This window comes from Elaeis guineensis, chromosome 13 (genome assembly GCF_000442705.2).
Source record: "Elaeis guineensis isolate ETL-2024a chromosome 13, EG11, whole genome shotgun sequence".
Taxonomy (NCBI): domain Eukaryota; kingdom Viridiplantae; phylum Streptophyta; class Magnoliopsida; order Arecales; family Arecaceae; genus Elaeis; species Elaeis guineensis.
The window spans coordinates 9556810-9621160 of record NC_026005.2 but is presented as its reverse complement, the minus strand read 5'-3'; the positions used below and the strand labels follow the sequence as shown (position 1 = coordinate 9621160).

At 36.9% G+C, this 64351-nt stretch overlaps 5 protein-coding genes and 1 non-coding gene across 8 annotated transcripts; 3 read left to right on the top strand and 3 right to left on the bottom strand.

The window, feature by feature from the left end:
* The first annotated feature begins 3697 nt into the window (after positions 1–3697).
* Positions 3698–21459, top strand: LOC105056557 (PH, RCC1 and FYVE domains-containing protein 1). Of its 2 annotated transcripts, none has more exons than XM_073247564.1 (9): positions 3698–4645; positions 7061–7147; positions 7442–7531; positions 8056–8136; positions 8321–8509; positions 8589–10727; positions 11075–11221; positions 14172–14463; positions 20911–21459. In XM_073247564.1, exons 1-9 carry the CDS (start codon positions 4598–4600, stop codon positions 20991–20993), a joined length of 3156 nt encoding a protein of 1051 aa, XP_073103665.1. In that variant the 5' UTR covers positions 3698–4597; the 3' UTR covers positions 20994–21459. The 2 variants fall into 2 exon arrangements, with proteins under 2 accessions (XP_073103665.1, XP_010937079.1); XM_010938777.4 differs by having other exon boundaries at positions 3701–4645; positions 14172–14458.
* Positions 21460–22516: 1057 nt separating this feature from the next.
* Positions 22517–27472, bottom strand: LOC105056555 (AP2-like ethylene-responsive transcription factor BBM1). 2 transcript variants are annotated; one of them, XM_010938776.4, is made up of 8 exons: positions 26415–27472; positions 26235–26317; positions 23745–23753; positions 23557–23651; positions 23310–23383; positions 23176–23226; positions 22969–23051; positions 22517–22860 (listed from the first exon to the last, which is right to left on the bottom strand). In XM_010938776.4, exons 1-8 carry the CDS (start codon positions 27020–27022, stop codon positions 22718–22720), a joined length of 1146 nt encoding a protein of 381 aa, XP_010937078.1. In that variant the 5' UTR covers positions 27023–27472; the 3' UTR covers positions 22517–22717. The 2 variants fall into 2 exon arrangements, with proteins under 2 accessions (XP_010937078.1, XP_073103529.1); XM_073247428.1 differs by lacking the exon at positions 23745–23753.
* A 12239-nt stretch (positions 27473–39711) lies between these two features.
* Positions 39712–48642, bottom strand: LOC105056554 (microtubule-associated protein RP/EB family member 1B). Its single transcript, XM_010938775.2, has 8 exons — positions 48425–48642; positions 47710–47778; positions 47547–47633; positions 44219–44325; positions 44001–44122; positions 43821–43897; positions 42701–42814; positions 39712–40306 (listed from the first exon to the last, which is right to left on the bottom strand). Exons 1-8 carry the CDS (start codon positions 48539–48541, stop codon positions 40184–40186), a joined length of 816 nt encoding a protein of 271 aa, XP_010937077.1. The 5' UTR covers positions 48542–48642; the 3' UTR covers positions 39712–40183.
* A 5335-nt stretch (positions 48643–53977) lies between these two features.
* LOC105056553 (small ribosomal subunit protein uS4y) lies at positions 53978–60889 on the top strand. The gene is made up of 3 exons (XM_010938774.4): positions 53978–54136; positions 54788–55169; positions 60479–60889. Exons 1-3 carry the CDS (start codon positions 54109–54111, stop codon positions 60660–60662), a joined length of 594 nt encoding a protein of 197 aa, XP_010937076.1. The 5' UTR covers positions 53978–54108; the 3' UTR covers positions 60663–60889.
* Positions 58199–58298, top strand: LOC114914758 (small nucleolar RNA Z161/Z228). Its single transcript, XR_003802427.1, has one exon. It is a non-coding gene; the product is annotated as a small nucleolar RNA Z161/Z228 (small nucleolar RNA).
* Positions 60890–62190: 1301 nt separating the features above from the next.
* On the bottom strand, positions 62191–63121 carry LOC105056736 (putative pectinesterase/pectinesterase inhibitor 26). The gene has a single exon (XM_010939045.3). It carries the CDS (start codon positions 63045–63047, stop codon positions 62466–62468), a length of 582 nt encoding a protein of 193 aa, XP_010937347.3. The 5' UTR covers positions 63048–63121; the 3' UTR covers positions 62191–62465.
* Positions 63122–64351: the final 1230 nt, after the last annotated feature.

The window sequence follows — 64351 nt, the reverse complement described above, 5'->3', positions numbered from 1 at the left end:
GATAATAAGTTGTCTTTTTCCTTTATAAACAAACTGAGGGTCTAATGTGACATCGCATTGCCCTAAAAAAATTCTATAACTATATCGTAATAAGCCTGACAATGCTTAAACTCCTGGGTATGGTTCTTTTTCGGGTAAGGTGGGTACAGTATCCAATCGTTGAATAAAACCACGAGAGACAGCATCCAAAATATCCAAAAGCTGGGTCGGAGCTATCAATCTAGAGATCTATAATGTAGTATCCATATAGCTGGCCATGTAAGCCGCAATCTAATCAACTGCATTATTTGCTTTTTGATGGGCATGCGTTGCTTCAAAAAGAAAAGAAAAAAAAAAGAGAAGGAAGGGAGACATGGTTATTTATGCGGGCTATTTCATCATTTTTCCCTGCAGGAGGCTGCATCAGATTCTCTTGGACAATTGTCTTCCATTTCTTCCTAGTTTTTCTTGACTCGTTAGAACAGTTCTACTTTCCTTTCTCACCTTCCTCCAAGAAGAAAGATATATAAGAGTATTGTTTTGCGTCGGTTTTAGCTTGGATTTATTGGGGGTGATGAGAATCCTTAAGATATTGTTTTCATCATTGTACATTGGAAAGAAAGAAACAACTCAACAACTTTTGTTCCTCTCATAATGGATTAAGTGGTTTGTTTCGTCGTATGGTGGATTAGTTGGATTGAGCTCCGTGTACAGACCATGACTTAAGCTATTTACAACGCCAAAAACTTGGATTTATTATTACCCTTTACAAGTGTCTCTTCTCCCCATTCCTTCAGCACGGGATATGCACGTGAGTGGGAAATATGTTGCTTGCTGCGTGTGTGAGGTATTGAAAGCTTGGCCTCAAAAGCCTGAAGCCGCTGGTCCCTCACACATGTAGCACGGCAGAGGATAAAGAACTTTTAATTTTCCGCTAACCTGCATATCCTCTTACATTTTGCTTGTAAGAGGACACTGGTGAGAGAAAGAGATTGCATTCAGGGCTACCTAAAGTGATGGACCTTTCCAAAGCCATTATTTGCTACTGTCAAAAAAATAACAGCTGTTTATTTGTCTAATTCGATCCTGGACTGATGCTTTCTAGGAATAAAAAATAACAATTGTCATGAAAAACAGTTGTTAGCTGAAATGTTGGATGATAACATTAGAATAAAATGTTTTTTAGTGGTACCATTACTCACAGACAAGAATATCATTCTTTAAATAAATTGCAAAATATTATAAGTAGATGAACTGATAGTCGCAAGATTTAGTGACACATTTGCAATGGTCAGTTTAACACAAGTAACAACCATTATTTTAAATTATGCTATTTCTATAGTGAAATAATATTTAAAAATAAGTTTTGCACAAATATTCTCTCTACATCGTTTTTGAAGTCTGAAAATAATATGCATTTTCAAATGAAAAAAAAAAATAATATCATTATTCTTCTGCTTTTGTACATTCCTTATTTTCTGCTATAATGCCGTTATAACAATTGTTGCTGTACATACTGATCATTTTAATAAAAAAACATAAACAGTACCTTTTCAAGCAAATGTTGACCGTTATAGCAATAACAAATAATGGTTTCTGTTGGGGTCCATTATGACATAATAAAACTGTCATTAAGACCTTGGATGGTCATAGCCATGGTGAAGTCATATCAGGCGTTTGTAACAAACTCCATCTCGGAGTGCAAAACGTAACGGTCACTCCCAGCCTGCTACACCGTTACGATGCCCATAGTTTTCAGACAAAGTTTAGTGGTTTGGTCAAGAGTCAGCTCGTCGTACGTCCCAGGAGGGTCCCGTGTCTTTGTTCGAGCCTCCGAAACCAATTGGACGGGGGCAATGCGCGCGTGATCCCGTACCGGGACTCCATGTTTGGACTGCCTCGATCCGTCACCCATCACGGGATCGACGCTTTGGAGTCTTGTGCTTTGTGCTCTGAGTTCTCGGACTCGGAAATCTGACTCCTGTTGGGTCGTCATTACGCGGCATCGGTCACAGGGCCCAGCCAAGTGGGGTCCACTCGTGATGTGTGGCTTCTGGGATGTCCATGTGGATTGCTCCCCTGTGGGGGAGTTGTCGTGACGGTGTCCTTTGTTCGTACTGCCGTGGCTTTAAAAGGTGACTGTGACGTGGATACTTAAGGTGTTGTCCGAGCTTTGTTCGAGGAGAGAGAATCTTGCGAGCCACTAGAAAACAATGTTACCTATGTTAGTGTACTAACATGCCCCTGAACAATCACCCAAGGGCTGCCATATCTCTCCCACCTAACATGCCCTGAACGATCACCCAAGGACTGCCCTATCTCTCCCACCATAGCCATGGCAGATGATCATGATTTTTTTTTTCCCTTCTTTTATGAATTTCTATCATAATGACCAAGGTCTCATCTTATACTGAGAGTCTATCCTGGATGTATTTAAATAGTTGAGTCTCATGATGTATATTTTGCATATAATTTTTGAACATATTATTTGAAATTTTTGTCATCTATAATTAATGATATTTTTTTTTATTAATAAGATTTTAGAAAGAAAACTTATAGAGTGTCTACTCAAAATAGTAAGTCGGGATATCTTTCTTCGATGATAATATTATTTTTTTTGATAAACTTAATAATGACTGATAGCTTTCGATATGATTAGTTTTTTTATAAACTTTTAATTTTTGATGTGTAAGTAGTTTTTGTAAAAATTGAGAAGCTGTTAATAAATAGACAGTTGGTTTAAGTATTTGTTGATGAAAGTTCAATGAAAAATCTTGATTTGTTTTCATTAAAATCTCTCTCTCTCTCTCTCTCTCTCTATATATATATATATATATATATATATATATATATATATATATATATTTTAGTTGTATGATATCATGAAGTTCTTATATGATTTGGTCAAAGTCACTTAATTGTTGATGGAGATATTACATTGCAAGATTGGAAGTTGTGATGATAGATATGTATTATATCTTTTTGATGGAGTTGATTGAATGTATGTGACTAAATTATCAAGATAAAATTTGGTTATTGAGATTGTTTGAGACTTTATAGTGAAATATTTCTAAGATGTTAACTATGATAAAACTATTGCTGACAACACTTGACTATCATATATATCATCTTATTTTTTACTATCTCTAATACAACATTTCACCTAAATTATATATTTTACCTCTTGTTCTATTATAGCATCTTTAGCATTCCATTATATATTGCCCTTCTATCTCTACCAACACCATCTAAGAAGTCCATGATTCTCCAAAATAAATATGTGATTTTTATTGTTATTTAAAAACACATGTATGATCATTATTTATAAATAATTTATAAAAATAAATTTATCCATCGTCATATATAGTACATGAATGATTACAAATGAGAGGCCTCCATAAAAAAATTAAAAAATATTGACTTTCTAGGTGAAGATTAAATTTCCATGTATTTATGGGCGATGCATATACATTATTAACACATATCTCAATAGATTGAAATATATATCGATAATCTGATACATTTATACTTGCTTGGTTGCCATGTGAATATCTGTAAGTTTTTTTTTTTCTTGCAGCTTTCTGTCAATCATTGGACTTGATGGCCATTCCTGGAATTCTCCCAGTGCCAGCTAAAATTTCTCTTTATCCAGTCTCTATCCGCTCCCCAACTAAACTCTCATTTCTAGCGGGCTTTTAGCTGCTGACGTGTAACGCAACGCCAGGCCCCCAGGGAGATAGAGAAGGGTGGCGCACGTTAGCCTCTCCGGGAGCCCGGGATTTCGTTCCCCCCCAACTCTCCATTGTCTCTTTCCCTTTTCTTTATTCGGTTTTTTTGGCGGAGCTCTCGATCTCTTCCTCGCGGCGGAGATCCCCAACCCTCCTCGATCACATCCCCCATTCCCTCTGCGAGCTTCACCAATCCCTTCTCCTCTCCCATCCGAGCCGAACGACCCCAGATTCGAGCGGAATGGCCGCGCATTGAGCATCTCTCGCCGGTTCTTGGAGGCGCGGTGCCCCTTCCATCGCCATTGCCGCATCCGCGAAGGTCCCCCCCGTTTTGAATCGATCTCGAGGCTTCTCTTGCTGCATCTTGTGTGATTGAAGGAGTTTCAGTACGATTGCCAGGTCTTAGGGTTTCTGTCGAGGGGTTTGAGCTGTTGTGGAGATCCGGAGCTGCTTTGATGAGTGGGGATTTCTAATATTCGTGGAGAAATTTGGCTTGGGAAGGGAGGTGGGAACAATTTTGCTTCAGAGGATTATTCCATTCCTTGCTTGATTATCTGATTCCGGGGTTAAAGATTCCAACATTGGAATCTGCTATCCGTTGCGTTGTTCTTTTCTCGGTTTCCATTGTTGAGAAATATAGTTTGAAGTGAATCAGTGGCTAAACTGCTGTTAGTATTTCGGTAGCTTGGGGCCGGGGAATGGGGATTTCCTTCCTCTTGTTGTGCTGATGACATAAATGAATAATCTGGACTTGGCTTCGGTGGATTTTAGCACTCTGTGAATTCTTTTATGGGGCAGGCTTGGACATTTTCTCGAAGAGGAGATCATTCTTTCCGTTGTTCAGATGAGGTTTGCTCTTTGTGCATGCAGTACCTGACATCGGAGCGTGGATGGCAGACTCTCTGAGGAATGGTCCCGTCGAGAGGGATGTCGAGCAGGTGAAAACTATAGCAATTATTAGTTCCATAGATGTCTATTACCATGTTTAGGATTCCGTTAGTGCCTCTTTGTAAATGGAAAATTTGAAACTAACGTGCAAATGAAAATTTGAAAGAAAAAATTACACGAAACTAATGTAAATGACTAGTGTCATTTCATTGTGTTGGTCATTTTATTGTGTTGGCATTATGGATCCGCGTTCTATATTAGTTGCTGCAAATCTGTAGCTTCTGGGATAAAATTTCTTTAGATATTGTTTCTTCATATTATACTCAAAGTCTTTTCTGGCCTTTCCCTACTTTGTTTTGTCCCATAAACTTATACTTGAGAAATCTTCCTCACCTGTGATGTTTGTTGCCTATGTTGCATTTCATCTGGCTAGACTAGATCAAATGATTTTTCTCCCCTGATCTTAAAATATTGTCTTTTTCACTTTTCTCTTATATATTCATTTCTTGTTATTGCCCTTTAAAACTTACGGTGTGATCACCTTCCTCTCTTATTCTTATCTGACGGCCGTGAGCTTTTCCTTGTGCCCCAAAGTATGACCCAATAATAAGGTTGCTCTAATGGTTGTTCTGTAAAACTGATCTTAGTATAACAGTACAAATAACATCTCTTCTTTGTCTACTGTGCTATGATCCTACTAAAGGCATGGTCTTATCTCTCCATCCTTTGGCAAAATTGTGTTACTTTAGTTCACCTGTGATGGAGTTACATCTTTTCTCCACTGTGTGCAAAGTGATAATAAACTATATTGGGCTCATTTGTTTCAAAAGGTTTCGTATCAATGAGATATAGCACCTATTCATATGATATTATTTGAGCATGTGGCATCTGTTAAGGGCAAAGACATGAAGCAAGGATACACTGCCAATTCGTATCATTCAATGAACATTCAAAGTGAGAAGATCTCTAGTACTATAGTGTGAAAACATTCAATTGTTTGTCCATTACATTTGATGCACCCCTTTGGGTGAAATTTGCTTGGGTGAACATTTGATCATATCCATCAGTACTAGTGCATGATGTTCCATAATTAGTATATTGTGGATCACCTTAGACATTACCTATAGAGATGCCCCTTTTAAATCTGGACTGATCTCTATGTGGATTATTCTTCTTTTTCACTGTCAAAAGCTCCTCTATATATCCTTTCCATCAGTTGGTGTAGTATGCATTTACAACGACTAGTCATTGGGAAAAGTCCACTCCTTTTAGATGGAAAGTTTTGGAGATTCAAGGCCTTCTTCACATGCTTGTATGCTTGAACTTGAAATCTTTATAAGCAATAAAAGCTTGAGCAAGCGCAAAACGAGTACTTGATGATCTTTTAAATAGAGATGATGTCTCAAGTGATAGCTGGAAGATGAACGCATTCTTAAGTGAGGAAGACTTGCCGATGGAGCTCTTATATTGCTTTCAAAGGGGAGGATAAGCTTTCCGACAATTAAAAAAATAGATTGAGGTGCATGAGAATTAGGTAGAGATTGTGCGTACCATTTTTAGCCTTGGTCAATCTTGATCAATTTCGGCTTTCAATTGTACAACTCAGACTCCATCCCTAGGGTTTGGATAAGTCTGCATTTTCAGGGCCCTGGTCTGTCTTAAATTCCATGGTCTGTTATTTTGAGCTCTTCATGGATCATGTGGTGTCTAACTCTTCTTGATAGACTTGTATGCCATGGAAATTTATCTAGGTTTGAAACTAAAGATGTCTGGAGGCTTGATGTTTCTATTGTAACTTGGGTCCAAATATGGTCTGGCTTGGTACTGTAGGCTGGTCTGAAGTGTTTCTTTCTCAAGATGATAAACTTTTTCAACCAGTAGGTGTCAACTGTCATCATTATATGCATGTTTTGCAATTGACTGGAAGCAGCATGGTTCAAGATACATAAACCTTGTGATTTTCATCCTTTTTCCTTGTTTTTGTAGCTATGTACTGAATCATCCTTGGATTTTGGCAGAGAAAAATCAAATATTATCATATTATTAGACTATCATACCGATGGTACATTTACATATGCTGCTATGATGATAGATCTCATTGATCTTCAACTTTAGGTGTTGTAATATGTCTCTTTATCATGACTACTAATTTAATATTTTTCCATTTCAATTACACTTCTTTAAGTATTCAGTAGTTCTTATGTTGTAAATTTTTTACATTCAACATGTGGGCCTTGTCATAACTAATTGATGGCTAGTTTTAGATCTAGAATGAATTATGTGATATTGGATGATGAAGCATTGAATGTCACATATTTTGCTTTGTCAAGCAGACCATATTACTGTTTTAAAATTTTGCTGCTTCTGTTTGTATCATTCACCAAAATTAACGGTGAAAGTATTTTTTGATATAGCAAGTGCTTCATCAGTTTTATTGATGATTTTATTGTCTTTGGAACGATCAGGCAATTACAGCCCTAAAGAAAGGTGCTTATCTACTGAAGTATGGGCGCAGAGGGAAGCCAAAGTTTTGTCCTTTCAGGCTTGCTAATGTAAGTAGTTTTGAACATTTCATATATTGGTATTGTTTCTTATACATTCTTGATTATTTTCTTTCATGATAGTGGCTCGGCTTTTATTTTCACATATGGTTGCATGATCACTTGGATCCATAATAGTTTTTTTGGCATTTTTTTGATGTTGTACATTGGCTCAGTGGTTGCATTTTTTATTTAAGTCACCCAAGTTTTGATTATAATAAGTTAGAGGTCATACATGACTATTTTAAAAGTAGGGTTCTCTTTTAGCATAAGATGTTTTATCTGGTTTATGTGTTTACTGGACAGGATGAGTCTGTACTGATCTGGTATTCTGGAAAAGACGAGAAACAGCTTAAACTTAGTCAGGTTTCCAAAATCATACCTGGACAGCGTACTGTAAGTTCATGTTCTTCAGATATCTTTCTTATGAAAAAAAGACATGTTGCTTCGATATGTAAATTTGTCATCTATTTTCTGTACATATGCTGGAATTATATCTTTACTTGTACAAAGACCACTTCATTTGCTGTCATGTTCCATATCATCTTCATCTGCAGTTTATTCTTTTTGTTTCATTGCCAATCGTGTTTAATTAAAATTGGGTAATGTTTTTTCTAAACTTATACAGATGCTGAAATTTGTCCTTTTCCTTTCTTATGCTGTCATGTGTTAGTATTTTCATGTTAAATATTATCTTTTCTTTTCTTTTCTTCTCTTTCCAAGAGAAATGGAGGGTGAGGCACCTGCACTTTAATTACCCAGGGATGCACCTCTTCATATACAAACCCAGAACATCTGGTGGCTATGCAGAGGATGTTTGATCTTATCTAGATTCTGTCTGAATCATTTTAATATTTCCTGTAAATATAGTGAAGCATATGCAATCATGGTTACATGTTTTTTTAATCTCTTCCTTTCAGGCAATATTTCAGCGATATCCACGGCCTGATAAAGAATATCAATCATTTTCTCTTATATACAATGACCGATCATTAGATTTGGTAGGTGTTTCTTTTTGTTCCTTGTCATCTCCCAATTTTCAGCCATTTGTATCTTCTGCTAGAATTTCCTATGGCATTTCTTTTGTGATGAAAAATGTATGTTCTGCACATGCCAAAATGCACTCTGTGTCTTTCCTGAAGTACATCTTAATAAAATATCTGCATTTGACATTGAACATAACAGATATGCAAGGACAAGGATGAAGCTGAAGTCTGGTTTGTTGGTTTGAAGGCATTGATTTCTCGTGGAAATTGTCGAAAGTTGAGATTAGACTCAAAAAGTGACAGAGCTTCATCTGATAGTCCAAATTCAAACACTCAAAAAAACTCTCCATTGACATCACCCTTTTGTAATAGTGACATCTTTCATAAGGTTGGACATTTCTGACGTATTAAGAATTTTTATAGATTTAATTGTATTTAAGTTAATCTTTCCCTTGCTTTCTTTTAAGGATTCTGGAGATGCCCAACAAGTCCACATTCCATATGAGAGCCATCCAGTTAATGGTTTTGGAAAGGTACTTTCTGATGTAGTACTATACACTGCACCAGCCAAGAGTTCGTTTCATTCAGATTCAATAAATAATTCTCTCAGCTCATTCTCATCTGGAGGAGCAGACAATTCAAATGGGTGGGGCTCTGCATCTGATAGTATCAGAGTTAGTTTATCTAGTGCAGTAAGCTCATCCAGTCATGGATCAGTTCATGAGGATTTTGATGCATTGGGTGATGTTTTCATTTGGGGAGAAGGCATAGGTGATGGGGTGCTTGGTGGTGGTTTGCATAGGGTTGGAAGTCCGTCTGCCACCAAGATTGATGCACCTTTGCCCAAAGCACTGGAATCAGCAGTAGTGCTTGATGTTCACAATATAGCTTGTGGGGGTAGGCATGCTGTTTTGGTTACCAAACAAGGGGAGATCTTTAGCTGGGGTGAAGAGTCAGGAGGCAGGCTTGGGCATGGAGTAGATGCTGATGTTTCCCAACCAAAGCTTATTGATGCTCTGGGTGGTGTGAATGTTGAACTGGTAGCATGTGGAGAATATCATACATGTGCTGTAACTTTATCTGGGGATCTCTACACATGGGGTGATGGCACTTACAGCTCTGGCTTACTTGGGCATGGGAGTGAGGCTAGTCACTGGATTCCTAAGAAAGTAAGTGGTCAACTAGATGGTCTGCATGTGTCATCTGTATCTTGTGGACCTTGGCATACAGCTGTTGTAACTTCAGCAGGCCAGTTATTCACGTTTGGAGATGGAATATTTGGTGCTCTAGGCCATGGAGATCGTAGAAGCATAAATATACCAAGAGAAGTTGAAGCTTTGAAAGGACTGCGTACTGTTCGGGCAGCTTGTGGTGTTTGGCACACTGCAGCAATTGTGGAAATTACAGATAGGTCTTCTGATTCTGGTAGCTCTCCATCAGGAAAACTATTTACATGGGGTGATGGGGATAAAGGTCGACTTGGACATGGTGATAGAGAACCTAGACTTGTTCCAGCATATGTAGCATCTCTTTCTGAGCCAAGCTTTTGTCAGGTGGCCTGTGGCAATGACATTACTATTGCTCTAACAACTGCTGGACGAGTGTATACAATGGGGAGTACTGTTTATGGACAGCTTGGTAATACTGAGGCTGATGGAAAAGTTCCCACTTGTGTTGAAGGAAAGATTCAGAATAGTTTCGTTGAAGAGATAGCATGTGGTTCTTATCATGTTGCAGTTTTGACATCTAGAACAGAAGTTTATACGTGGGGCAAGGGAGCAAATGGTCGACTAGGCCATGGTGATAATGATGACCGAAATACTCCGACACTTGTTGAAGCTTTAAAAGATAAGCAAGTAAAGAGTGTTGTGTGTGGTTCAAGTTTTACTGCTGTAATCTGTCTTCATAAATGGGTGTCCGGTGCGGATCAATCCATATGCTCTGGTTGTCGTCTCCCATTTGGTTTTAGAAGAAAACGTCATAATTGTTACAACTGTGGTTTGGTCTTTTGCAAAGCATGCAGCGGCAGAAAATCTGTAAAAGCTTCTTTAGCACCCAATATGAACAAGCCATATCGTGTATGTGATGAATGTTATATGAAACTTAAGAAGACCATAGGTGAAGGAATGGTTCCACGATTTCCAAAAAATCAAAATGGAAGTATAAGTCATGTGGCCACTGAAGTGGCTGAAAAGGATGGTCTAGATCATAAGCTACAAGGACAGTTCTCCAGGCTTTCTTCTGTTGATTCCTTCAAAGGTGAAAACAGACTTTCCAAGCTGAACTGGAAATCTGAAACAAACAATAGCCAATTTCCTTCAACATATCAAAGGGTTTCAATGTTTCAATGGGGAAACTTTAAGCCATCAAGTAACTTGAATTCTTCAAACATCTTGTTTGGATCATCCAAGAAAATATTTTCTGCTTCTGTTCCGGGTTCAAGAGTAGCTTCTCGTTCATCATCTCCAGTATCATGTAGGCCAAGTCCACCCCATTCAACTATTACACCAGCTGTTACTGATCTTTCCTCCCCTGATGCATTTTCTGATGACTCAAAGCAGACCTATGAAAATCTAAGTCAAGAAGTTGTTAGATTGCGTTTACAGGTAACTATTCTGTTGATGGAGGATATTGCAAGATATGCAGCTAATCATCATGCATTACTTCAAATTATTTCTTTTGTTAATCAATCATATTATGTTGTATGTAATTTATATGTTATGCTTCTGAAGACCGTAAACTAATATCTGCAATGCCAGCCTTTATGTGTTTCAGAAATGGTAGTTCTGGTAATCACTGACTGCTTCTTGCATATGCAAGTATCATATGGAAAAAATACCGTTATTTGTATCTCTTGTTTAATTAGCTACTCATCTAGTGGCAAAATATATCAATTGCTTAGATGCATGGAGTTCTCTGAACAGTCCATGGACTGGAATTTTCTGTTATGCAGGTGGAGGAGCTAACTAGTAAATCTCAAGTTCTAGAAGCAGAACTGGAGAAAACAATGAGACAGTTGAGAGAGGCCACAACAGTGGCAAGTGAAGAAACTACGAAGTGCAAGGCTGCAAAGGAAGTAATCAAGTCCCTCACTGCACAGGTAGATCCTGGTTCTTTATAAAAAATTAATCTTATGGTGCCTCTTGGTCTTAGAAAATTAATTTATTGGACTTACGGTGCATCTTGAGTGAATAAGTTCTCAAGAATAAGTAGATCTATTTTCATCATATTGTAGATTGAAAAGCTCTGTATATAGCTTATGTCTAATAACTTTTGTTGATTAAGGTATGAAAGTTTTATTTCACTTCATGGTCTTCTACATGTTGAGTTTAATTTATTACGGAACACACTTTAAAGTGAATCATCAAGTATTTTTTGTGTTTTTTTTCAAAGTATTATGGATTTAGAAGCTATATCTTTGAAATATTCGAAGTATCAGAACTATAAATTTCAGTAATAGCTTGGAGAAGGGAGGGGGAGAATGTGCACATACAGAGATACATATAGGGATCCTAGTGTGAAACATATGGGCCTAGCTCTTATCAGGTTCATGGAGTGAAAAATTGTGTCTAACTATGTATCTACATATAATTTGAATAGAAAATCATATAATATGGATGAAAGAAAAGAAGATTAGGCATTTGAGGTTCTTTCTGTTCATGAAAATTAGGTTTGTCGTGGACACCAGGAGAGCGGAACTTTTGAATGTTTTTGCTCCTCAAACTTATTTATACCAATTTTAATGAGAATGGAAATGAAGACGTAATATTAGTTTAGAATGATAGAAAAAAGATACCACAAAGTGACCGTTTTTGTTCTTTCAGATATATTAGAGAAAATAAAGGGAAGAAAGATGAAGATATGTGTAATAAAATTAGAGCTGGTTGGATGAAGTGGAGAATGTATCTAGAATATCATGTGATAGGTGCATACCTTGGAGACTTGAGGAGAAATTTTGTAGCACAATAGTAAGGCCTACAATGTTTTATGTCTTAGAGTGCCAGGCAATAAAGAAAATACAAGCAAACAAATTGAGTGTGGCATAAATCAGAATAATAAGATGGATGAGTGGTAAAACTAGGAAGAATAGATTAAGAATTGAATATATTAGAGGAGCTGTAGGAGTTGTACAAACTAAGAAATAAAGTCATGGAAAATTGATTGAGATGGTGTAGATATGTATAACGAAGGTCTGAGGAGGCTTTTGTTTGGAGAGGTACTTTAGTTTATATTGGAGATTGCAAAAAAAGAAGAGAGACCTAGATTGACATAGAGGAAGATTGTGAGGAAGAATATGGAGAAACTTGGAATAGCATCAGAGGTGGACCTATACAGGAGTACTTGGCGAACAAGGATCCTTAAAGCTGAACCCAAATAGTTAGGAAAAGCTAGATAATTGTGATTATAATTATGATTTCAAACTTCCTTATAACAAGTTTTATCCATAAATCTCAGGTACTATGGAAAAGGAGTGGTTGTAGATCTAGAGTTTCTAAGAACTAATGTGGCACATGATATAATTTATGCATGCATGCATGCATGTATGTGTGTGTTGAATTACTTATCTACCTTTCGATAAGGGGCTAAGAAGAAGATTCAAAATCTTACTTTGCTCCAGCTTTGTATAGACTTTCATTCTTATAGATGAAAAATAGATGGATGAAGAAGGGAATGCGAGGAGAGAAATCTAGAAGAAGAGGAAATATAAGTAGGAAAGAAGAAGTAGAAAAGTGTGCAAAAGAGAGATGTCACCTATGCTGTAATTTGTTTTTGTTGGGGGTTATAGCTGCTGTTGGCTGCTACTGGTTTGACAATGGAAGTAAAGAAGGTAAAGGAAGAAGAAGAAAAGAGAAGAGTGAAGACACATCTGAAGTCCATCACAATAGACAAAACCATGTTGTTTTAAAAAAACCTTATACCAGCACAACAATATATGGAACTTCCTTCAGCTTTATGTTGAGGCCAAAAACTAATCAAAAGACAATTCTAATATTTTCATGACATTTTAAGTAATCTATAACCAGTTATAGCAATTTTGGGCTAAATCTTCTTCTTTTTATTTTGAAAAGTAACAATTTTGAATTAATTCTTCTTAAGATGGTCCTTCTTGTGACACTAGAACTGTACTTTCATATTCAATGATAGCTCCCTAGGCATCAAAATTCTTAACTTGTTGCTCAGCACCAACTATGATTATTGATAGTCATTATAGCTAAATCTTTTTAACTTGTTTTCACCGCAATCTAGCATCTCCACATATCACTCCACTAACCTTTGTAATTAAGATACTGGGTTGCAGCATATTTTGTCCAATGACCAGATCATATGAATTGGTTTAGACTATAGAGGGACAATGGAGTAAGCTTGGAATTTCAAATGTTAGATAGGTTTTGTGGAAAGCTTGCAATATATAAAAAAGGTTAGCAGATATTCTTGTTACTTTGTGAGAAATATGATTGAGTAGTTGTATTAGTCAGACCGGTAGGTGAGGACATTAGCATGGTCGTCAATGTACAATATTTTTCATACCTTTTATTCGATGAATACCTGTGTCAGCTGAGACTCTTTGCAACAAGTGTTGCTTGTGACCAAATTGATTTTATATCAATGTGCAAACAATTTATAGAAGAAATGTGGATTAGTGTGGTGTCTAAGATTCAACTAGGGAACATATACCAATTGTTTGGTGATTTCATACGTGAAGACCTCTTCATCATTGATCATTTGATCATCTCTTAGGTAAGCCTGCTGAATACACTCATATATGAAATGAGCTTTCTAAAGAGTCTTTGCCATTGGTTTCTGATTTCTGATAGTACCTTGTTGCTGAACATCAAATTTCTTTGCAGATATCATCTAGATCAAGATGATGTGTTTCTTTACTTTAACCAATCTAAACATCGATAATCTTCATTATGCCTGGTTTCTGGGTCAGTCAGCTGAGAAGCTGGGAAAATATAAAGAGTCTCTCTTTTCCTGCTGTTATTACTGTTGCTATAATACCACACGCTACTTTCTTTTGATTCTGCTTCATGTTTCAAATATGGCAGCTGAAGGATATGGCTGAAAGAGTACCTGAGGGGCATATGATTAACATGTATGGATCCAGTCATGTGTCTGATTCATTAGGACTTTCTTCCACTGAGAATATTAGAAGCAACTTTTTAGCTTCTCAGGCTCCAGAGTCTATTGGGGACTCTAGCAATCTAGAGTCATGCAACGGAAACAGGACGTCACCAGAAGAGGCAGAATGGGTTGAACAGGCTGAACCAGGAGTTTACATTACTGTGTCCTCCTTGCCTGGAGGTGATAAGTATCTCAAACGGGTGCGCTTTAGGTATGGTCAGTTTTTTTAATCCCAGAAGCATCATGGAAATTTTTATTTTTTCATGAAATTGCAGCTATTGTTTGTTAGTTCCATGGCACATGAAATAATGGCACTACTCTATTATATTGGATATTTAAAACTTAAAAATTCCAATTTTTTCATTGGTCTCAGTTCTACAGACTACATATTTTTATGCTTTGTATGATGGTACTATGCTTTAAAAAGATCAATGATTCATGATGTATTTATAGCATGGTTCATGATGTATTTATAGCATGTATTGAACACCCACCAGAACCCTTGGTATCATAACATATCCACTTGCAAGTTGTGTTTGGAAAAGAATTTCTACCTATCTAGAACAATATTTGAACATCTAGTGTAAAAAGCACATGTGGATGAGCTTGAGGAGGTTTAAGAATGAATTTGTATTTCGAAACTGAATCTAAACCAAATTACTTTCTAAGCTTCTGATTGTAATTGTTTTAGTATCCATAAGCTTTGTGGGTAGTTCAGGGTAGCTCAATGATGCTGTTTTAAGTGTTAAACATTTCGGTGTAGATTATTTTGTCACATTTATCTACTTCTATAATCGGAGACAATCAATAGTTTGGATATAGTTATTCAGATGATTGGTAGTTCCAAATTGGATTAAGGTCTTCATTTGTTTCTCTTATAAAGGATACAATGCATAGGGTCTGATGAATATTCTATATTATGATTTATTCTCATATCTCAGCATGAATCCTGTTCTTTCCCCTGAGTTGATTTACATCAACCATGCATTACAACAAGGCTGTGCTAGCAGGTGGCCAATTGCAAATTTTGCAATCTCTTTATTTTGTTTATTCCCAAAAGGAGAGGAAACGAATAGAGGATGGTGAGCCATGATGGGTATCTGACAAATATTGGAGGGCATTGAGCAAAAGATACCTAGTCTCAAGAAAAAGAAGCCTGCAGATTTTGAAGATATAGTGGTTTCATGAATGACAACCTTAGATTGCACACTTTGCCGTATTCATTTTGAACTCCATTTATGTTAGCCCTGAGGAGTCTCATCAGAGGTAAAATATGCCTTTTCCTCTAGGGCCCATTCTTTGAGGGTTAAATATCATAGGAAAGTTTGTCAACTTTCCCATTTACCAACTTGCCCATGTTCTCATTCTCCTCTCAAAAAAGTGATGTTGCTAAGTTACTTTCCCATGCGCAACATATGCCCATGAAATGGGCGAAAACACTTACTTGAGAGATGGTAAATTGGTTTTCCATCAATCGGTAAAGTGGCCCTGTTTTTGTGTTCCTAAAATACCTCCCTTATGATGATATACTAGCAAACCCTGATCTCTTACTTACTCTTTTCATCTATAACGAACCTTAACCCAGGCAGCACAGCTGCAATCCTCAGCTAATTCTCAGCCTCAAGATCGGTGGATTCGGATGACTTTTTCAAATTTTTTTTCTTTTTTATTAAATTTCTGTGATTGATTTGGTGAGATTTCTGCAGTTTTTATCTGAAATTGTGTTGATTAACAATGGTAGTAAAAAAAAAAAAAGATTGCTTTTAGAAAAAGAAATCTATCATTTGTGTCCTGGGATGTTACAATCTCTTATTTGGTACAGTAATTTCTGTTAGAAGTCTGATCTTTTCTTATATTGTTGCTTATCTTTGATATGAGGAAATTGAGCTTCAATCACAAAGGGGCAGTGCATGATAAGTGTGCAAAGTGGGCCTGGAAGCATAAAGAGTACTATGGAAAATATAGATAGATCTTAGCAAATTACTTGAAAAAGTAGTAATGCAAAAGAAAATAGGTAACAAATTCTGGAGCCACTTTCCAATGTGTAAAGAACATGAGTAAATTATTTCCAAGTAAACACTTACCTAGGAAAATACAGACTCCCATGTAATAACTTTCATGCCTCCCAAAGAATAAGCTCGTAAAGCTATACATCTTTTAAACTAGAACTTGTTGTGATAGTTGAGCATGAATTAAGAGGACTGAATATCAGCAGATTTAGAAAATGTTAGCATGATTCTTGTGAAGAAGCTTTGGTGAATTGTGGTTGCTGACTTGCTGTCCCCCTACATTGGCCCAAGACAAAGCCTCTAAGGATGCAGATATCTTTGAGTAGGCAGGTGTAGATAAAGAATCATATGGTGCACCATAGTTCCAAATAAATGAATGGGTCAAATCAACAGCATTGTCAATTGAGAAAATTTATATCCTTTCTTTGCCGTCATCTCTTAATTCCTAGGACCTATAGTTTGCGAGTACAGCCAGCCAAGCAAGGCCATAATGATCTTTGCATCAGACTGACGAAATTTTGCATGTCATCAGGGGTACCAAAGTATTGATAATGTATGCATCTTCCTTCTCATCCCAAGTATTTGATCTCATCAACCATTAATCGCAATTAGATTAAGGAGTTAGCCTTTAAATTTCATGTAAATCACCAGATTTCATATAAATTTCATGTAAATTTCATAGGGTTATGTACATGTGTTCTTAGAGAGTCCTAATTAGAGTTGAAGGATGAGCTACAGCCAATCATATCTAGTGCATGTATAAAGCTAGGTCATGAGCCTGGATGATTGTTCAAGAGTCCAATTTGAGGTTCTTTTGAGTCTCTCTTGGAGGGTTTTAGAGGCTTGGTGATTTTTGCAGACCTTGTTCAGACTTGTCGAATCTGGAAGGTTTTTCACAAAAGTCAGAAACAAAAATGTGCTTTTATGGATTCCTTGATTCTAGGGTGATGATTTAGCCCAAATTGATCAGATATTTTCTTGTGGTACCTGATGTAAGAAGCCAATTGTTGAGAATCGTTATATCACCAATATAATTTATTTTATCTGATTTAATAAACCTGGAATATGTTAACCAAAATAAAAGACTTGTAATGTTATTGGAACGAGTTTCTTGTTTAGGTGTTTTATGATTTGTTAGTCAACTCAACCAACCCTAAACCCCAAACTAGTTGGGCTCAGCTGTGTTTGCGATTAGCTATTATGATAATTTACTAATGCATAGTAATGGTGCTCCTTCAAGGTTTTTGGTGGTGAGGTTATAACTACAATTTCTAGTGAAAATCATGGGTGTATGTGCTTGAATACTCATTGCATTTGGGAAACGACCATTTGGCCTCCTGTAATCACCTTGTGGCAATGTAAAACATGAGGCTTTTTGGTCAGTTCAAAAACATGAACAATTTCTAGGTTTGACCACTCAAAGCATAATATACGTGACTGCACAGATAGAAACAGGATAGATTTGCCATAGCTAGTTGCAAAATTCAACTCAATATCTGCATGAAGTCTTCTCAAATAGGAGTTGTGCCGTGTGACTTATTTTCTTTTGATGGGACAAAGTTTGGAGGAAGAGGAAGGGGGGGACAGGGATAAATTGGGCTACACTACTGTTGATTGTGGAGCTCCATTCTTAATCATCTTTATATGCATACATGCAAGTTTGGACACTATATTAAAAGCATTTTTTCCTTATTACAGTTCTGCTAATTCTATGTTTATTAGAACTTGCTACGGATGCACCTCCTTTTTTTATGCTTATTTGAAAAAGAGATCCACAGGGGGAGGAGAGAGGTAAATGTTGTTTAACTAACAAAATAATAAAGTAATCATGAGCTAGTAAATATTTGAATATGCCATTTCAGGGGGAAAATATCTAATAGGAAGGAAGAACAGCCCGAAGGCACAAAACTTTTACATGAGCCAAAAAAGGCTTTAGGAGAGCAGCTCTTCTTATAAGAACTAATCATATCCATAAGTTGTTAAAGGTTACTTTAGATGTTTTAAGACACTTAAGTTGATGATTGACTCTGATGGTATGTTAATAACATAGCTGCACTTGCTTGGAGTGTCCAGCACTTGAAACTAGGATTTCCCTACATACTCCAAAATAGAGCATGTATCCATGTTGTGACGCATCCGAGTGACCAAAAATATCAGCAGGCAAAAACCTTAAAAATAGTGTCCAAGGAACACAAACTTTTGAAAAAACTTATATGTAACTTTTTTCTCCCTATGCCATCTCCTATCAAATCTCTTCCCTCAGGTTCTTCCCCATCACATCTCCACCTGTAATTGAGCCGTACCTTGATCCACATCTGTACCTTTTCCCCCATCCAAATTCTTGAACATTGTCCCAACTCCCATGTCTACCTCCTCTCAACCTCCAGCCCATCTTCCACCACCAGCAAAACTCAACATTCTCATACTAGTTTTTGTTGCATTGTGTTGTCTTCATCTTAGCCAAGCAAATCCTCCACCTCCAACTTTTCTGTATCCCATCTATCTGTCTCCATTGCAATTCAATCATTTGATTCAGGTGTTGAAGAGCTTGTATAGGTTCAGGAGGCAGGTGGTGTCGGCTCGGGTGGATGATTCTATTGGGATTGTAAGACTGGAGATGGTGGCACAATTAGAGCAAGGGGATCTCATATATACTGCTTGGCCACTGGAGCTCCACCTCTTTGATATGGCCAAGTCATCAATCAACAGAGAAGGGGAGAAGCTCTATTCAAAGGACAAATGGACATTTTTTTTTTATCTTTCTTCTCTTATGCCTCACCCTTGCCTACCAAGCCATTGTTAAGGGCACCATTGGCTAGACTGAGAAGAGAGGGGATCTGGAGATATGAAGTTACTCTTCTTCTATGCCATAGCCAATCTAGGAGGATAAGAGGGCCATTGGCCATATTTGCTTGGATTAGTGCCTACCCAGATGTACAGTAGGAAAAATAGTATCTCTAAGATTGGAGGAGGAATACTGTCGACGATATTTTGGAATGGGGGGTGTGTAGTCTTCATTTCTAAAGAGAAGTGGCAAATTTCAGTTAAATCCAGGAGGGAGGTCGTGGTTGCAACTTTTCCTCCCTTCCTCCTCTCCCCCTCTTCGTTGTTGGCAACCGGAACAGAGATTTGGAACAAGGGTTTTGGTTTGTTGGCATGTGAGACACTATGGAGGTGAAGGAAATTCTATATATTTTAGCAGTGAAGAGATGGGAGGCCATTTGAAGAGGGCTTTGATCTAAGTTAATGGAACTGCATTTGATCATGGCTAAAGTGATGACCTTTGTTCTGGATGTCAAACTATTTGGTCTAGGTCACTGGTTTTAGACACTGATTGTACGTAGTATGGATCTCTCAAATTGAGAAGATAACAGTGACCTGAGAACCAACAGTAGAAGTCATTGTGGCAAGATGCAGAAACAACATTAAGATTCAGTTAAAGGTCCCATGCATAAAATTATTTCCCGATATGCCTAGAACTTAGTGACTAACAGGAGGATGTGCTGGGAGTAGTTATTGTTTGTACCATGTTAAAGCGTCTTCAACATGTTAATTTGTCTATATTTAGTTTAACAGTTGTCTTGATGTTCATACAATAATCAGAGACCTGCCTCATCTCAAACATGGCATCATATCCCTGGATCAGGCGGCTATGGATGTTGATGCAATGCTGTTGGTCATTCATTATGGTCAAAGTAATTGACAAATTGTAGTTTCAAGTTGTACCTCTGCTACAAACCACTCTACCAAGAATCCAATCGATGAACCCTATATGGATAATTCCTTCATCACTGGAGTTGACAAGCTAGACAAAGTTTGGCGATATTCCCCATGCTGTGGCATTTTGTTATATGCAAGAGTTTATATCTCTTTGTGCTGATTGGAAGACACATGGTGACTGTCGTGCAATTCAGCATGTGTTATGCAGGAAAATCCATGACATGGGAGGGATTCGTACAATATTAACATATGGGCAAGAGAATTATTGAACTCAATAAAATAATTCGTACCAAAGTTGCATTCAGTGGGTAGCATAGGTAAATAAATTGAGGTCCACCAATGATGTACCAGGTAGCTTTGTTAAAAGAAGCTAAAAGACACCTTTATTTTTTTTTGGGGGTAATCAGTGCAAAAGAAAGAAAGAACACAAAAGGCACAGTCAAAACCTCTAAAGCAACAAACACACTATTCAAGTGACATTGCTCAACTTTTGATGTTTATAAACCTCAACACTCTTTGCATTATTGGACAAAATGCATGTCTTGATTATTAAAAGAAACTATCTGACTGCTGAATTCTGACCCAGTTTCAGCTGTCCTTTTAGTGATGTGCATGCATGCGTGCATGCACATGACTTCTTGCTTCCGTTATGATAATGCACATGAATTTGCCCCTTTTTCACATTATATGTTGCCAACATTATAATGCTATTAATTCAAGTAATTCTGTTCTTATAACAGAGTTGCACATAGAAGTACTTTTTTGTATTGCCTCACAGGAATGAAAGTTTTATCACTTTGTTTCCACTTGTGGAGAACATAAATGCGAGTATTTTTATTTGCAAAGGTCTAGCATGTTCACAATCTTTTTGGAATTTCTGTCATCTAACCAATTTTCTGTACTACCGCATACTTATCACTTGATTGGTGTGCAGTCGGAAAAGATTCAGTGAGCAACAAGCAGAAAAGTGGTGGGCTGAAAACAGATCACGGCTTCAGGAGAAATACACAATTGTGACTGCAGAAAGTTCTACATCTGGCCCTGCTTCAGTGTCTGACAGAAAGGATGACTTGATAGGCTGAGTACTGAATTACTGATGTATATAGTCGCTCCTTCCACCGGTGAATGTAAATTTTTCTTTTTTTTCCTCAACTGGTGGATGCTGCATGCACCTCGTTGGCTTGTTATATCAGAATGCAGCAGCATGAGTGGAGAGGGGATGTATCTGCACAAGCTGAGGCATATGAATTTCCTCTTCGAGCTTGTGCTCTTGCCTTATCCTTTTCTTTGGACTACAAAATGACAGGCTTGCATGCTCTTTTGGTCATGCCATATCATTTTTCTGTGCCCATCATTTTTTTTTTAACATCATTTTCATGCCTTTTGTCTTCAGTTGCTGATTGTACTAGGATTTCTTAAACTCATTAAATTTAGAAATTTCCTGTAGCTGATGGTGCTATTCTTTGTTCCATCATTCTGTCAACTCTCTTTATCACCATTTTGTTCATCATTTAATATTCTGCGTACATGTGAAATATTTGATAGGCAAGTGTTGATGCCAATTGTTCTTGATACAGTGTATCTTTAGCAAGGGAGTCTTCTTGCTACATGTTCTTATTAGCTAATTCCGACGGTAGGGCCCTAGTGTCCATCACAATGTCAGATTAATTGCATTATTGCCTCTTTTCAGGCTAAACATGATGTCTCCCTTTTCTTGATTACTGTTATACGTATTTGCAACTGGTTATGCACTGATTCAGGACAAGATTTTATGTGACATCAAACGTTGAAAAAATTCTTAGGGGATGGTCTCCAGTTTGCTATGCCTTTCGTGATTTTGCCACTATAATCCTGCACCCAAAGAATCAGAAAGCAGTTGAAATTAACCGATGTATCATCAAAATTGAGATTGAAAATGTTTTTGTGGTATGCCCTGTTACAAGGGACCTGAGTATTTGAGGGCCAAAGTGCCACTTTAGCTTGCTTGGCAGTCTACTGCCGGTCGTCCTCTCTACTTCCCCGTATATCCAAACTATCCTGCTGGTGGCCCAGGACCAATAATCAGAATCTCTTACCCATCACGCTACATCAATTCCTCCCTCACCAATCCCAGGAAAGAGGCAATGGTTCATGTAAAACCAAGAAAACTTCTTGAAAAGTTTGAACGTATGTCCATATTACCTCATAATGTTAATTTCACGGGTAAACCACAGCTTGGCACCTGGTTTTCTGAAGGGCCACGGGCTGGGGAAGGAATTTTCGACCTATCACAAAACAGCCATCACACCGAATTCCCAACTAACTGCATTTACGTTGCGAGCTCCTTGATTGGTGAATTTAAAAGGATTTGAGCATCTTTCTTCCCGGCTTGAATCGTGATTGGTGCATTGCAAGTATTTAAACCAGAGTAACTAATATTATTGATGTGCCCCTTTCATTCTCTCTTACAAAAAAGGGAACATGGTTCAATCTAAGGAAAATAAAAAGAAAAGGCAACTAAATTGTCCATTCACACCGTATTCCAGAACACTGACTTCATCTAAAAAGCAAAGTCAACAAGAGTACTTTCAATCATTGACTTGAAACCTTTAACGTCCCAACCGGATTACAGCAGTGCACATTATGACAAAACACTATCCAAATTTGAAAAATTCTGGAAAATATCCGGGCAGTGATGGACAGTCAGCAGCCTGAAAAAAAAAAAATTTACATTTATCTTCCAATAAAGCATCTGTAGGCCTTCACATCTCAAGCTTGCAGGGCCCTTCTAACCGCTTAAGACCTCCCTCACAGTAGTTGCTGATATCAAAATTAGTCACAGCATGCACACCTCGCAGTTCAATAGCTGCAATGTCATAGGCTTCTGCAGCTTCTTCCTCAGTATCTGATTTTAATGAAGAAAGCTACTAGTAACACTGGTATTTCTCAACCTTCTACAAAAGCTATTTAGTATCTGATAAGGAAGAGCGATGATAGGGGGTATAATGCTTACCAAAGGTTCCAAGGTAGATATCTTTGGCATCCCTGCTTTCACCAACACGACCAATTCGAGCTTGCCACTTACCATCTTTCCGTCTTCTCAACCAGAATGCCCCACCAAGTGCGATAGGAGTAACAGATTTGATTAGTATCAACCTCAACACATTATATGAAGAAACATTTAAAAAAAAAAGTAGATAGACAAGAATGTACAAACAACCTCGTCACTCCTCTGTAAATCGATGCCCCCCTAGAGAAACAACTGCTTTTTCTGCCATTGATAGAATGCCAGCAACCAATTATTATATTAAGCCATGAAAAAAATTGGATATCAGTTGGCTCTACCATGCATACCTCCGTACATAGGCAACATACTCTTCCTGGGACATGTTCTTCATTGTCTCAATCTCTTTCTCATAATCAGAAACCTGAGGATCAAGAAATGAAACTAGTAGTGTTATTCTCACATGCAAAAAAAAGAAAAGATGATTTAACAATATATACTCTCTTGAAGATTTGCATATATTTACACATGCATGCATGCAAAAGATTGCATTAGTAATCTCACAGCACACACACAAGATTGCATTGGTAATCTCACAGGGAAATTTAGTTTGGCATTTGTGCTTGCACCCCAGTATTTAAGAGCTGCAAGATCATGCGCTCTTGCTGCCTTCTCCTCAGAATCATAGCTGCCTGCATGAGAAATCCAAAGAGAACTAAATTAACTACCCTTTTTCCAAGCAAATCAAATGCAATACCAGCCAAATCGTCAACAATACTGCTTACCTAGATACACTGAAGGCGCCACCACCCCAGCAATCAAAAGCAACAAACCCAGCGATAAATGTGACCCAGCAAAAAAGAGCAGACAAAAGGTAGAAGAATAGTTATTCAGCAATACATCTAGATGGTAATGTACTCAAGTTTTCAGCTACGATAAATGGTAGAACTATTTAGGGAGCGATAAAAATGAATAAACCAGTGAAAAGTGACAAAGATACACAGAGCAACCAGAGTACACAGCACAAAGTACTGCATATACATAACAAGACATTGACTAAAAGAGGTAACACTCAAAAAGGTCATTATTAAAGGGTAAAAGATGCCATTCTAGTAAAGCTAAATAAGTTATCTGTAGCTTACAGTTGAAGTGGTGAATGCTGCTTCTTCTTTCTTTTTTCTTTTTTTTTCTTTTTTTTTTTTGAGGAGGGGGGGAGGGGGCGGGGGGGAGGCAGAGAAAAAGAAACAAAGCATCTTTTAAGTCAGGTTCAGAGCAGTTGCAAGCATATCCTGGTTGCTATAACTTTCCATGAACTCTACAGTATGATATGTACAGGGTTCTTGTTCGATACCATCTTCAAAGAATGAGAATATATAATACAGTAGCATGTAGAAATGGCTGGCAAATACAGGGTCAAGCTTAGCAAAGTAATGTATCACATAGAAGCATCTCTTCTCATCACCTGGCACTTTGCCTTTTTCTTAGGTTTCTACTTGAGATCAAGAGATGAAGCAAGAGGAGCCTGGAAGTGAGGAAATTATCAACAAGTGGGAGCTCAACTATTCTGGAACCAAGATAGCTGGCTGCTGCTAGCAATGTATGTCCAAACACTAGCCTAAGCAGCAAATCAACTGCATGCCAATTACAGAGGGTGTCTTTAGATCCACAACGTAAGAGGTTGAAATATCTCAACCAACCTAAAAGACATGAAGAGAAAATGATAATCACTGGCATCTAAAAAAATGAAAGGACTATAGATCAGTAAAAAGACTAAAGAGAAGTTGAGATATGCCTCTCTAGTTAGGTTCATCTTAGCTTCTCTTTATAAATATTGTCCTCCTTTGAAAGGGTGACCTTATGGGATCACCGAAGGACCTACGTCCACAGTCAGTGAAGCAAAAAGAGATGTTGCTCATTCTATAGATGGAACACAGGCTAAGAGTATAGTCACATCTCATCTGCATAACCAAGCTTGTCCCTTAATTGACTGTGACACGACCACTGTCCCTCTTGGCATTTGCCCGTGAAACATGAAATATTATGTCATCTTGCAAGCATGGAATCCACAAGTTAACATGGGTCACATACAACATCTAGTTTTGCATGTTGAGATCCATCCAGTTGAGTAAAAATTAACCCCGACATGACTTTCCCCCCTTCAATTGTGGTCCAAGAGTACCTTGCGAAGACATATTTAGTCAGCAATGATCAAAACAAAACATTTTCCACCCCACAACTCAGGGGATCTAGCATCAAAGTCCAATGACTCAAGTCCACAACATAAAAGTAAGGTAAATTTCCTTATAAGAAGCATAGGGAATGAGAATAAGATCATTTCCAACTCACATAAAATGAACGTTTCCAGATGTCTTGTTTAGACATCATTGTCATTTGTAAGCTTGGGAAGGTAGGAAAGAGAATTTGGAACCATTTTTACAATGGATTTCTTGCTTGTATCATCACAGCAGAGAAGATTCATCTTGTGGAGGATGATTGACAAAACTAGAAGCCACGATACTCCTACAAACAGGCAAAGTTCCTTAAATATTGTCTGTGAGAAAAATAGAAAATGCTGTACAACTTGAGCTCATCATGGCCCATCCTCAGAAGGCAGACTTTGAGGAGCACTTGTCATTGCTAATACCAACAAATAAATGACTTGCTTTATCTGGTCCTCATGGGGTGGGCCCTGGCACATTGGTAAGGTTGCTCCATTGTAACCTGGGTATCATGGGTTTTAAACACAGAGCAGTCTCTCTACACACGGGGATAAGGTTGACCATATCTGATCCTCCCCAAACTCAGCAGTGACAAGATCCTCGTGCACCAGGATGCCCTTTTTTATTATTTGGTCCTAACAAAAGAAACCACACTGAAGTAGACACATGAACATTCAAAGAAGAATTTCATATAGGGCTCGTGTTGATGATGATTCCAAAACATCATAAATACAACCAAAAGGGCAGACAGATCATGGAAGATTGAAAAAGCCCAGCAAATCATTTTCAACCAGTCTACTCAAAAGCGCAAATAAGATTGCAAAGGAGCGAATGATACTGTTTGCTCTGAACAGTAATGTTTTATATTTTGATGCAGTTTACAATATTACTACCTTCCTATAATTTCTCTAGCCTGCATCTCAGTTCAATCACTTCATAAAGTCCTCGGGGATGATAACACCATATAAGTGCCCTCTGATTTATGATTAATAGTTCAAACTTTACAAAGCAAAATACAAGAGAACACAACAAAACTAGAACGAGTGCAGCACATACCATGTTTGCCTTTCCGTTTCCGGCCTTCCACTTGGCTTGTGTTGTCCCACAGATGAGCCTCAAACTTCCCGCTCCATTTCAGCCTGCAATTGGACCACCAAATGCCACAACAAACAATAGAAATTTGTATCCTCACAAAGATTGACACTTTTCCCAGATGAGCACTCCCTCCAAACTTACTTAGTAACTCCATGATAGCTCGACGACCGCGGGGCAGCATACTTCTTCATTGCCGCAGCAAGAAGAATGCCCACCTTCTTCTCGGGACTCTTCCCAGATGCAGCCAAGGCAACAACTGGTCCATTGCCATTGGCGACCTCAATGCAGTCGGTCTTCTTCTCAGCAGCAGTGCTGGTCGCATCAAGCACTTCACCACCTCCCGCACTTTTCTCGGGCGCATCCAAGGAAACAACCAGACTCCTGCAATCGGTTGCCTCGGACGAACCGGCCTTCTTCGCATTATGATCTTCACCATTTCTCGACGGCACTTCCGGCCTAACTGGTTCATTTCCGACTGCAGCATCTTCCAAAGATCCAACCTTTTCTTCAGATGTGACTTCTAACGGATCAGATTTCTCTTCAGCAGCACTAACAGCCACCGAATCCACTTTAGGGGCGGCGTCTTCTTGAGGTCCGGCAGCCTCTGAGGGCTCCACAACAGTCTTTTCGATGGCGGGGGTGGCATCCAAGCTCTCACCACTGTCGTTCAAAGACGGCAGAAGAGGAGCAGGGATCTTCGGAGCCGTGGCATCTTCCGACGGATTTCGCGATCTCTCTGCTTGGCTCATTTGCAAGAAACCCTAGCGCTCTCCCTTCTCTGAACCCTAATCCCCCTTCCAGTTCTAGAAACCCCAGCAGAAGCTCTAACTCCAGAAGATCAAATGCCAAACTAAAAGAACTATGACAAGATCGCCAGATGGATGAAGCCAGAAATAGAGGTAAAGATGGGGAAAAACTATTTTTGATCGTTTCCCGGTAGATCTGGAACTCCAGAGAACTCAAAGAAATAGAGAAAAGATAGAAAGTTCTTCGTTTATCTCGAGATTTCGAGGAAAAATCCTTTGTTTAAGATTGAAATCGAGAGGAAGAAATTAGGGAATTGCTAAAAGAAAAAAAAAAAAAAACGGAACCTTTGCCCTAAATCAGGGTAATACGAAGAGAGAAGAGAAGAACCAGCCTAGGGTTTGGGCTCGGAGAGAAAAGCAGAATAATGGATTGGATTTGTGGAAGGATAAGTGGGAAGTGAGAGCACCGGACGGTTATGGGATCCAGGGAGGAGTGGAACTCCGCTTCAGCGACACGCTAGGCCTTTTGCGGCCACGAGGAGTCGCCCCCACCCGGTGCGCGCCGTACAGGGGAATACCATGCTCCACGCTCGCCTGCCGGTCGATCGTGCCTCGCGCGGATCTCAACGCGGTGGATAGTTCAGCGTTCGGGATCAAGCGCCTGGAGATCCGAGCACCAGCTTTGGAGAACACGCGTCACGTGGGTCGGCACGGATCGTGAGGCGCGTCCGGAAGCACGAAGCCTGCTGGTTGCTCGGATTTGAGAAACTCGTGATGGGCTTTTTATCGTGCATACACACGAATAGCAAGACAGGGTGGAGCAAAACGTACGGAGACCGCGAAGATGCACGCTCCCTTGATTAGCGAGAAATTATTGCTTGGACCAGGTCCAAGTGGACCAGGGCAAATCGCGAGGCGCATGCACGGTGGCCTTCTCTACATGCATGAGGTACGTCTATCGGGAGGTAACGAACTGGATTGTCTCTTTGCATGCGTTTGGTTATACTTTTTAATTTTTAATTTTTAAAAATATTTTTTTATTTTTTTAATTTTTATTATAAAATTAAAAATAAAATTAAAAAATAAATATTTAAAAAAAATAAATTTTTCAAAAAAATAATAGATCAAACATCTGGACTGCTATATTGTAGAGTAGCATCCACGTAGTCCTCTCGAATTTTTTTTTTACCAAAAAAATGATACATCAAAGTACCAATCCAAAAATATAAAACTTCTTAAATGATCGTAAATTGAAAGAAGTAAAGAGAATACTTTGACGAACGAAATGGGATTTGAGACGTCCTCCCTTGATTGAAGGATGGCAGACTCATCCGGCATGAGGGGCTTAGGAGCTCGGGACCTATAAAAGAGGAGGAGGAGGTCTGGAGCTCAGAGAAGAGGTGGGAGAGATAGGCTTGAAAGTCATAGGCGAAGGAGTTGAAGGTTTTTAGGATGGCCTGCATTGGATTTTTAGACATCTCAGCCAAGTCATGGATAGCGGCCCAGGGGAGGAGCATGGGCATCTTTGTCCGCTGTCGTCTCCACCTCCTGTTCGATAGCAGCTGGCAGTGTCAAGATCGGATGAGATCCGATCGGGATCTTCTATAGGGTGGTGACGAGCCCCATCAATCGGCAATGTTCGTCGGCCATGCAAACAAAGAGCCAAACGGAAGGGGAGGAGGAGGAAAAGGAGGTGGTGAGTATTAGGACGAGTTGGGATAAGTCGAGGAGAAGCAAAAGTAAATTTTAAAAAGCAAAAAAAATTACTTTCCATATAAAGTAAATATTTTTAATTTTTTAATTTTTAATTTTTAATTTTTGAATTATTATCAAATACTATTTTTTGATTTTTATTTAAAAAAAAAAAAAAAAAACTTCTCGGGGGCCCACCAAAAGCACCCTTTGTGACAGAGTACTTTAGATATGTGATTTGAATTGTGATGATTTTCATGCCGTTTGATCTTCATAATACTTTTTTTTTTCGACACGTCCATAACAGAATTGTATGGATGTATCATCTTATCAAAAAAAAAAATATAAAGAATAATGTGGTGTATAATGTCTTATCAAAAAGAAAAAAAAAAACGAGGGGTGATGTGGTGTGTTATCCACCATGGGATTTGGCGTGGTCCATTGGACGTGGCCTGAGTACTTATTAGATCTTGCTTAGATTGATTGGTTCTCGGTGCACGACGTAAAAGATGGATTTACTTGGTCAACGGCTACGATTCAATGATAAATAGGGGTTTGCTTGAATGGCCACATTTCAATTTTTTCGAGTGGCCACATTTCTTTCATTATAGGATTTAACTTGGAAGTCCACCAAATGCTTACTCGGATGATATCACTCTTACTACTTGGATTGAGAAGAGGGGTCCTAAATCTGTTAGCCCTTGAAGAGGAATGGCATTCGTCTATTCAAATTCTTTTTTGAATCTGTTGCTGCTGCTTGTTTTGATTGAGGTCGATTGGGCTCTGTACAGTGATATTGGAGTGACTTGTAAAATAAATTCGGATCGAAAATTTTCGTTCTGATAAGGATCTTCTGACGCTCAAGTCAGAAATCAGGAAACAATAAAAGTAGCAACTGATTCTCTGAGAAGAATTACTTGTCTCGATTCTCGAGACTTTAGTTATTTATAGAAGATGTAGTTAAGTAACTGTGAGAACGTGCAGCTCTGAAGTTATCAGGTTGTTGGACGTACTGTTAGTAGACGAGATATTCTAGTCTATATCTGCTCTCGTGAGATATGGAGAGTTGGTTGCGATTGAACTTATTCATTCAGGATGGACAGCTACTGCATGTGTCAAAGAACTGACTGGTCGAGGCAATAGAAGAAACTCACGTATCAGACGGGCTGCACAACTGATTGAATATAAATGGATCTGCTCCATATATCTCAGCTCAGTATTTCGGTCAGCAACAACAGCGATAGATCAGTGATCAGAGACATCAATGATAGCACAACAGATCTGAAGTATTCAAAGTACAACCATAACAGAAATATTTTAACTCAAAGTTTTTTGAGTCAACGAAGATAAAGTTCAAATTTTGGATCCTCTTGAACTATCTACTTGCTGTATTTTGCGTAAAAAATTTTAGATTTGCCCCAATTTAGGGGAGATTATTAACTAAATATGATAGCATCCCTTGAAGAATAAGGTGAATATAATTAGAGATAAGGATTAGCTCCTCCAGACCTCAAGAAAGGAAACAAAAAGTTAGCTTGGAGGTTTTAAATGGTGTGTCTTCAAGTATTTAAACTTGAATAATTATATTACAAATGAAAAAGAACAGTCAATTTGGTATATTTGTATTTTCATTCTCTACAAAATAATGAAATACCCCATGGAAATTGGTGGTGGAGGTGGCATTTGCACGAAACTTATGATATTCCGTGCTTTTATTTTCACTTTTTCAAAATACAATAAATATTTGGCAAAAGATCTTAAAGACTTGATAAACATTTTTTTAAAACAGAAGAGTTTTGTCCTGCATGTTGTACAGCGCAGTTCTTTTTTTTTTTTTCTTAAGTTTTTGAAAATGAAAACAAGAAATTTGAACAATGGCCAAATGGGTTGATAATCATCCTTACTGTTTTAGGTTTTCAGCCTGTTTATTTTTAGTTGCAAAGTGTGTGCAGAACATGAAGGTGCCTAGCAGAGGTGGCTTCACCTTGTTGATTTTTGGAGTTTCAAAACTCCTTCTACGTGCTCTCCATATTTGTACGTTTGTTCATGCCATTCAACCGTTCTACGAAAAAATCACACGGCTATATTTCATGTGGTCATTCTACGAACTTTCCGCACGTGGGCGACAATTCTGCATGCCGTTCTTGCATACAAAGCTTCCGCAATCGTCTGTGCCTATAAAAGGCATCTCTTTTTCTCAGTTTTCAAACGAAAAAATATCGAGTCATCTTATCTTTAAAAATTCTCTCCCATCTTCAAAAATTCTCTCTTTTCGTACTCTCTCTCTTTCGTTTATTTTGTTGATTGGACTGAGGACGAAGTTGATCGACGTCCGTTTGAGATCGTGCCATTGACGGACGTTGGAGTGCTTGACTTTCGGATTGTACCTTGGAGGAGGATGTGCGGTTCAGATCTTCGCACGAGAAAGGGCTGGAATCTCCTTTAGGACAGTGGTGTATCCGCCTCCCGATCTAGATTCTATTTTTTTTTATTACATCATATTTAATTGTATCACACACATCACAGAAAAAAAAATATATATATATTGATTGGCATCTAAATTACACATAATTTTTTTTAGCCTATTTCATCAAATTTATTTTTCCATCTTAAGCTTACTCTTTAATATAATTTTTTTTAATTAGTTCATTTCCCTATAATTTCAATTTTTTTATGGTTACATTATATATATATATATATGTATATGTATTATTTCATATTTTTTTCAATAACAGTCTAAGAGATTCCGAAAAAAATATTTTTGTAGTGCATGCATATTTAATATAATTGTTTGTATATATTTAGGGCTTATGTAGTGTATGCATATTTAATATAATTATTTGTACTTATGTTTTTTGCATATTTATATATTATTTTTAATTGACCAGCATTATTTTTTATAGTTTTGTGTTGTACAAATTAACTAAAGATTCCATCAAAACTTGTATTGCTGCATGCTCAATCTTAATAAAATTTATTAAGTCCACTAGTTAAAAAAAAAAGGAAGACTAACTAATAAATTATTTTTAAATGCTAGTTTTTCTCTCTGAACCTTATTTGGACCAAATAACTACTCTCAGAGATGAAACCTTTAGTCTTAAACCCGACAAGTTTGATGGAACCAACTTTAGGAGGTGGCAAAGCCAAATGAAATTTTGGCTAACCACTTTGGGGCTCTGATCGATTATTGATCAATCCTCTACCTCCTCTAGTTCAATCTCTTCTGCCACCTCTAAAGAAGACTATCTTTGTAAGGGTAGAATTCTAAGTGCCCTTAGTGATTCACTCTATGATGTTTATTTATCTGCAAAGAGTACAAAAGAATTATGGGATAATCTAGAGTTTGAGTATGGCCTGGATGATGCTGGTGTTGAGTGGTTCAACATCGCATCATTTCTTAGATATATTATGGTAGATGATAAACCTATAAATGATCAACTCCATCAATTTCAAGAATATCTTAGGAAGCTTTAAACCAATGAAATATGTCTCTCTGAAGAATTTAAGATCCCAAGCCTTCTTGATAAATTACATCTTTCTTGGGATGGCTTTGCTAAAGATCAGCTTCATAAGCAAGGAGAACTAACCCTAACTCAACTTCTCAATTCACTTAGGATAGAAGACCAACATAGGTCTAAAATCCAGCTAATCAGAATCCCAGATGCTCAAGCTAACCTGACCCTTACCAAATCCAAATCAAAACCTAATTTTCAACCAAACCAACAACACCAGTCAAACTATCCTAACCGACCCTACTCAAATAAATTCAAGCCTAAGGGTAAAAACTTCAAGGCCAATAATACTAAATCTATCAAACCTGCCCAAGATCCAAGTAATAAGTTCTGCTTTATGTGCGGAAAGACCAATCATCTGATGAGAGACTATTATCACCAAAAGAAGGAGCCCTTTCGCAAACCTTCTGGTTCCTCAGGACCTCAAGCTCATGTAGTTGAAGGTCCAGAAGATACCACCTTTAGGTCAGTAAGCTTTAACCTTGAAGTTAATTTTACTTCCTCTAATCTTGATTGGTGGTTGGATTCAGAAGCTAATATTCACATTTGTTTTGATCGCTCCTGGTTCACTATTATTCAGGACTCAAACGAAGGAGGTGTAATCTTTGAGAACAATACAACCGCCAAGATCCAGGGACAAGGATGAATTAATTTGAAAATGATTTCTGAAAAAGTTTTTATCCTGACGGATGTATTGTATGTTCCAGACCTTAGGAAGAACCTAGTCAGTGGGTCTCAGTTGGTTCAGAAGGGATATAAAATTATCCTTGATTGTAATAAAATTGTAATAACTAAGAATAATACCTTCATAGGAAGAGGATATGTAAGTGAAGACTTATTCAAATTAAATGTAATAAATTATTTTATTAATAAAGCTAAAAATCAAATTTATTTTATGAATAAATCTAATCAAAATTTGTGGCATGATAGATTAGGTTATGTACACTTAAGGAAAATCAAACATATGATGGATTTAAAGCTAATTCCCAAATCAATCTTAGATACATATAAGTATGAAATATATGTTGAATCTAAACAACTAAGAAAACCATTCAAATCAGTTGAAAGAAATTCTTCAATCTTGAAATTAATACATAGTGATATATGTGACTCTTCCAAAACTGCAACTCGTGGTGGAAATACGTATATAGTAACCTTTATAGATGATTTTTTAAGATACTGCTATTGTTACCTAATTAAATCTAAAAATGAAACTTTCAATAAATTCAAAATTTATAAGAGTGAAGTAGAAAATCAACAAGAAAAGAAAATTAAAATTTTTAAGAGAGATCAAGGAGGGGAGTATACTTCAAATGATTTTTTTCTGTTCTGTCAAGAACATGAAATAATTCATGAAGTAACTGCTCCTTACTCTCCACAGTCAAAAACATGAAAAATCGTATCCTCTTGGATACGGTGAATGCTATGTTGATTAGCTCAGATCTGTCTGAGAACTTTTGGGGGGAAGCTCTTCTGTCTTCTTACTTCATCCTAAATAGAATCTCTGTTAAGGATAGTGGTAAGACCCCCCTTATGAATTTTGGAAAGGTAGAGCTCTTAACTTAAATTTTCTCAAAGTGTGAGGGTGTCTAGCTAAAGTGAATATTCCTAAACCCAAAAAGAGAAAGCTAGGATCTAAATCGGTAGATGGTGTCTTTATTGGCTATGCCCAAAATAGTAATGCCTATAGGTTCTTAGTGATTAAATCAGATATTGGTGATATAAGTTATAATTCAATTCTAGAAGCTAGAGATGCTTCTTTCTTTGAAGATATATTTTCTTTTAAAACTAGAATTTCAAGATTCTTAGAATGTAAACCATCTTCTTTTAGATCTATGGACTTAGAACTTAAAGTTGAAATTGAATTAAGAAGAAGTAAGCGGATCGGAATTGAAAAGAATTTTGAAAAAGAATTCTTTACATATCTTGTAGAGGGTAATCCTTGTACGTATAATGAAGCTATGTCATCATCAGATTCATCATATTGAAAGGAAGCTATAAATAGTGAAATTCAATTAATCCTAGAGATAAATTTTGACTTTTATCAGATTTATCTCCTGAAAATAAAGTAATAAAAACTAAATAGATTTTTAAAAGAAAATTAAGATCAGATGGAACAGTAGAAAGATATAAAGCTAGGTTAGTAGCTAAGGGATACAGTCAAAAGAAAGACAGATTATTTTGATACCTGTGCTCCTGTAGCTAGGATAACCATCTTAAGAATCTTAGTAGCATTAGCATCAATTCATACATTAATGATTCATCAAATGGATGTAAAAACTGTATTCTTAAATAGAAAATTAGAAGAAGAAATCTATATAAACCAATCTCAAAGTTTTATAGTCAAAGGATAAGAACATAAGGTTTGTAAATTAATTAAATTATTTTATGAATTAAAACAAGCTCATAGACAATGACATATTAAATTTGATGAAATTATTCTAGATAATAACTTTAGGATTAACGAACATGATAAATGTGTGTATTACAAAAGAAATAACTCAGACTTTATCATTTTATGCCTGTATGTAGATGATATTCTATTATTTGGAACATCACTAAAAATAATACAAGAAACTAAAGATTATTTGTCAAATATTTTTGATATGAAAGACTTAAGAGAAGCTGATATAATCTTAGGAATAAAATTTAAAAGAATAAATAACGGAATAGCCATAAACCTAACACATTCAATAGAAAAAATGCTTAAAAAGTTTGAATATTTTGATCTAAATCCTATCTCTCTCCCATATGATCATAGTTTTTATTTAACTAAGAATTTAGGAGAACCTGTAAGATAATTAGAGTATTCTCAGAGGATAGGATCACTATTATATGTAGCAAATAGAATCCATCTTGATATAGCTTATGCAGTAGGTAGGCTAAGTCAGTATACTAGCAATCCTAGTGAAGAACATTGGAAAGCCCTAGAAAAAGTCTTTAGATATCTGAAGGGAGCTCTAGATTACTCTCTCTTATTCTCCAATTATCTAGAAGTACTAGAAGGATATAGTGATGCTAACTGGATAACAGATAATTTAGATGTTAAGTTTACCACAGGTTATCTCTTCATGTTTGGAGGAGGTGCAGTATCTCTGGATTCATATAAATAAACAATAATAACAAGAAGTATGTTAAGAGTCTGAATTAACTGTTCTTGACACCACTTGCACTGAAGCATAGTGGCTAAAAGATTTAATTAATGATATTGAAATTTTTTCATTCAAAATATCTGTAATACCAATAAATTATGATTGTAGAGCTCTAATAGATCTGTTAAATCAGCGGACATCAAATAAAAAGATAAACATTCATATTCTGATCAGATATAAAATTGTGAAAAATAAAATAAAAGATGTGATATCATTTCAATTTATAAGATCAAAGAATAATCTATCTGATCTTTTAACCAAAGGTCTTTCAAAGATTTTGGTATTTGAGACATCGAGGGGGATAGGGCTTAAGTCCATATATTAGTCACCAGAGTGGATCTCTATCTTTACATTTGGAGATCCCAAGGTCAAGGTTCAAAGGGTAACAATCTCTGAGGTGACATCTGAGAGTACTGATTCTTTGAGTTTGTTTCCAACCCATTCCTATAGTGTAGTGCTCTATATGTAATAGTTAGGTTGAGCGTAACTCTCAATAGATTCAAAGCTGAAAGTTCAGTAAGGTATGATTCTGTTACACGTACCCTTGGAGGATCTACCTTAGTGAGAATAGTTGTAAAGCCGCGACTATGGGATTAGGGCGAATCTCTAGTAACTCTCATGAAAATCAAGGCAAGCGCATGGCCTAAATAGCGCTACCCCGCAATTTGATCAGTTCGTCTTCATACTATGTGTATTTTATACTAAATGCAAGTTCAAACCTAGAAGGTACTTGTACTAAGCACAGTAAAAGCCCAATAAAATTTTTAATATTTGCTGAATTTAAATATTTTATGAGTTTTGAAATTTGTGGGGGATTGTTGACTTTTTGGAGTTTCAAAACTCCTTCCGCGTGCTCTCCGCATTTGCATGTTCGTTCACGCCGTTCGGCCATTCTGTGAGAAGATCGTGCGGTAACGTTTCATGCGATCGTTCTGCGGTCGTTTCGCGAACTCTCAGTGCACGGGCGACAGTTCTGCATGCCGTTCTCGCACACGGAGTTTCTGCGGTCGTCTACGCCTATAAAAGGCGCCTCCTTTTCTCAATTTTCGAACGAAAAAAATACTAAGTCATCTTATCTTCAAAAATTCTCTCTCTTCATGCTCTCTCTCTCTTTCGTTCATTTTGTTGATTGGGCTGAGGACGAAGTTGATCGGCGTCCGTTCGAGAGCGTGCCATCGACGGGCGTTGGAGTGCTTGGCTTCCGAATTGTACTTTGGAGGAGGGTGTGCGGCTCAGATCTTCGCACGAAAAGAGGCCGGAATCTTCTTTAGGGTAGTGGTTTATCCGTCTCCCGAGCTAGGTTCTATTTATTTTATTTTTTTTGTTACATCATATTTAATTATATTACATACATCATAAAAAAAAATATTTTAATATATATATATATTTTAATTGGCATCTAAATTATAAATAATTTTTTTTTAGCCTATTTCATCATTTTTTTTCCATCTTAAGCTTACTCTTTAATACAAATTTTCTTTAATTAGTTCATTTCTCTGTAATTTCAATTTTCCTGTGGTTACATTATATATATATATATATATATATATATATATATATATATATATATATATATATATATATATATATATATATATTATTTCATATTTTTTTCAATAACACACCTCAAGCGGTGCTTTAAATCTGAAAAACGATGCAGATGATGCTTCGTAAGAGATTCTTTACAGATACTGTTGATGGAGATCCAGATTCTGATTAGTTAGGGTATCAAAATTTTGTAGTGTTACAGGGGAAGAGAGTAGCATAGACCTACTGTATCATATGTAGGAAGCCTTGGCTTTCCTGTTGCTACTGTTCCCTTTTATTTAGTTGTCAAACATGAGTTGGGATGACCTCACTTGAAGCAGTTAGATGCCCATACCATGTTGTGTCAGCTTCTTGAACCAAGTTTTCTGGAAATGGGTTGTAAAATTTTGTTCATTTATATTCATATCCAATGGGATGGAAACAGAAAGTTGTTTTGCTTGGACCAATTCTGTGCTTAGGATAATGGTTTGTGAATGGAGGAGATGCTGTTGATGGGGTTTCGGTGTGGGGTGTATGATACATTTCCAACTATTATATTGCCTCCCAGCTGATTTTCAGTTGACATTTTCTTTCTCTAATTCTTTCCAATTTTTTCATCTTGTTGGATTTGCTGCTTGCTGAGCTGCATCTGTTAAGTGGTTGTCTAAAATTTCAGAAGAGCCCTGGAATTTTACATTTGGGTTGTTTAGCTGCAGCTTGTCCATAGACTTCTTGAGTATATTATGATTGTCGGTGTACCCGCAAATTGGTTGGGAATCCGTTCCAGCTGCAAGGTGCCCTTCTTTTGGTTGAAATTCGCTGAAACGTAGCACATCTCCATCCAGGTCTAATCGACAGATCGGCCAGCGATGAGTTTGATCTATATTTCTCTTCCAGTCTGCAATTTCTCCAATTATGATCATAAATATAATCAAACCTTCTAGGCTTCTGAATTATTTGGGTAAGGTCGTAGAAAGCCTCATTGACCAATTGTTTCTATCCATTCCATCAATGTAATTTCAGACCTTTTTCACATCCTTAATCACAATATACAGCGACAACTCTTCCCCTCCTCTTTCGCTCTCCTTGAAAAAAGAGTACCACCTTTTCGCAGAGGACCGCTTGGAACTTTCTTTTATTTGTTTATATTTATCCTTATACTCTTTTCCTCTCCCTATTTCCTTCAACAGAATCGATTACCTTCTCTCAGGACCGCCTTCGGTCTACGCCACAGGTTTGTGCTATTTGGTCTCTAATCTCACTATTTCTTATTCTCACGGTCGGCTGGCTTCTGATCATTAATTTCTCGCTCTACAGTTTCCCACGTCTTACATGGCCTTGTGAAGGTGAAAGGCACATTCGTGGCCTGCGGCAGGTCTAAATGGGAAATGGAGCTACGATTCAATTTTATCTGGATGGTGGCCATCTGACCAAGTTTGGTATATATTTTCTATGAACTTTTGAGCTTGTGGTTGATCGAGAAGATCGAGTCCAGATGCTTGCAACCGGAATGGCTGGCAACTAAATTTCACACAACCATGTGGAGAAAATTTAGCCAAAGAAATTAGTGGCTTTAACTGTGAGGTATCATAGTAACAAGAATGGCTAGCATCTAAATTTGAGACAACCATCTGGGGAAAAATAACTAGAGGACATACAGTGGCTCTAACTGTGAGAAAGTAATTATAGTAGAGATGGTAGTGGAACAGCAGCAGCAGTATGGCATGGTGGATACTTGAGGGGCCTATATTTAGGGAAATGTGCTTAATCCTTCGTTCATGGATGAGTCACAAGGCTGTTGAGACCATATGGCAAATAAGAGTCCATTTTTTTTGGATAAAAAATTTATCTAAAAATTTATATTTTTTAAATAATATTTAGATAAAAAAATAATTTTTTTATACCTTTTTATGCATTGAAAAATGACTCAAAAATTTATTATCCATATTTTTTTGTATTACTAATTTTTTAGATAAATTGCTAAAATCTATCCATATTTTTCATACTACCCTTTATTATATAAATATTATTATATTATATAATAAAATATTATATTATATTATATTATATTATATTATATTTTGTATGTTATAACATATAATATTATATAATATATATTCATAAATATAGATAATATATGTTATATATATAAAATAATATAATAAATTATGTTGCATATAATAAAATGAAATATATTATAATATATATATATATATATATTAAAATAATAAAATATTATTATCTAATAATTATATTATATTATATATAAAATAATATTATATGTTGTTATATTAACATTAAAGATATAGCAGAAATAAAATAAAAATATTATTTTTTCAATTGATAGAAAAATAACTTATTTTTTTTTAGATGGATAAATTTTTTTCTCCCTTAATAAATATTATCTATAAAAAAATAATTTATCTATCTAAAAAAATATGAGAATATGATTAAATTAATTAAAAAAATATTTTTTTTATAATATTTATCTATTAAAGAACAGACTCGGATCATTTGATCTCCCTGTCAGCTGCGGATAACCTGCTTGAGAGGCATATTCAACTAATTCTACACACCTATGATCCACCTAACATCCACCGCTCAACAGGTCTGCTTCAAGTCTGCTTTGCAGCAAAATCAAAAGTTTCTACCGGGCATGATAAGGTCCAGAACCTTATTATCAAAATTCCCATCAAACACCTACCATGAATATGCAAGTCCAGTGACATGATGGCAGACCCGAGTCCTCAGCGTTACCCCTTTTGCAAACACCCAACGCCACAACCTTTCACTGACACCCCAGAAAATATGGCTTCAGTAAGTTTGGTTTTGGGTGATCAAAAGTATTGCATAGGTTACACAGTCACCCAAAAAAACAGAAACTTCAGCAAGAAGAACTAAATAAAGTAATGGATAACAACAGTTTCAAACCCGTCTTCCCCATGCTATCCTAAATTTCTAACAGGATTTTAAGCATCAAGCAACTACCACCCACCCACAGCTCTAGGTTATAAGTCCGTTGCTTCGAGGTGAAACATTGATCATGGCCCATTCTGAAAATGGTTTCACAATCCCACTTGTTCAAGAAGAACCAGGATGTGGGAAGTGGGGGTGGCGGGGGGCGCAAGAGAGAGAGGTCTTTAGTCTGCCAGTTAAAACAGGTTCTGCTTGTTTGTTCTGTACACATGAACAGCTTTACTGCCACTGGAATAGACACTTACCATCGAGATATAATGATCCAGCAGTCCTAAAGCCACCATGAAACAATTGGAAGCATTTGTTCACTCTGCTTCATCTGCTAACATGTCAGGATCCACTGATCTGCCTATAAGTTCTTGTGCTTCAGCCAAAGGAGAGTCTTTTGCATCAGCAGCATACAAAATCTTGCAGATTGCTTTTGTCATCTGTTAAAAAAACAAAAGAAGGTTTTGAGTCCAACATGCTTGCTCATCCTTTTAGTTCATGCATATTATATGCATACAAATCTACATTGATAAGGCCCATGCGAGCAATGTATGTCTTGCATTCACATCATTCATCAGCATGTGCATTATACTGTAGCCAGCTCATTTTCAGTTGAGCTTTTCTCCCAAAAAGAGTATTTATAATATTTGAGCCATGGATCCTCTCACAGATTTTTCCCACTCTCTTGAAAGCTGCATCAGCAAGATAGTATACAGACAAGAATGATCATTAGAAAGTACAAGAAAATATAGCTTATATTTGGCGTTACAAGGTGTGACATTTAATTTCTCCGAGCAGTACTGATGATCAAAATGGTCATGAATGTCCTATTCACAATTTGGTACAAGATCATTCATGTGGTTTAAAGACAAACAAACAGTTTACAAGAGTTCTTCTAGTGGTAATGAATAAGTAGATTTTCAGAGAGAGATAGAGAGAGAGGAATTAGTGTCACATTATTATAGGCACAAAACTGCAAGGGCTTCATCTCAAATAAGGGATCCTTTAGTATTTTTTGGAAAGAAACAATAAGCTAAATTAGAAAGAGTGTCCTATAAACTGAGCAAGTGAAATCACTTACTGCCAAATTGACCTGTTGTAACATTTACATCAATAAGCTTGAGTTCATCTAAAATTACTGGAATTACTAGTAGGTAATAAATCCATACCTTTAATGACAAAAATAATTTTTATATTGTAGAACAAGGTGTTGGACTCTATGGTGCAAATAAAGGTTTTACGTCTCGATGGGACAGAGGGCATTTTGGCCGTCCCATCCCGTTTCTGTGAGAAAACGAGACCGAGATGGGCTCGGGAGTACAAAACCTACCTTACAGCCAGAGATGAAGAAAGAGAAAAAAAATGAAAGATGAAGAAAAAAAAAATGAAAGGAAAGAAGAAAAAAAATGAAAAAAAAGAGAAAGGAACGGAGAAAAAAGGAAAAAAAAGAAAAGGAAAGAAAAAAAAAGTAAAGAAGGAGAAACAAAAGAAGGAAGAAAGAAAAAAGAAAGAAAGAAGAGGAGAAAAATGGAGGATATCCACTTGGATGCATGATCGGAACTGTTGTCGGGATAGAACAGGACAGTGGGGCGTCTCGTTCCATGGAAAAACTAGAATACCTTTGTCCCATGGGATTTAAAACCATGGTGCAAACCAAGATATCATCCTAATTTATTAGATGTCAAGCTCTGGAAGTCATGCATGTACACTTGAATTCCACATAAGTCAACAAAAGTTTCATCTATGCAGAAAAATTCTTTTATACAATAACAAGATGAAGATTTAGTCTTCAGAACTTTGGCATGGATTATTGCATGATTTCACATGACTTCTTCAATGCCATAAGGTGTGATACAAGGATAGAAGCCTGGGAGAAATAATGCACAGATTTTTAATTCTAATGTGCAGCTTTAGCATCTCAATTGCATTAGTTGCCATTTGCCAGTTTGCCATTATAAGAAAAAAGGCATGTTCCTGGCTGAGAACCTGCAAGAAGCAGCAATAACTAGGTGCAAAATGGTGGTTGTAATTTTTCAGTTATATCCAAAAAATCACACAACCACGGAAAGAGATTGAGATCAAATATATAGACTTGTGATTGGGTTAAGCTTCCTCATTTTCAACCAATTTCACTAATACAGTTGCAACAGTTGAGACAGAACAGGGTCCCACTACTGATTAAGCATTGTTACAAATAGTTCTGGTCAACAAACTGGTAACAAAACCAATGTCCTTGCAATTTAAAATACTAGAGCAATAGCATTAGAATGCATAGTCAAAAAAGAAGAATGCAACTGTCTCAAAAATTAATACCCGTAATGCTGATACTCTGTGTAAATTATGCCTGTTTTTAAAACTTGGTATTCATACATCATCAATCCTCAATCAGCAGCAATAACTGCTGGGTCCATGTTTGAGAAGTATAGTTGGACAGTGATATTCACCATGACGGATCGACATTGAAAGCCCTATATTGATTACTGCAAGTTGCCAAAACAAGTTGCCAAAACAAATACTTAGGCTGACATCATGAACATATACCCAAATTGCAGATGATTTTGGTGTTGAATAAAAATTTGAACACTAAGTGACCAATACAGTACCAATGGTGATTGTATCAGCACTCACATCAATCCTAAAGATGACTCAGTTTTTATATAATTAAATGACAGCATCCACTTAGAATCTCTAGATACTCCACAAAAAAAAATTGCAAATGCTGGCAGTCAATTGTGAATGTATAATGATAGTTGGTGCTCCAAGAAAAGACGTGGTTGTACATGATGAAAGCATTAGACAGTAGCTGCAATAGTTTGGATATTTTTATGATATACCGGTAGGTGCTCGAGCTCAGGCCTCTGGCAAAGTATCTCAATGTCTCGCAATTTTGCAAAGTAGAAGTCCCTTTCCTTTTCCATGTTGTCAACTGAAAGTTTAAGATCTGCAATCTGCAAAGCAGTGGCAAAAGTCTAATTAGCATATTGTCAATACAGCAAGAGACTAGTCTACAGGTCAATCACTTTAATTTAATGAAACATTGAATTTACAATTTTTTTCAAAGATTAGAATTCTTTTATTTTGCAGCTATGAATCTCTAACTTATTGTCTAGACTAGAAGTCCTAACCATATTCCAGGCTAGGTTTCATATGATTGATAGCTTATGGTTATGTCGCAGGATGAAAGACAATCAAAAACAACATCTGTAAATTTTCTATTTCTTTTAGTATGAATCACAACCCATAGGGGTGTGATATGTTTACTTCAGCAGTCAAAACTATAGGATACTTTAATTCTATGCTGCAAGTTTAAAAAAAAAAAAAAAAGGTTCCATAGCAAGCTGCCACCATTAGTTCAAAAACTCCCATGATTCAATGTTTGTTTCCACTAGTTCCAACAACAACAATGATGGCTGTTAACTTATGACTGGAGCCAAAAGTTAAGTTGTTTTGGCATCTAGTGGTTGGCATAGTATCAGAGGAGCCAGTGGTAATTTATTCAAATCCCATTAAGGTCACTTCTTTAATTCAGTCATTTGTTATCTTGAGTGTTTTCTTCTCTCATATTGTTCTCAGTTATTAATTGAGTCATCCTTGACTCATTATTTTGAATTATTCATAACTTGTTTATGCCTTCACCTGCATCGTCCAGGCTGCAAATGACGGAGGCTGTTAAGCCATAATATATATTGTTGGCTGCTTCTCTAGCAGCCAAGATTTTAGGGTCTAGTGGTAAGCTAACAGTAGGTATGTAAAAGAACACTCCAGAAGTTCTGGGATTGGCATATTTGGATTTACATTCATCAATCAGAATGATATCTCCATGATTACCGGAAGGAAAGATAACACATTAATTCAATTAACCACCTAAACCTGAAATCTAGTTTGCCAAATGGGCCAACAGAAACATACGCATGTGGTGTCAAAATAACAGCTTAAGTTACAAATTTCTTTTACCTTCTCAGACAGTTCCAGGATCTGGGCAGCAGAATTTTCTGCACTAGGCGTGGCACAAACTTTCCCTTGCTTGGAACCTGCATCAATACAGCAATATTTTAAGCAACATTAAACAACAAATATCCATAAGCAACTCAATCTCAGAAAAACATGCAAGGAAATCAGAGGAATTGAGGCTACCTCCATCTATGGAACCACGATTGGGTAAGCTGTTAGCCTGTAGTGATTTGGATGATTTGTGAGAACCCCTAAGATTTCGCTCTTTCCCTCCCTTGCATCTTCTCTCAACAGGGTTATAGTTTCTAGAACAATGAAGAACGCCTGCCTAAGTAAGTTTCTTTCTAACTCATTAAAAACACATAATACATTGAGAATTTAGTCATGAAAAGAGGACGTACTCATTCATAATTCCACCATTCACAGAATCACAGTACCGCTTCAGCCATTGTAAGAACTCCAAGTTGTCTAATGGCCGTCCCTTAACAAGTTTGTTGACTTCAATGTGCTGTAAAAGAAGCCAGTCACACAAGGAAAGAATCAGATTTTATCAAAACTTAAGAAAAGGTAAAAGGTTCATATGTCAATTTAGTATCTTTGATGTATGCACATAATTAGGCCAAGGTCAGAAACCAAAACAGGTATGCTCAAATGCACATATGAGTCAACCATAAAATAGTTGAGAACTTGCCTGTTTTACATAAAAGAATCTTGGGCGCTAGTTAAAAATGCTAGAATAAATTCTGTCTTCATGTCACAGGTAATGATGTAACTTCAATAATTACGCTTCTAATCAAGCCAAACCCATAACCATTGAGATAGCCTGACAACTTAGGTGCTAGGGTTGCTACTGTAAATCCTTCTTTGCACCCACAGCCCCCCACCCTAATTTAAAAAAACAGGATGGAAACCTAACTGGTAGGGCTGCAAATAATACTTTATGGATTATATATCTAGGATCTGGTTCCTTATTAGGTCGTGATCAGATATGATTGCATCCAGACCTGAGAATTCAACTATGCATGCCTACACTCACACCTGATCCCTTTATCCAGGTGCTAGTTCCTTAACCTTCTAAATATGCTTCTCAATTTTCATGATTCCAAGTAACCTACTTTAAGGCAACCAGCCTTTCATCGATTTGGAAGAATATCTTACATTCTATACTTGCAATATGTTGCGAGGTGAAGAATATCTTACATTCTATACTTGCAATATGTTGCGAGGTAATCCACTAAAGAATATATTAAATTTTTTAAGGAGCATAAAAAGAAATATATTAAAAAATAGCATGCAAAAATATAATACCAAGTCATCAAATGGCCCAACATAAATCTAATGACAAACTCCATCACTAACATTACCCAAACCTTTCCTTGTCAAATAATGTATTCAGCTATTGAGCACAACTTTATGTTGATAAGGCTCCAAAGAAGGATTTATAAATTTACAACCATCCACATAACATCAACCTATTAGAAATTAGTGTCATAGGGGCAAGAAAAATTCAACTGAGAGAAGGACCCACCATGAAACATAAATGGCCAATTGGTGGGTACAGAAATATAACTTTTTGGTCATAGTTTATCCGTACACAACCAAGGAGCAGCTCTCTAATGTTATGCATAGTATAGAATTCCATATCGGACCGAACCGCCCAGTACATCCCGTACCGGATGCCAAACTGCTATGTACCAACATAGGTGTACCATACTGTACCTCATACTGATACTGCAATGGATTTTATCGGTACGAGGTCCGGTACCGAGAGACTTGAGAAAAATGTCAGGATGAAATGAATGTTAACTTTTGATATAGGGAACCGTCAGCGCTTTTCATCTCTAAGGCATGAATCAGCCGAAGAACTCATTGAAATGCAATCTATTTAATATCAAACTTGAATCCAAATAAAATCAAATTCAGATCCAAATTTCGATCTTAGCATCCCGTCAGATTGGGTTCATGACCAGGTGCATCATGTCTCATGGGGTTTAAATGTAGATCCAGCATGCATTTGACCAAAGTCCTTAGAATTTTACTTATCATGGTTGCATCAAATATTAATTCTAGATGCCCCATACCATCTTAATCAATTCTCTCCCACCTTTTTTTTTTTGATTTTTGCACACTTGAACTTCCTCCCATTCAACCATCACCTTTTTTCTTGATTTAACTGCAGTATATACCTATTATTCCAGTCTCTTCTATGTTTATGTTATGCCTTCCACCATCTTATTGTTTAACATTCTAAGGCATAAGTTGTTGAATGGCATTTGTCATTTCCTAAAAAATTTTCATTTGTCTCAAACACATGCTAGTCAAATCACAAAGAAAAGAACCTCTACATAATCCATCCATATTGCACATAATTCTTCATCTCTAATAATTCTGAGTTGACTTAGATGACCGCAACAATGTACCACTTAGCTCTTATTTTCAAGTTCCCTTTCCAATTATATGACCAATTTTCCATTGAAAATACATAGCATGCACCTATTTTCACTCTACTCATTTCTTAACCCGCACCCTTGATCACTTTCTTCACAATATCCTACCCTTACGTCATCATTTAACACTATCATCTACAAGTATCATAAATCATCCTTTTTAGTAATATAATTCTGTTTATTAATTCAAAAAAATTCACTAATCACACTATAATTACATCAAAAGCCTATCCTCCTTTAACTTCTTAATTTAGAAAATGGTTGGGGAGAAGTGACTAGGCACCCATGTTATACAGGGCATGACACATTATCTAAGGCCTACGCAGCCTGCATTGGTAGCCCCAAATCCTTGGCAGGGGATAGACTGCATGTTGGTCCTAAAACATTGCAAAATGATTAGGCAGACCTTCTAAGCTGGATGGGTCTGCCATCCAATGGCCAAACCCAAAACACTTAAATCAAAGTCAGGGCTGTCAGCCATTGTTGTGGTAGGAAAATCAGGGTCAGCAATGACAAGTATGGCAGCTGAAGGCAGTGGCAAAGCAACAAAAGCACAGAAGTAGATAAATTTCTCATCCTTTTCTCTTGTTTCTTTTCTTTTATTCTGGTCCCCTCTATATTCTTTTTGATTGTTGCTGCTGCAATCATTGTTCTGTACAAGGCCAGCTGCTACTGTTGTTACTGCCTTCATTACTTTCAGCAGTTGCTGATGATGCTGCAAGTGCAGCCCGATGCTGCAAGTGCAGCCCAATGCAGCAATTGCTAATGCTACAACTGCCTTGACCTCTAGGTGCTTGCTGGGTCTTGGGTAGTCCCATGTTCACCTGTTTATCTCCCACAGTCTTTGAAAACATTTTATCTTATGCATGTCCTTGACAATTTATGGCACCATTTATAGACTTTTTTCCTAATGTCCACCTAATTAACGTTCATGGTGATCTAGCATGTAGTTTCTCCAAGTATTAGTAAATCATGTCCAAATTGTCAAGTATTAGTTTCTCCAATGTACATAATCTTTTGTATTTTTGGCATTATTTATCCTGCATAAACTCCTAGCATACTATCAATAATATCCACAGACATACCAATAGTTTGAACCTTGTTCTTCTACAAACATCCACACACACACACACACACACACACATGTACGCATATCGACTACCAATAATTTGAACCTTGTTCTAGTTTCACACATTATAGAAAACAGTATGATATTGATAAGCTTAAATTTAACATATCATAAATATAGGTATGATAGACTTTTCAGTACAAAGCCAGATACCTTCTCTATTTTCAACTTGTTAAATACTTCTTGCAGAAGCTTGTAATTCTGAATCATGTCATACTCAGTCTTTGCATCAAAATTCACCTATAAGAAATATGAGCATTAAGTACATCACGGAACAAAGCATTGGAACATAAAGGAAGAAAAGCCAGGGATGTACCTTGTGCATGGGGACAACTCCTGGATGGACCATATCCATCATCTGGCACTGGACAGCACCTGATGCAGCCTGCGATAAAACCATTATAACAAGGGACATATTTTCTTTCATCCCAATCCATGAAGTCAAAAAGTTACCAATTTGCTCCATAAAAATTTCAACTAATGACACAAATAAAATGACAAGAACATTTAAGTCCAGAAATAAGCATCAAACTCCAATGTCTTCAAACGTGAATATTCAATCATATTCACGACGGACCAAGCCTTTGTATCAAAATTTCAAATTTATTCGTTTCATCCCCCAATCAATCTCATATATCTCCCACTAGTTTTTATTTTAAAATTTTAAAGAACACCTTTTTTTCTCACCATTACCTCCATAAGGGTTTACATCCGGAGGCAAACAAAAAATTAAATTCCCGATTAGGTGCAAAAATGGAAAGCTTTACCTCAAGAAAACCGATCAAAATACAATGCCGCTACTCGTTTAACTTCACCGTTAATTCCTCACAAACCCATTCTTGAAGTGTGATCGCGCAAGAATCTGGTCTATAATCGATTCTTTTAAACCCATTTCAAGCAAAAAAAAAAAAAAAACTCAAACAACTAATCCGACACCCGATCCCAGAGAGAAAACAGGAAAAAAAGGTCACTAAATCGGTGAAAACCCTAGAAGAGGAAGAAGAAGGGCTCTAAGAATCGGAAGCGAGTACCTCCTCCACCTTGGTGAGGCTGAGCTGGAGCGTGGCGTTGATCCAAGACAGGATCTCGTTCCTCCCAACGAAGTACGCGCCGTCCATCATCCCGATGTTCGCCGCCGCAAACGCCATCGGACAGCCGCCGCCGGGGGGGGACGAGAGAGATAGAGAGAGAAGAGGAGGGGGGCACCGAGTTTTATTCCTTCTCCCACCCGGGAGATCACACTTTAAAGATATAATAATATACCATAATAAAGGCTAAATGGTGAATTCCAGTTACCGCACGAAAGTTACCACAGCCGGTAGAAAGCAAAACACAGCCGATGTTTTAACCGAAGCGCGAGATTGGCGTAACGTTTGATGGTGTTTTCCAGCCTACGTAGCGCGCGACTTGTCTTTCTAAAATTATTGGATTCAAAAATTTCTTTATAACAATAAAGATTGTTTTATAAAAATAAAAGCTCTTCTGACAGCATAATTATATAATTATGTGATTAATTAAATAATTAATGTAATTATGATGTGGATTATCATTCATTTATTCCGTTTCAAATTAAAATATGGAGCAAAACGCTTGTCCCGCAACTAACGGCCGTCAGTTTTGTGGTAACGGGTTTGGAGGGATTGTTAATGATAGGACGATGTCGGTGCCGTCAGGGCACGTGAAACCAAAGTGGGGCCGGCCTTCTCGCTCGTTGACGGGACTCGGGTGCGTTCCCGGCCCGGCAAGTGACTGCCCGTTCTCTGGTGCACCGCAGCCCGAGTTGGAATCCTCTCCAAATCGTACATAGATTGTGAGGGTCGGTCACGATTGCATAGGATTGTGATCGGTACGACGATCGTGATGCCAAATGGCCATCGTCCCACTTGTGGACGATAGTGAAGGGAGAATCAGGCCTCTCTCTTTCAGACATCAACGTGAGACGATCTGGACTCTCGTAGTTTTTTAAAGCTAAGTATTATTTCATCATAATTATTAAAGATCAATTAATTATAAAAAAATAATATTATATTTTGCTCAAATTATCGATGAATAAAATTCTCTTTGGCTACTATCGAGTAGAAATCTGCACGTCCAATGCATGCACATTTTCATTTATTTACGACGTTCGAATTGGTAGGGCCAGGGGGAAGAGGCTTTTTATCTCATCACATTATGTGGTAGGGCCTGAATAAATGAATAGTGAAAGAGAGATGGGATCTGGTTTTAGATTTTGGGTGATATGAAACCGATTTGAACACTTTTTCTATTATATATTAGCACATTAACAGATATTTGAATTTTTGTACCAAAAGACTAGATATTTTAATTTTTAAAAAAAATATATTATTTATTTAAATAATTATATATATATATATATAAAAGATATAGGGCAAAATAAAAAAGAACGAATGCTAATACGGAAAGAGAATAAGGATTTTAAGAAGGCGTAGGTGGTAAAAAATTTATGAAAAATTTTAAATAAAAAAAATAATTTATAAATAATTTATCATTCACAATATGTATAAAATATTTTATTATTATTTATTTTAATTATTTTAAAATATATATAATAAATATTAATAAATTAATAAAATAAAATATTTTTTAAGAAAAAATTATATTCCGTATATAGCACAGGATTATAAGTTAGTTATGATATATGATCGTTATTTTGAACAATGCAATGTGAATGTATTTGGTTTTATAAACTCTATGAACCTGCAAATCATCCAATATTTGCATGAATTGCGCCAAGGCAAGCACAGATTACGATGAGGGTTGGATCTGATACAGGTACCCAACCTCGAATGGCCGAGTGAGACAACCCGGCTCACGTAAGCCACTGAGTTTGAGATACCCACGCGTCGCATGCCTGTGGCCTGTGGGGTATCCGCTACTTTCCAAGGGCTTAATTTGAGTAAAGCATACTACTGGAATTCTGGAGACTGTCTGGTTAACATCATCTCAATGACAATCATTCTCTAAGAAACCAATTCAGCTGTGTTATTAGCTAATCAATTCATCGAGGGCATAAAGGTAAAATCGAAAATTCTCAAAAAAATTGTCATCTTGTCGATCCCATCTATGAATCTACTATCATACCACAATTTAAATCTCTTCCATCTTTCAAAATTAGGATGATAATACGCCATGTAGGCATTTGTAATCTGTTTGTCCACTTCCTCTCATGTTACTTGAAACTATCTGGTCACGCATGGCCGTCTCTCACAAGAGAATGCTTATATGAAACATGTTTTCTTGGTGATAACGTTGCTTCATCTCTTCTATGATATCATGCATGAAGAGAAGTAAATCAAAAGGATGTCTTAGAAATTGAGCATACATTACCCACTTTTTTATATTAAAAAGAATGTACAAATAATTGTATTTTAGTAATGTATAGTTAATTCATCTTTCAAGCATGCAACTTGACTATCTTCATTTGTCTCATCCATTGATATTTTTTATATCTGTTGCCACGGTTACGTTACATGACAACCAAGGATGTTATCTTTGAGAAAAATAATAACTAGGCTCATTCCATCTTTTGGATTTGGTTTTCATTACCAATGCATGGAATGTAATTTTTTCTTAAAAAATATTTTATTTTATTTATCTATTCTATATATATATTAAAAATAATAAAAATAATAAAAAATATATCTTATGCATAGTATGAATTTTAAGTTATCGGGTAAATCTTGTGAAGATCCAATGACTTTAATTTCACGAATCCTTTTTCTAAATCCATTATTTCTAATTAATTTTATCTTTAACTATTTTTAAATCCTTTCATCTTTCCTTCCTCTTCCCCCACATTCTTCAACTCTCCCAATGGTAGAGCAATAATGTTGTTTGTCGGCCACCATTTCTATCAATAGTAGCAGTATCTTTGGGTTGGTAGAGCAAAAATATATCAATGTATGGAATATTTGATTGACAAAGTACCTCTGACAATCACATTGTCATATTTTGTAAAATGAGATACCAATAGACGTTGGCCTTGTGAGATCCTAATCAAGAATTGGTTGGTAAGCATATCTCCTACTGATGACTCATGAGATATTTAAATTTTAGAAATTAGAAAAAAAAATCTCTTTCTTTTCTTCTAGTGTTGAAATTTTAGAGATCTAAACTTTAATTTAAAAAAAAAAAAAGTTTAGAGATCTAAAATTAATTTTTGTTCCATTTTTCCTTCCACTTCTCTTTTGATTCTCTCCTCTCATACCCTCCTCCACTCTCTCAATGGTAGAGCTAATAATATTGCCTGCTGGCCACCACCACTACTAATAACTTCAAGCTTGGGATAGAGCCAGAATATACCAATGTGGAGGACTTGATCGTAAAAATAACTCCAATGATCGCATTCCCATTTATTGTAGGAGGAGGTAGTAATGGGCGGTAGTCTTATGAAATCTCAATCAGGAATTGGTCGGTGAGCATATCTCCAATTGATAGCTTACGAGAGATCTAAACCTTAGAAATAAAAAAAGAAATCTTACTTTTTTTTTTCCTAGTGTTAGAATTGTGGGGCGAAAAGAGAAATTTGTAGAAATGCAAAAGAGATGAAAAACCACAATTATCTTTATGGGATCAAATTTGCAATTCATACGTGAAATTAAATACTATTTAATAGGTCATTTACTAATTTAAATGTTATTGAATGGGTTATATACTAAATGTATTTCTAAAATAAATTATTTTCATATATCATGTATAAATGTGGTATAAATATATTTTCAAAGAAGAAAGTTTTTTTATAGATATGTGGTAGATGGAGGATCTGTCAATTCAAAATTCTCTATTTTAATATGTATACCAACCTATAGGGTCTGATCTTGAAAATAACTCTATAGCCATATTCTCATTTTTTGTAGGAGGAGGCAGCAATGGATGATGGCTTTGTGAGATCTTGATCAGGAATTGCTTGGTGAGTGTATCTCCAACTAATGACTTGTAAAAAATCTAAACTTTAAAAATAGAGATTTTTTTTTTTTCTAATGTTGGAATTTTGGGGGCAATCAACGGAAGGAGGAGACAGGGAGAAAAGAAAAAAAAATCAAAATTTATAGGAATGCGAAATAGATGAAGAACCACAATTATCTTCATCGTATCAAAATTATGGTTTATGCATAAAATTAAATATTATTTAATATGTCACCTACTAAATTAAATGCTATGTAATATGTCATTTACTAAATATATTTTAAAAAAAATATATTTTCATGGATATGTGATAGATAGATGTTCTGTCAACACAGAAACCTCCAACATAGCCACCCTACATGCAGGATGTCATAATATAGTCTAAAAAATTATGATTGTCCAATCACTTTTTAACGTACATTTAATACCTGCAGTTTCATTTTTTTATTTTAAAAATTTAAATAATGAAAATATCCTTATTCTTTGAAAGAAATTATGACATTCTACGTCAAAATTATGACTTCCAGTAAATAGGATGCCATAATATGGACATAAAATATCATAATTTTTTCTAAAGAATAGAGGTATTTTTATCATCCAAAATTTTCAAATGAAAAAATGAAACTGTAGATATTAAATGCATGTTGGAAGATCAGTCATATAAAGCGGTGTGCTCCATGTCGCATTTTTTACACTATCCGTAGTGCACAAAGAATTTCGCTGAGATCTATTGAGTTGGGGTTCAAAAAATAAAAATTGATGTACTCGAGAATATTATAAACAAGAGTCTTCCAAAATAATTACCAAACAATCTAATATATATATATATATGAAAGTAGAAAGTGAGAGAAAATGGAGTGGTCAAGTAAGCTGTCCACGTCAACAGCAAATTTTCATCTATGCATGCCAGGTGGATCAAAACCAATTTTTTATATGTTATGTATCAAGACTTTTCTATCTAACTATTCTTTTAGCATTAAATACAAGCATTATGTCATGAATGGATGGCGTTGAAATCTACTTATATTTTTTTAATTAGATGATTAAAGTCTACTGTTATTGATCTTCGAAATATGAATGGACATGCTCTTATCATTCATCTAGAATATTTTTTAATAAATTATTTTTTTATCATATAATCAATGGTGTGATTTTATAATCCGCACACAACACGCGGGATAAAAAACTAGTTAAGTAAAAATGGGTGACAAGAGATGGGCTATTAAGATGAATGATAAGAGATCACATAAGGTTCATTTGAACAATTTAAAAGACGTTTAGGATGGAGGAGAAGGCTTCTATATACTATAGCTTTTGGATCAGGTTGGGTCGAGTTTAGGTAGGGTCAGGTTTGTTTGTTATTGACCCAAATTATACATGTGTTGAGTTGGTTTGGATAATACAAAATCCAGACCTGATCCGGTTTTGAACTCAAGTCCACTTTTTGAGGGGGACCCATGGGTTTCGAAAAGAGAACGCATCGGTCATAATCGGGTCAGGTTGGGTTAAACCCTAAACCAAGCCCTCTGAGCCAACATACATCAATCCATTGCATCAAATCTTTTTGACCCATTTATATTGGCCCATCCGGTCCAGTCCGCGATGCCAGCCCAGCCCAACGCTCGGTAATGCAAGACCCTGGTCAGCTAGGGTTTCGGGTTGGCCCTATAAAACGGCGCTCTAGGGGGTTGGCGTTGCTTTCCATCCGGCCGCCTCGTCTTCACCTTGGCATTAGAGAGCGAGAGAGGGACGAAGACGATTGCCGGAGAAGACGGCGAGGTAACCAGCCATGGTCCACGTTAGCTTCTACCGCAACTGTGAGTCGCTTATCCTTCCTCTTGTCGTCCTTTATTCCTGATCCTGTTCCCTTTCTTGCTAGATTACTCTGTTTGAACTTGTTAATCGTCGTTTTGAATCTTTTCATGCCGCTTTTCTTGTTTTTTGGACAATTTTTTTTCCATTAAAATAGCTATCTTCACTCATGGTTCTATCAATGTGATCGAGTTACTTCTAATCGATGCGATGTCGACGCTTTTAGATGTACGTTTAATTTGCATATTTTATTTCTGATGTTTTTTTCTTAGATTTTTGTTGATATCCATTTTGCTTTTTTGTTTTTGATTGGGGGCTCTGTGTATTCATATGCCTTTTTTTTTACTTGAAAAATGACCTTTTTTCTCGATGGTGTTGTATCGATGGGAAGGTTTTAATAAGAAGTAGATCGCACTCGTTTGGAACCATTAGATCTCTATTTCAACAATTATTTTTTTTGTCATTTTGAAAGGAATAACATTTCTGATCGATGGAGAGGTGTATAATTGCACTTTATATCTTTTAAACGATCTTTTTATTACACAGATTTTGATTGGTTTTGGGTTAATATTTTTCGTTTAAAGAGGATTTATATATCGGTTTCGATTATTTATGTAATGCGGGATATTTTAATGGAAAATGTTGATATTTGTTAGATGGGAAGACTTTCAAGAAGCCCCGTCGTCCATACGAGAAAGAGCGTTTGGATGCGGAGCTGAAGCTTGTTGGTGAGTACGGTCTCCGGGCCAAGCGGGAGCTGTGGAGGGTCCAGTATGCATTGAGTCGCATCCGGAATGCTGCGAGGGAACTGCTTACCCTTGATGAGAAGAACCCACGGAGGATTTTTGAGGGAGAGGCCCTCCTGCGCCGGATGAACCGGTATGGGCTCCTAGATGAGAACCAGAACAAGCTTGATTATGTTCTGGCCCTCACCGTGGAGAACTTCCTTGAGCGCCGGCTCCAGACCCAGGTGTTCAAGTCTGGAATGGCCAAGTCTATCCACCATGCCAGGGTCCTCATAAGGCAGCGCCACATCAGGTATATAGGACTGCAGTGTTGTTATTCATGTCTTTCTAATGTTTTTATGTCACTTTCTCTTGATTTGTGCAGGAGACATGTTTTATGAATCTGGCTACTCGTAAAATTTTGGTGGTTGGTCTGAGTAGCTGTTTCTCAGATAGCATGAATTCTGTGTAATATGCTTGTCTTTTAGGAATTTTTTGATTTTTGTCGTGATATCTAAGTCAAAACTATACTCCACATGCCTTATTTTAGATCTTTTTGGTGAGTAAGGTTGCATGTGGTCATTGGTTGATCTTCAGAATGAAGTATAAACTCTTTCAATCAGTTGTTGGCATTATGAGTCAAGTCCATTTTTTTTAAATCACAGTTCATAAGTTTCAGTTTAAGGTTTCACACCTCATCCCTGACAGCTTTTATGCCAAAGAAGGTGAGTGAACGTAGAAAAGAATTTATGCGGTTTGTTCTTCAAAAACTTATTTTCATAATCATAAATATTCTCTATTGCTTCATGACATTTTCTTACAGAAAATTGACAATGGAATTTTTGTCAGATTTTTTGATATTTACTTCAATATTGGCTGCATAAACTTTACTACTCTATAAATACATGGTCGTTTAAATTTTTGATGACCATAGTTTGACTTGCGCTTTTTACTCCAAGAAATCTAGACTTGCTTTAGAGGATGGTGCAAATTGTTGATTTTTTAAATTAGCTATTTAAGAAAAAATGAGGCCACGTGTGTTTAAGGGGATGCAAAATCTAACATACCGAGTGCAGAAGGTTTCTTGGCTAGTGCAGTCTATATAGATATATGCAGTTTATATATATGTAGCTGTATCATCATAGAAACTGATATAGAAGGACAGAAAGAGTTAATATTCTGGCCGGAGGGTATGTTCAAATTAGGGTTTGATATTCAGGCCTGCTACTGTGCATCATCATCATAGGATGGTGTCCTTAGCTTTTGACAGTGCATGCGCATCTCAAGGTCATGTTGCTCATTGCTTCCGGAACTCAACTTGGTAGAAGCCTTGAATGCTATGTGATCAAGGTGGTACAAGTCTAAATGCATGGTGTGCTATGGCATATGGGTTTCCAGTAATTCAATGGAGTTCAACGTTATATACATGGTTCCCTGGTATACTAAGTGTCTCACAGCACTCTTAGGTGTAATGTACTGAGAGAACTTGGTAAATGGAAAGGTTCTCTATCATTGTCAAAAAGCTTTAGATGAGATGACAAGAGTATGATTATTTAATTTTTAGATTTTTAAAAAGCATTTATTGTGTTGAGCATGAGAGAGGTGGTATGCGGCTCATGATACTTTTTTGTTTTCAAGACCTGTGTTATGGTGTCTAAATTGGCTATGACAAGTATGTTGATTGTTTGCTTAGAGTTTATGTTATAATGAAGCGGAGGATCTTGGTTAGGACTTACATCTATAAATATCTTCACATTTCTTGATTACAAATTGGAGGATCATGGTGTTTGGTTACAATATTACATTGATACCTTGCCTATGCTTATGGATCTGAGATGAATTCGACTATTAAGCACCATTTTGATGCACAATTTGTTGCTCATGGAAATGAATTTGGGTACAAATGTGTGATGAATTAACTTAAATGAGTTGTGCCTAACAGTGATGTCAAAGGTGCCAAAAGGTGCGCCTAGGCGCTCAGGCAAGGTGCCAAAAGGAGTCATCGCCTTTTGATGCTTCAGGCGATGCTCCTTCACTCAGGCGCACACCTTTGGCACCTTTTAGGGCCTTTCTCAGTGAGGCAAGGTGCTTGCCTCTGGCGCCTCAATGAACTTTATGATTTTTTTTTTAATGGCTGAAGATGATAACAGTCTTTGGTGATGAGGATGAAAAATTGAAATGCGGGGCTGTAGAAAGGGCAGCAGGTGTTGGAGGAGCAAGTAAAAAAACTAGAAGGCAAGCCCAAAAAGCTAACTCGAAAGCAAAGTCAAAAACAAGGTCAAATTCAGCTCGTAATATTGAAGAGATAGAGGCTGATTCAGATGAGACAGAAGAAGAGGTTGAAGGATATAAATCCAATGAAGGAGGAAAAGATGAAATTGATGACAACTATGGAAGTGGAACTGAATCTAATGATTCCATTGATGAACTTTAGGCTTTAGGGTTGTTTATCTTTTTTGTTTCATTTATATGATTCCACTTTAGGGCTGTTTATGTTTTCTATTTTATTGATGAGACTCCATTAATGAACTTTAGGGCTTGTTATATTTTCTATTTTATTCATGAATTTAGAGCTGTCTATGGCTTGCTATCATATACTTTATCTTGAACTAGTTGGGTATTTTTCTGTTTTATATATGCTTTATGCTTCAATTATCAATTATATAGTAATTCATGTTACAATAGTCATCTCTAGTTGTTATTTATTTATATATCATATTTTTGTTTTTTTTTTCAATTTTAGCGCCTTACTTCACTTGGGCAAGCGCTTTTCTAGCGCATCTTGCCTGAAGACGTTAGATCCTCCAAGTGCCTTAAGGGTGCCTTTTGCCTTTGACTATCTTGGTGCCTAATAAGGAACTATAATCCATACAGATAAACTGGATGGATTGTATAATAGATCAGAATTACTGTGTAAAATGTGTCAGTAAGGTGCTGCTTTGATGTAGATCCAACCTTAACTCTGCAAATAAATCTGTATTTTAATGTAGTCTAGGGTACCTTTAAATTATAAATTTAGGGAAAAATGTTAAATATCATAAAACAAAAATAAAGCAGTCCAATTAATTTTTAAATGTATTAAAATGTAAGTAAAATATATAACCCTTCATTCTTCAATTCATTTGTGATGCTGATGTTGACTGCTAGAAGTGTACAAAGTGAATGGACAGCAAACTATTATAAAGTTACACATTGAGTTCTGTTTGATGGTCTGATTTCATATCTTTTTTTTTTCCTTTTCCTCTATGCTTTCCCCCTTTTCTATTTTTTGTATGATAGACGCTCTTTTCCCCCTAATATTTGCACTTTTAACTTCTTATATTTAAGTGAAAATATACAGATATACCATATGATGAGAATAACTTTTTATTTCTCATGACGGTCATCTGAGACTCTCTTTTTGGTGTCTAGATTGATGCTACTTATTTTTCTCTGATGGTATCTTTTTTCTTCATTGATCTTATTTATGCTTTAAAATTTATTTCTTTTCTTAATCCTGCTTGAGATTTAAGTATGTGGTGATGAATTTTTGTTCGAAACTTTTATGATTGAAAGAATGATGTTCCTCCTACAGTCCCACTGATTTTGAACATTCCATAGTATATTTCTATATTTCCAATGATTTCTTTTTGCCTGGGCACAATGAGGAAATAACATTGTTCTTTTATGAGATCCATAGATCTGTGAGTATCACTTAATTCTTAGTCCTTTTCTGAGTGTCCTATTAGTTGTTTCTGGAATATTTTAGCCTTAAAGTTATAAAGGATTTGTCACTAATGATATTTTTTTAATATGTTTGTTAGATTAGTGGAAAATAAGCATCCATCATTTTTATCAGGCATCGTCACATGTCTGTATATTGTATATGTGTGGGTGCTGTGTGCACCCATGTTTACTGCAGCGTAATCAAGGCATGTCTGATAACTAACCCATTACAACAGAAGGGTCAAAGATCTTGCTTACAGTTACTCTATTTATTTACAAATAAATTTCTGATTATCTATTTTCTAGTGGTTGCTTCTATACTGATCAGAATGTTCACTGTTAGTGTCTCTGAAACATTTTTTTGTGCTTGGCAAACACTTGGTTAGTAATCACCAGTGTTTCACACTCATGAGATCCATTCCTCATCCCTGAACTAGACAATCCCTGAGTCAATGCCTTAGGGTAATCTTTCAATATGACAATCCAGAGAATATGCAGCATAAATAGCAGGTCTTGCACATAAGATGAATATCAACATCTCTCTTTAGGTCAAAGGGGATTCTCAGATGGTCATTTGTTGGCTGTCCCCCTACAACATTAATATTTACAAGGCTCACTTTTGCCTCTACGAAACTCTTATCATGCCTGATAAGCTATCCTTTTTTGAAGCCAATGAGGTACCCAGTTCTCCTGTTGTCTGGTTATCTAAGCTTGCTCTATCTAGCTTGACCAGAACTTGGGACCATGACTTCCCTCCCTGTTCGTGGCTCTAGCTAAGAGTGGTTGTAGGGTGGGTCTTTTATAACAGCGGACTGTGTTTTGTTAGCCCCAAAAAAGTATGTTTTAGGTAAATATTGCAAACTGCCAGATCACCCTAAATTACCTGGTATGAGCTGGTGCGATAAAGACAAAGATTTGGTTCAAACTTAGAGATCTGGAAGGTCAAGAAAGAGGCATGGAGTGAGAAGGTAAACCACATTGGATCTGTAAGTAAGGAGATAACAAGTAGTGGTGTTGGAGGAATAATACCAATGCCATTAATTAGGTAGTAATGGTGATCGAAGGATTCATTAATCAAGCTACAAATTGTTGGGCAATGCATATTTGTTATATTTTATAAATTTAAGATATTATTTAGTTATCTTATTCAGCATCTTGTCCTATCATTGTTACTTGTAGTTGTAATATACACTCCGATTTCATTTTGGAAGGTCCAGTTTTTAGTTGGTTTTGGGATTGTCAAGCCTGCACACAAGCTTTATAAAAAATTGTTGTGTTTTGATTTTTACGTAAACATGCTATACATGTCTTAACGCTACTGGCTTATAGTTCTGAGCTATTCATCAAATAGCTTGGATTCACTTAGATTACCATCCCATGCGTTATTTTGCTTGTTTACTCTGTCTTTGAATCTTCTAATCATGTCTTTAAGGAGCTTGTTTCTCTGTGTCCAAATTTGTAATTGTGATCAGAACTAAGTCTTCACAATTTTGTCAAGTCTGAACTCATATAAATATTCTCTGTTCCTCTTGTGCTTCGCAAAAGCTTTGGCCTTGTTTCTATTTCTTGCTGCTTTCTTCTGTACCATTAATGTTTTCACGAGTTCAGTTAGTTAGCTAAGTAGCATTCTTGCTTTGCAAGATTTCTGTGCCACAACCACCCCCAGTCTGTAACTACTAATCATGGTGCCGTGCTTATCTTTGTTGGTTTACAACAGAACACCTCTCTCCATGTATGAAAAGAAAGTTGTTTGTTTTTCTTCTTTTTTTCCTATATGGGTAATTATACAGTCAAAATACATCGAAGCATCACATTTCTGCCTCTTGATCTATAGTGTGTCTTCATACAATGTTCTGATGGTTTCTGTACGAGTGTTAGTTCTGTAATTTACGTTCTCTTTTGAACCTCTTGTTGCAGGGTTGGCCGCCAGGTGGTGAACATTCCTTCATTCATGGTGAGGGTTGACTCAGCTAAGCACATTGATTTTGCTCTCAATAGTCCATTTGGTGGAGGTCGCCCTGGAAGAGTGAAGCGAAAGAACCAGAAGGCAGCAGCTAAGAAGGCAGCAGGAGGTGATGGTGATGAGGAAGATGAAGATTAAGAAGTTGATCATGGACTTGGTAGCAAATAATTGTCAGTTTAGGTTCCCAAATATTGTTTTGAAGGCTTTTGTTAGATTTCGCCAGTGAACCATTGTGTTCTCTCGCTTTTTGACCGTTGGAATATGAAGTTGTGTTGCACCATTGACTTTGCTTTCTTTCAGATGTTGCATCACCCAAGTGGTGCCCCAGGTTGCATTTTTATCATGCTAAACTTTTTTTTTTCTCAGTTTTGCTTGTCTGATTTGAATTATTTGCTTCAGTGGTTAGTTTGTTGTTACTTGAAATCTGTTGTTTCATTTTATAGGGGTTTATCTGTTTTCATTACCATTTCTCGAGTGTTAGTGCTTTTAAAGAGCGAATACGTTGGGAGGCGAAACACTCCTGGATAAGGAGTGTTGTGCGGTTATTCTCCAGATCATTGAAGCCTGAGGTATGTAAGGTTGTCATCTATCAGTCTCTTTGCACCTTAGTTGACTTCAACTATCTGCTGTGGTATAAGCTGGGTGAAAAATGCTCAAGTATCTCACATCAGGAAAATATCGATTTGATGAAATATGATGATATCTTGTTGCTGGGAAAATAGCATAATCAGTAAACCGTCTGGGTTTTGTTTGTAGCAAGGGTGGAAATATCACTGAGTTTTAACCGAATAGATATTCTTTGAGGTGTATATTTTTTGTTTAGGTCATGGTTAGGTGTTGAATGGTTATATGCTCGGTCTGCTGGGGTGCGTGCAGCAGGTGGGATTGAGACCTGAGGTCCCCAGGTATGTGGTGACCAATGTCCTAATCTTAGGGTCTCTTTCAATCCATTCATGTGCCCATGTTGTTTCCTTTAAGATCGTCCGTGGGACCTGACCCGCATTGTTAATTCTAGTTGGGTAACAAAGATCTTCTGATAAGAAGAAGAACTAGAATGGATCTCCGACCTTATAAACGCCAGGCAAAGCTATCCAAGATGCCTGATCTGAAGAGGTTGACCGCATTGAACCAAAGGCAGCTAAACAAGCTGGTATATCTGCATTTAATGATGGATATTATTTGCATATCAATAAAACAAATGTTAGTTTCAGCTTCTCTACAAATAGCTATTTCAACGAGACCAAGGCTTGTTTTTGGTGTGGCGGGCTCCCATGCATCAGGATGGATCGAAGCAATCTCCATAGCTTGATGACAAGCTATTGTAGCCTATTGCAGGGCACATTGGAAAAAAAAAAAAACGCTTACAAAAATATTTCAGAAGTCTGAACTAATAACTGTGTAAATGTTTTTTCTTCATCACTTGCTGGAGCATGTGGTTCTTAATTTTGTTTTGAATTTCTTATGTGAGAAAAAGACCATCCTACCACCACCTTACACCAAAAGTTACAGGCACCAATGGGACCAAAGTTAAACCGCCAATATTTTGATGTCCAAGCAACAGGCATCTCATAGCTGCCTACACATCCTTGGGCCAAGAAATTAGCAGTGCACATATTTGAAACAGAATTATAGCTCAGAGAAAAAAAAAAACACAGAGAGCAGTAAATGCATTCGATCATCATGACAGTTGATTATTACGAGACTCATAAGGTTATTGATACATATATATTGATTGATGGAGGAGAAATTTATGATCATGGGAAGCAATTGCCCTGCCATAATCCGGAGACACCCTTAACCATTGCATTCAATTTAAAAGAGGAAACGCGCAAGAAAAAAGAACACAACGTGAAGACCCACCCATGATCCACCCTCTTCAAAACAAGCAGCACTCTCTAATACTTTCGGAAGAGAGAAAACAAACCGCTTCCCCTCCCTCCCTTAATACGCACCTTTAAAGTTCAATTTGCCGATGGCGATGCAGTTGCCGGCCATGTTCATCAACCGGTCATTTTGTTCTTCCAGCGGGTTAGGAATGGAGAAGTCTACGAAGCCGTCGTTGCAAGTGCTGAACATGGTGATGGCCGCGCTGAGTCTGGTGATGAACGTCCCCACGTCGCCTGCGACGAAGGCATCCACCCCTTCCTTGGTGTAGTCCATGGCGTCGTTGTAGTATTCGAGGCAGGATTCGATGCAAGTGAGCACCTGGTCGGACGTCTGGGTCTTGGCCATGGCTTTGGTCCTGGCGATGATGACATGGGTGCGGTCTTGGAGAGCTTCGATCAGCATGTTGAAGACGTTGGTGGCGTCGATGACCCTCAACTTGGCGCCGTAGAGGCGGGCCGACTTGATGCAGATTTCGGGGTGGTTCGTCTGGTTGCAGAAGGTGACGATGCGAGGGTCGACAAGGGGGAGGGGCTTGTGGTGGTGGCTGACTTTGAGGACGGTGGTGGAGGAGGCGAGGGTGAGGACGGCGGAGGAGATGGCGAGGATGAGGAGGAGGAGGGTGCTTCCTGGCCTCATGGTTGCAGACAGGGTGAAGTGAGGCCAGAGGAGAATGGAAGGAGTGGGAGAGGGGGAGGATATAAGAGGAGGGGAGGGGAGGTTTAAAATGGTCAACTTTCCTTTTCTTTTTGTTTTTTTTTTTGTTTTTTTTTTTTTTTTTTTTAATGATAAAAGGAGTATTATACACAGCCACAGGTTTGACATTTCTGTCAAAGAAAAAAAAAAGAAAAAAAAGGAACGTTTGCGAACTGTACAAGTGTATACCATTCCCCAGAACCCATGGTTTACAAGGCGAGATAGTTGGAAGGCCTCAGGTTTGAAACTGCGATGCCCATGGAGCGCGCTAACTTCCTCTCTCTCCTTCATCCCAACTCCCGGCACCCCCCTCTCCGACCTCCCAGGTACCTATATTTACTCTGTGACATGCAAATGGCTAACACGTTGACTTTGACTACTTGAAATGCTAACCATCCATCTTTTATGGCTTACAATATTTTAGGGTTGGTATATTTTACCTGGTATACTGTCTGATGAAGAAGCCAACAATAAGCATGGCATCTAGTATACGAGCGCGTGGTTTAATTAATACCATTTATTTAGGAGCAAATTAAGTTTATATTTCTTGTGTGGGGCGCTGGTTTTGCTTCAAGAAATTATAAAAAAGCAATGTTTGCTCCCCATGGCCTCTGTTCTTATTTTATAGGAGTCTGCCTTGCAATGGTATCTCTCCGGGGGCTATTTAATTTGATGGTGATGTGGTGGATATTTTATTTGATCTTAGTAATAATCGAAGTGAAGCTATTTTGACAATGTCTAATCTCATTCATCTTGGATATGAACGAATTGAAAAAATAATCATGTCAACCCAAAAAATAATAGTGGTAGTTATGTTCGCTCGATCATCATCGCATATTTAAAGTGACTATAACTACGAGAATATAGAAAGTCATTGCTGTACGGTTAAATATAATTATATTATTGCCATATAGCTATACACATCCCATTCATCTCTGTAACACCTACCAAATTCTCTTTATAAATAAGGATAAAAAGACGGCCATCAGGTAACTAATTCAATAACTCTCTCTCACTCTCTCTTCTATTATTCTTTATATTTTGACTGAATTGAGTGTCAGATGATCTCTCACTGTAAAAACTTTGACGAAAGAACTTTTTTTTAGATCCATCTACTAATCAAAAAGCTGCAGCATCCACAAAATCGAGTCTTCATCACACATTAGATTGGACTTATGATTATCTTGGCTTTATCAACCTCAATCTAACACCGGAGTGTCCGGCAACAATGAAAGGAATATAAGAAT

Bases quoted from the DNA above. Each gene is read 5' to 3' on its own strand.
- LOC105056557 (XM_010938777.4), top strand. From the start codon at position 4,598: ATGGCAGACTCTCTGAGGAATGGTCCCGTCGAGAGGGATGTCGAGCAG. The intron at 4,646-7,060 runs GTGAAAACTATA...TGGAACGATCAG, and splicing joins TCGAGAGGGATGTCGAGCAG to GCAATTACAGCCCTAAAGAA. The intron at 7,148-7,441 runs GTAAGTAGTTTT...TTTACTGGACAG, and splicing joins GTCCTTTCAGGCTTGCTAAT to GATGAGTCTGTACTGATCTG.
- LOC105056555 (XM_010938776.4), bottom strand. From the start codon at position 27,022: ATGAGCCAAGCAGAGAGATCGCGAAATCCGTCGGAAGATGCCACGGCT. The intron at 26,318-26,414 runs GTAAGTTTGGAG...GTCCAATTGCAG, and splicing joins AGCTATCATGGAGTTACTAA to GCTGAAATGGAGCGGGAAGT. The intron at 23,384-23,556 runs GTGAGATTACCA...CTTGATCCTCAG, and splicing joins ATGCCAAACTAAATTTCCCT to GTTTCTGATTATGAGAAAGA.
- LOC105056554 (XM_010938775.2), bottom strand. From the start codon at position 48,541: ATGGCGTTTGCGGCGGCGAACATCGGGATGATGGACGGCGCGTACTTC. The intron at 47,634-47,709 runs GTACATCCCTGG...TATTTCTTATAG, and splicing joins GAGTTGTCCCCATGCACAAG to GTGAATTTTGATGCAAAGAC. The intron at 43,898-44,000 runs GTAGCCTCAATT...GTATTGATGCAG, and splicing joins TCGTGGTTCCATAGATGGAG to GTTCCAAGCAAGGGAAAGTT.
- LOC105056553 (XM_010938774.4), top strand. From the start codon at position 54,109: ATGGTCCACGTTAGCTTCTACCGCAACT. The intron at 54,137-54,787 runs GTGAGTCGCTTA...GATATTTGTTAG, and splicing joins CGTTAGCTTCTACCGCAACT to ATGGGAAGACTTTCAAGAAG. The intron at 55,170-60,478 runs GTATATAGGACT...CTCTTGTTGCAG, and splicing joins ATAAGGCAGCGCCACATCAG to GGTTGGCCGCCAGGTGGTGA.
- LOC105056736 (XM_010939045.3), bottom strand. From the start codon at position 63,047: ATGAGGCCAGGAAGCACCCTCCTCCTCCTCATCCTCGCCATCTCCTCC.